We start from the raw sequence: 72,089 nt of genomic DNA, 5'->3' as shown, positions 1-72,089 counted from the left end.
TTAAGGTCCAAAATCAAATATTTAAGGCTCCAAATCATAGAGGTAACCTTCCTAGCTTGTTATTCAACCTCTTAGGCCTTCAAATTTGTGTTTAAACTGAAATTTAGGACCTGGAACATGTGTTTACGGCCAAGGAGGAAGCTTGGGCCGTAAACACACAAAAATGGGGTTTTTGAGCCATTAAACCCTTCCAAATTATTGTTGGGACTTAGATACAACCTTGAGGCTTACAAACTTGGACTTGGAACACCTTAAACTTGCATTTTGAGGGACAAAAGATAGTTTACGGCCAAGGCATGTGCTTGGGTCGTAAACTCCTCAAACATGGGGGATAAACTCATTTTTACATTTTAGAACGCCTTGAAACTTAACCAATAGCCTTATGGTAAATCCTAGAAACATCTAAAAATAGTTTGGGGGCCTTAAACATATCAAAACACCACAAACAATAGTTTACAGCCAGAGAACATGCTCCAAGGCTGTAAACTCTTATAAGTGTGTTAAATGATGCCCTAAATTCAAATCAAGGCTTGGAAAATTAACTAGAATCACATTTGATTGTTCTTTGTATCTCAAATTAATTTATTCTTGACCATGGGTGAGTTTACGGCCGTAAACTCCAATTTTACAGCTGTGAACTGCCTTCTAAGTGGTATATGTTCCATTAATCCATTCCAAGGCATTTTAGAAATTCATTCCAAAAATCCCTATGTCCAAACAAGCCATTAAACACTCAAAATCACACCAACATGAGTTTACGGCCGTAAACTCATGTATGTGTGTGTTTTGTGGCTGTAAAGTCCCTTAAATGTTTACTCTTGGGGAGTAAACTCAAATCCCAAGTCCCTAGTGCCATTACACGTCCGAAGATGTCACTTGGGTCACTCCAAACGCTCGTTTTGAGGTGTTTAACCTCGTTGGAGTGTAATGTTCCATATAATTAGTGATTGTAAATCTAATTAGATATATATGGACATTATTACATTTTACATAGGGACATCGTGAGTAATCAAGCCCCGAACCAACGTCTAGTGTCCGAAGCCGTTGCAATTCCGAGTTTGGTGAGTTCATACCCTTACCCTTTTTCACTGTTTTCACTGTTTTCAGGGGGGAACACAAGCAAAGTACAAGGGATTACTTGTACTCAAAACATGTTTTCATGTGTGTGTTTCACATTTTATATGCTTTTAATATTGATTGCTACAACTGATAACCGTTTGAACATGCAGATCACGTAAACATATATTTGTGAAATGGATTTTAAACTATTATGTTTTACATATATTTCCCAAATGGCTTTCCACATTTTATTAGTTAAAAGCATGACATTAGAACATTTGAACATAAAACCTGTGCATTGTTTTGTCCTCGGTAACACTCCACATAAATACGCGAGTGGAGGACTTTCATATTATTACTAGTAAATTTGTTGATCCTATATGATTGGAGACACATCATCGGTGAACACTCCACAGAGATACGCGAGTGGAGGACTACACCCGTAACCAGAATCTCTAGGATTTAGAGAGCGTGACTTGAGTGTGTAGATCTATACGGGGCTGACTACCCCATACCTGGCTGCTAGATACAGCCGAACCGAAATGGTTCAAGGGTGACGAAAGTCATAAGTATGTGGACTACTTATTACCACAGGTTTAGTCCATCGTATGGTTATGGAACTCGCAATTAGGATAACAGAGGTTTACTTATAGTAATAATGAACAACTTTATACAAATTCACAAGATAACCAGGTTTCGATATACATCTTTCACATTGGAAACCAACATTCAGGAAAGTATGGGACTTTCCTAGGGAAACATTGAACATAACCACCTATTCGGAAAAACATCTTTTACATACGGTAATCAACAGTCAGGAAAGTATGGGACTTTCCTGGGAAACCTTGTACATAACCAGGTCTAACAGGAATACATCTTTCACAATTGATATCATACAAATCAGGAAAGTATGGGACTTTCCTGGGAATACCTTGGTACATAACCAGAACAGTATGTCAAACCCGATAACCTAACTGTATATTTTCACGAAAGTAAACATGTTTTCAGTGTACAACTTTACTTTACATGTTGACAAACGATAACCAACCTTTTCAAGAAAATATAGGATTTTCTTGGTGTGCATAACCTTTCAGAAACAGAAAGGAAACTTGAACATTATCACAAACAAAAACCGCTTATGAACTCACCAGCGTTATGCTGATTCTCAAAACGCTTGTGTTCTCAGGTCAGCGTTAGAACAGGTACCCGAAGATCCTTTTTGTCCGAAGACGGAGTACTCAAAAGACCCGTTTCATTTTGTTCGTATATATATACTATGTATCACAACTGTACAACTTTACTTTTGAAACAATTGTAAAACTTTTCTTTATGTAATGTAATGGTTGTTTTACTTTACTTACTATGTGCATTGGATTTGATACTCAACGTGGAGTCAACCCTGAAAATGTTTATGCCTTTGGTTTTTGGGGTGTGACATAAGGACTTTAGGGACTCGGCGAGTCATATGAAGATAGGCCTGGACCCGGCGAGTTGGATGAACAACTCAGCGAGTCTGATGAAGATTTTTTCATGGACTCAACGAGTTGAAGGAACAACTCGTCGAGTCGGTTAAGGTTTTCCCTAGCTGATGATGCATGTGATCTTGTCGAGTTGCAAGAGGGGAAACTCGACTGGTGGCCTTGAATTTCGAGCAAACCTTAGGAACTCGACGATTCACCCCGGTGACTAGGCGAGAGAGCAATATCCCAAGAAACTCGGCGAGTCACTAGATGTACTCGGCGAGTTAGGGTCAACATGGACTGTTGACTTAACCTTGACTGAGGTTGACTAGGGTTGACTTTGGGGGTAATGACTAGTTATAGTATGATACTTTTAGGCAGTTGAGTTGGAGCAGCACGTGGGCTATATCTGGTCGCAAAGTGTCAGTTCAGCATTCGTGTCAAGTGAGTCTTCTCACCATACCTATGGGTCTAAGGCACCAAGGTCGGCCCATTATGTGATTATGTTATATGTGCTAGTCCTTCTGTGACTTGATATGATATGTGATTGTGTGTTTTCCATGAAAGACCTCGGGGGGGAGCCTGTGGCATTGGATATAAGACCATCTGGGGTAGCCCATGGCATTCCTAGGTGAAGACCATGTGGGGTAGCCCATAGCAATGGACATAAGACCATGTGGGGTAGCCCATGATAGTCGTAGGTAAAGACCATGTGGGCTAGCCCATGGCATTCTTGCTTAATTGTATTACATGATATTTGTGGTATGTTATAGCTTTATCTACTATCAGAATATGTGTATGTGATTGTGTGTGGTATGCTCTGGGAAAACTCACTAAGCATTTCGCTTATAGGTTTTTGATTTGTTTCGGGTACTTCTGATCCCAAGGGAAAGGGCAAGATGTGATGACGTTGCGTGCACTCTATTTTTTTTTAGTATGTCTGGGACCTTCTGATGTTTTCAAAAAGAAAAACAACGATGTAATAAATGCGATTTGGAAAACAAATGTTTTGGGAATCTGTGGTTTATGAGGATGATTTGGTTAATTGAAAATGAAATTTTTCTTTGTAAAAATCGGTTCGTTACATAGGGGCATAGAGGCATAGGGGCGACGTGGACAAACCGAAGCCTTGTATCGCGTACGCTGGGCGTACGAGTGTACGTTGGGCGTACACCTTCTTGGTTTGTGTGCCCCAAACTTTTAAAATGCATAACTTTTGCATACCAGCTCCATTTTTTTACGTTCTTTATATCGACGTGTAGGTGATAATGTACTCTACAAATTTCATTTAGACTCTGTCGGCTAGTTTTGACTTTATTTTTAATTTTATATTTTTAATAGGTCAAGACACGAAAAGTCCGTTAAAAATCCATAACTTCTTCATCCGGCGTTCGTTTACGTCAGAGTTTTTACCGTTTCACTACTATTGTCGAGATCTTCGATTCTAGTTTAGATTGCGTCTAGTACAAATCACTCGATTACCAATTCAGGTTTTTAGCTATCTACTATCATTCCGAAACTTAGAAAAATCATAACTTCCTCATACGAAGTCAGATTTGGGTGTTCTTTTTATGTGTGTTTATGTATTAACATAATCTACGACTTTCTTTTCGGTACCTAAGGATAAAAAGTGTTTTATTGAAACTTCACGTTTTTACGTTTAACAGTTTTTGTCGGTTTTGTTGCGGATCTTCGATTGGTCATAACTTCTTCGTTATAACTCGGATTTTATTGTTCTTTATATGTTTGAAAACCTTGTTGCAATATTTACTGATTTATTCAACCCAAATAAGTTTTTATAAAAGTTATATTTTTGACCTAATTTGGACTAGTGTTACATTATATTGTCTCAAAATATCGGGTTGTCACAATATTGCTTATATCTTTGTATTTGATGAATCTAAGTGAAGAGTTGTTTGATTGCAAAGTTCAATTAGGAGGAGATTGTTAATATGTGAAGTGAACCTATAGCAATCTGAAGCCAAGCCAAACCAAATTCAAGTGCATTGTGAGGTATGATGAGTTCTGAATTAAAGCTACTTCCGAAATGAAGACAAGTCCGAGAAACACCTAGTACTCAGTGCTATTTGGAGTCTGTATTAGCATTTAATGTTTCTTGTCCTTTACCATTTGTTTTATTTTAAAGTTCATAGGACAAGATCGAGAAAATCATGTGTGTCATCTTTTTGACTTTTCAGATTTACATTCTCCATGTAGTCTTGTTATTTGTCTTTTTATCACTCCGTGGCTATTTAAGGAGAAGTGAATTTCATGCAATGTAACACTTGAGTAATATTTTCTTTCACATCAATAGCAATTATCTTTCAAGTTAAATTATTCTCTCTATCATTCTCATTGTTCTTAAGTTACCTTTACATTATTCATACACATTTTCTCTTACTTGAATACTTTGTTGAGTTACTTAGTTCAAGACAAGAATGGTTTACTAGACTTGATTAGACTCATAATATTAGTAAAATATATTGATCTTAAGTTAATTCAAGGTTTGAGTTTTAAAACCTTGTCCACGCACAATTTCTTGCACTCTCAAAGCTACTCCAGACCACATGAGTGGTAGTTTCTAGCATTTCTGAGGTGGCAGAGTGATAAAAATGGGTGCTTGGTCACTCCCATCCTTCCATGCATGATTATTTGGGCATTAGAGTGTGTTTTGGACTTGAGATTTGATTGTGTTCTCTTTTAATCCATGCAAAGGCATAAAGTTAGGAACTTTATCACTTTATACGTTTATGAGGACCATATCTGAGTAATAGATGGTTGGTCTTTATGGACGAAGAGCTAAAAATGGAAAAGGGCTTAACAGTATAGTACGCAAGGTGTACTCATAGTACACATAGCATACCATTTGTAGGGAGTAGATTGAGTACGCAGGGCGTAAGTCAACTAGTGTTGACCGTTGACTTTTTGACTAATTTAACCCCTGGTCAATTATGAGGGGTTGAGTACTTGGAAGGGAAAAAGGGTCGTTTTCCAAATAAGTATTAGCATTGGCTTTTGGACCTGTTTAGTAGAGTGTTACCTTAATTGATAATTTGTGTTTGATTTCTGGATATGTTTAGTGGGAGAGACTTTAGCACCAGCAGCTCGTGTGTGAAATCCATCTGTTTACCGATTGACGTGAGTCTCCTCAGTGTACCCATTGGTCGAAGGCACCGATGTCGTCCTACTGAATTATTTTATATAGGAAGACTAGGTGGTGGCCTCTAGCAATTATATGAAAGACCTGGATATGGCTCCTGACAAATTGTATGCAACACTAGGGTTTAGGCCCTGGCAGTTATATGTAAGATGCTGGGTTTTTTTTTTGTGATATTTGCATGGAAGACCAGGAGGTGATTCTTGGCACTTGTTTGTAAGACCTAGGTGTTGGCCCCCAGCTTGGCAAGAAAAGACCATGATACAGCTCATGGCTTGATAGTGATTATAAGACTATGGTTGGCACATAGCATTCTCTATTCTATGTATATGGTTTCAAGTACTTCCAGTTCCAAAGGGAAGGGCCCAACATGACTGCACAACTTTCACCATAATTTTCCGCATTGGCTATTTGTGATTTTTACTCTGATGTTTAAATGATATATTCATTTTGATTGGTTTTGTAACAACTCGTTTGTACGATTTAGTGTTTTAAAAATGAAAATTTTACTATGAAATTTTGGGATGTTACACTATATGACTCGACCAAAAGGTTTTTGTGACAACCCGAAGTTTATTCCGTCACTATAACCCGCATCTGTCAATAAAACTCGTCCTTATCGATTTGTTCCTTTTGACATTTGGGGTTAGGATATTTAAATCAAGACTTTTATTATAACTTCATGAATGTCTAAAAGCATTAGAATCACGTGAAACACCTTCAATATTCTTTTTAAAAGTTTCTACTTCACGACCACGTCGAGTTACAACAACTTAATCGGGTACGATCATAAGCTCCGTTTAACATCGGTATCGGGTAAATTTCCATCGGGCCACAAACTCAAACCCTATATAAGGGTGAATGGACCTCCATTTGAAGCTTTCCCACCCTCTTAACACTCTCTCTCACTACTCTCTCTCTATAACTCAAATTTTGATCCAAAATCACCTCTTTCAAGCTCCAAATTGGTAAGTAATCTATCCTAGCTTATAGTTTAGCTTGTTTAGCATGCAAATTCGTGTTTAAATCATCCAAAACCCTCAAAATATTGTGTTTACGGCCCAAGAACAACCCCAAACTGAAAACACCCATAAATGGGGATTTGGAGCCCCAAAACAATTCCAAATCACTTCTAGTGCTTAGTTACAACTTAGGGGCTTGCATGAATGGACTTAGAACACCAAAATCTTATTATTTGGGGAGTAAACATGATTTTATGGCCCAAGAACATTCTTGGACCGTAAACCCCTCTTCATAGGCCGATAACACCTTTTAAGGTGTTAAATTTGCCACTTAAACACCTCCTATGGCTTGAAATAATGTCTAGAATCAACCACCATTGAATTAGGGACCCTAAACTTCAAGGAAACGATGACCCTAGGAGATTACGTCTGTACACCCCCCCAAGGAATGGTCCCTTGGCCGTAAACTCCCTTAAGGAGGTCAAATGGTGCCCTAACTTCCTTCCATGGCTTGTATATTGGACTAGAATCATGTGTGCCTAACCTAGAACCATCAAAACACAAAAGGAAGGATCAAGTAAGAGTTTATGGCCATAAAATCTATGTTAGTATCCGTAAACTCATGTAAATGGTCCATCTGGGGACTTAACCACTTCCTATACCCTAGATTTGAACCTAGCTTAATTCCCCAAGTGTTGTAAGACCTTTAAACATCCAAGAACACACCAACCATGAGTTTACGACCGTAAACTCATGGGGATATGGTCATTGGGCTGAAAACTCCCCTAAGAGTTTACTCTTGAAGAGCAAACTCCATATCTAGGCCCTACACCCCCTTAGATGCAACCCAGATCATTCCTAACACTTGAGATAAAGTGTTTTCGCATCTCAGAGTGTTTTATCTTACTTAATTAGTAGTTCAAAGTCTAATTAGATACAATTATGTATCTCCTCATGTTACGTAGGATCCTCGCGCTTATTCAAGTCCTAAACTGACACTAAGCATCCAACCGGCACATTTCTCGACTGGTGAGTTCATACCCCTACGCTTTTTCCTAGTTTTTCATGTTTTCAGGGGGGGAATACAAGCAAATTATAAAGGTTTTCCTAATTTAAAAACTGATGTAATACTACGATTTTCTGACAAACTTTTAGATATCTTGATCCCTTTTGTAATATGTGGAGCATAAGGGATGTTTTCTGAATATAATTACATAGTTTTCAAATACAGTGTGGGAAACTATCAAACCAATCAAATTATTATTGGAATAATTTGGGATCTTCATTACTTGTTTTACATATTCAGATTTCATGAAAAGTCAATGTATAAACTATGTCTGATTTAGTTTATCCATGTTTATCTAGAGTATCATGCTAAATATTTACTTTGTATTTGATTATTTATACTCTACCTTATTTCAAATGATTTCGAGACTGGATAACGACCAAGTATACCGTGAATTATTTAATACTAGCTTGAGAGATTCGTCTTCGTTATACCCCTCGGGTTATCTGTAAATCCTCACCGGAAGTACAGATAGAGTCTCCTGGAAGGAGATTGTGAAATTTGTGGATATATCTATTCGGGACTGCCAATCCCACACCTTAACTGCTAGCTACAGTTAGGCGGGCACGCCTGGGTGACAAATTTTGTAAACCGGCCGACGTCTGAAGAGCATCTAGGAGGTCACAGGTCAAATTAGTATGGTTATACGACTCACAATACGTATTAAAGATAACTTTGTTCACGGATTTTATTTCTTTCTCTAATCTATAGTTTTATGTATTAAGACTACCTACTTTCGTACTGAATGGTATTCCATGGATTTTAACTTATGTTTTTCTTATCGTACTTGTAATAATCAGGGCTTTTCTTATAGAAATCGACAAACGTGTTAGAAAATATGGGATTTTCTTGGAAACATGGATATGTATTTCATAACTCAAAATTTATGGTTTTCGATATTACTACATTCTTTATCAAAGGAAATGAAGTGTTTTCACAAGATTTAATAATCAGATTTTTCCTCACAAAACATGCTTATGAACTCACCAGCTTTATGCTGATATTTTTAAAACTGCTTGTATTCTCAGGTTCTCATTAGACAGGTATCCTGCGATCTTTTGGAGAAGACGGAGCATATAGAAGTCTCATATGTTATTTCTTTATATGATGTATATGTATAAAACTTGTATCACTTTGTTTTCAAACAAATGTAAATATTTCTATGTAATGTAATGGTTGTGTTTACTATGCTTCCTATGTACATTGGTTGTGATATTTTACTTGACGTTACCTCCGCCCCGGAACGTTTCTGCCTTCGGTTTCGAGGTGTGACAGATTGGTATCAGAGTCCTTGTTTATAGTGAACTAAGTATCCCAAACCTTACATGGTATATAACTATAAACACTAAGGGGTCAAAGTGCTCTAAACTAAAAGTATACTTTAAAATATAAGTATTTATCAAAAGTATACAAGAATACCTAACCGCAGGAATCCATAACTACGAGTAGAACGAAACATAAGTAATTAGGTGTTGTACACTGCGGTTAAACGTGGGCAGTTATGTAGTCGTGTCTTGGCTCAATATAGCCTGATCAACTATATTCATTCGAGACACGGCCAAGATGTGCTTGGTAGTGACTGTGATGTGCAGCAGGCCTAAAACTTACCTAATATCCAAGAAATGAGTCGCCGTCGCAGCGAAACATAAAATACTATGGGAGTATTTTCTAGAGCCAACTTCATTATAGAAATCCTCGTTCAAGTGTTGCTACTCATTCTTTCCTTTAGCGATAATTTCCCTTGCTTTGATAACTTTCCTATATATATATATATATATATATATATATATATATATATATATATATATATATATATATATATATATATATATATATATATATATATTATCGCATAGTAGAACACTTTATCTGTCATAATGAGATATCTCTTGTTTCATATGTCTTGATTCAATCCAGAGGACTTACCATCCTCTCTTTCCTGATCATTTTAGATCAAGATGCCTCCAAGAAAGAGACCCAGCTCAAATAACAACAACCCTCCGCCACCACCTCCTCCTCAATTTGATCCTGTTATGCTCCAGGCAGCTGTTACTGCCGTAGTGGTAGCCGCCATGTCTCAAATGAACCCCGGTGGCTCCGGTGGTCCAGGAGGTGGTACTCAATCTCAAAACCAGGAAGGTGGTTAGGGACACCGGAAGGAGTGTTATTACAAATACTTCATGAACGCGAAACCTACATCTTTCGATGGCAATGGAGGTGTTATCGCCCTGACTCGATGGTTCGAGAAAATCGAGTCTATTTTCAAAATTTGTTCTTGTTCGGAAGCTGATAAGGTTAAGTTTGCCGCTTGCACCTTCACCGATAAAGCCTTGACTTGGTGGAACGGCCAACTCAAATCCTTGACCTTACATGTAGCTAATGCTATGGGTTGGGAGAGCATAAGAAATCTCCTGCTTGCTGAATACTGCCCACGGGGTGAAAAACTAGAGCATGAACTATGGAATCTAAAGATGAAGGGTTCTGACATCGCCGCTTACACCTCCAGATTTGAAGACCTAGCGCTTCTCTGTCCGGGAATGGTAACCCCGGAAAGTAAAAAGATTGAAAGATTTATCTGGGGGCGGACCCAGCCAACCAAAGGAAATGTTTGGCTGCGAAGCCAGACACCTTCGACAGTTCTAAGTGTCTGGCGCAAACTGTGATTGATCATGGAGACAATCCCGATGAAGTGGTCACCGCTCCTGAACCGGCTAAAGGTAGTGATGAAAATAAAAAGAAATTCTGGAACAAATGGAAGGGCCAGGGTTCGCAAGGATCTTCCAAGAAACAAAAAACTGTAGCGGTTCACTCTGCTACAACTCCTGCCGCCGCTCCTACAGCTCAAGCTCCTACCAGTGGATACATTGGTACCCTCCCTTGGTGTAGCAAGTGCAGCTACCATCATCATACTCCCGGGCCATGTCGTGAAAAGCTCTGCAACAACTATGACAAGAAGGGCCACCTTGCATGAAACTGCAGAACACCAGCCCAACCTACCAATCAAGCTTCTGGAGCAGGTGTCGGTTAGGCCTGCTACGGTTGTGGTGAAGTTGGGCATTTCAAGCGAAACTGCCCCAAAGCAGCAACAACCAACAACACCGGGAGAGTTCTAACGATTGGTCAAGAAAAGGCAGTTGTTGATCCCACCATTGTCACGGGTACGTTCCTTCTCGACAACTCCTATGCATGCATCCTTTTCGATTCTGGTGCTGAAAGAAGTTTTGTTAGCCATTAATTCAAACATCTTCTTAAACCCAATCCTCAACCATTAACCGAAACATTTACCATCGAGATGGCTAACGGTGAAAAAGAGAACGCTAACGATATATTCATAGGTTGTACCCTTACCCTCAACGATCATTCTTTTCTCATCAATCTTATGCCAGTCTCCATAAAGAGCTTCGATGTTATCATTGGCATGGATTGGTTGAGCCCCAATCATGCTGATACCCTTTGTTACGAAAAAGATATCCGTCTCAATCTTCCTTCTGGCCAAACCCTCATGATCTACGGTGATAAACTTAGATCCAATCTTCACATCATTTCGTGCATCAAACCTCAAAAGCTTCTGCGAAAGGAGTGCCACGTATTCCTAGCTCATGTAATCAACAAGAAACAGGAAGTTAAAGACCTCGAGAGCATCCCCGAAGTCTGCAACTTTCCAGATGTCTTTCCCGAAGAGCTCCCGGGAATTCCTCTCGAACGTCAAGTTGAGTTTCGCATCAACCTAATTTGTGGAGCTACCCCCGTAGCCAAATCTCCGTATCGATTAGCGCCAACAGATTGCATGAGTTATCCAGCCGGCTCAATGAGCTAGTCAGCAAAGGGTTCATTAGACTAAGTTCACCCTGGGGAGCCCCAGTATTGTTTGTAAAGAAGAAAGATGGATCCTTTCGGATGTGTATAGACTACCGCGAGTTGAACAAGCTGACGATCAAAAACCGTTATCCTCTTCCTTGAATAGATGACCTCTTCGATCAGCTTCAGGGAGCCATCTACTTCTCAAAGATAGACCTTAGGTCAGGGTACCATCAACTACAAGTTCATGAGAATGATGTTTCCAAGACAGCATTCAGGACTCGATATGGTCACTACGAGTTCGTAGTGATGCCCTTCGGTCTAACCAACGCACTGGCAGTGTTCATGGACCTAATGAACCGGGTGTCTTGCCCCTTTCTGGACAAGTTCATCATCGTGTTCATTGATGACATACTTGTCTATTCCAAAAGCGAAGAAGATCATAAACAACACTTAAGGTTAGTGTTGGAAACCCTTAGATCGGAAAAGTTGTACGCGAAATTCTCCAAGTGCGAATTCTGGATTAGGAAGGTAACTTTCCTTGGTCACGTGGTAAGTGAGGAGGGTATACATGTGGACCCATACAAAATCAAGGCGATAGAGAATTGGTCGGCACCGAAGACACCCACAGAAATCCGTCAATTCTTGGGTCTCAGCGGCTATTACCACAGATTCATCTAGAATTTTTACAGAATCGCCAAACCCTTAACTACTCTGACACAAAAAGGTGTACCCTTCTGTTGGAGTGAAAAGAAATAAACTTCATTCCAAACGTTAAAGCAAGCCTTGTGCAGCGCACCTATCCTATCCCTGCACGAAGGGACAGAGGATTTCGTTGTCTATTGCGATGCGTCCAATCAGGGCTTAGGCTGTGTGCTTATGCAAAGGGGAAAAAGTTATTGCTTATGCCTTGAGACAATTGAAGGCACACAAGGTTAACTACATGACTCACGACTTGGAGTTAGGAGCAGTGGTCTTCACACTGAAGATTTGGAGACATTATCTCTACGGAACCAAGTGTACGATCTTCACTGACCATAAAAGCCTACAACACATCTTCGATCAGAAAGACTTAAACATGAGAAAACGGCGATGGGTAGAGTTGCTCAGTGACTATGAGTGCGAAATCCGCTACCATCCTAGCAAGGCCAATCTGGTGGCAGATGCACTTAGCTAAAAGGAAAGTCCAAGCCGCAAAGTGAAGACGCTAACAATGACCATCCATTCCCACTTATCTGCACAAATCCGAGAAGCCCAGTTGGAAGCCCTAAAACCAGAGAGCGTGTCGAGGAGAAGCCTTGAGGGGAATGGATAAGAATATTGAGATCATAGGTGGTGAAGTCTATTGTTTCATGGATCGAATCTGGACCCCAAAGTTCGGAGGATTCGGGGAGGTTGTCATGGATGAAGCTCACAAGACTAGATACTTTGTGCACCCGGGTTCAGATAAGATGTCTCTGGATCTCAAGAAGCTATACTGATGGCCAAATATGAAAGCCGAAATCACTACCTTCGTGGGAAAGTTCCTGACTTGCACCAAGGTGAAAGTTGAATACCAGAAACCCTCGGGTCTGCTCCAGCAGCCCGAGATCCCTGAGTGGAAATAGGAGATGATTACCATGGATTTCATCACCAAGTTACCCAAATCTCCGAGTGGGTACGATACCATTTGGGGTAATTGTCGATCGTTTGACAAAATCCGCTCACTTCCTTCCGATTAAAGAATCATTCAAGATGGAAAGACTCACGCGAATCTACATTCAAGAGATAGTCCGACTGCATGGGGTGCCTGTGTCCATTATCTCTGATCAAGATAGCAGGGTTACCTCGAGATTTTCGTAGTCCCTACAGAAGGCTCTCGGCACTAAACTAGACATGAGCACGGCTTACCATCCTTAGACTGACGGACAGATTGAAAGAACTATCCAAACCCTGGAAGACATGCTGAGGGCATGTGTCATCGATTTATGAAAGTCGTGGGACACCCATACCTTTGATCGAGTTCTCGTATAACAACAGTTACCACACCAGCATCAAGGCTGCCCCGTTTGAAGCCCTGAATGGTTGCAAGTGCAGATCCCCTCTATGCTGGGATGAGGTAGGGGACACGCAACTAGCCAAGAGTCGAGTCCCCGACAGTGCTCACACTGGTCCTGAGATCATCCGCGAAACTACTGAAAAGATCATTCAAATCCGAGAACGACTGAAAGATTCCAGAGACAGACAAAAGAGCTACGTCGATAAACGAAGAAAACCTTTGGAATTCCAGGTTGGAGATCGTGTCCTATTAAAGGTCTCGCCCTGGAAAGGCATGATACACTTTGGAAAGCGCGGAAAACATAACCCGAGGTACATAGGACCTTTCTAGATCCTTGCTAGGATCGGTCCCATAGCCTACCAACTCCAATTACCGCAAGAGCGTAGCAACATCCATCATGTATTCCACGTCTCGAATCTTAAGAAGTGCCTATCTGATGAAACCCTAGTAATCCCTCTTGATGAGATCGAGATCAATGAAAACCTGAACTTCATGGAAGAACCAATCGAAATCATGGATCGAGAGATGAAACGTACGAAACAAAGTCGCATCCCGATAGTGAAGGTTCGCTGAAATGCCAAGCGGGGACCCAAATTCACTTGGGAGCGCGAAGACTCGATGAAATATAAATATCCGCATCTCTTTCCAACTCCATAATTTGTATCTTAATTTTTGAATTTCGGGACAAAATTCCCTCTAAAGGGGGAATAATGTGACAACCTGAAGTTTATTCAGTCACTGTAACCCGTTTCTATCAATAAAACTCGTCCTTATCGATTTGTTCCGTTGACATTTGTGATGGGTTTTGGTCATAAGACATCCTATGTGCTCATACAAACCCTAATGCTTGGATCTAGGTTTCTCTATTGTACATGCTTTGAATCCAAGACTATAAACCCTAATTCTAGCATATGGAAATCGATATTAACATATAATTAGGTTTAAGATATTACCTTGATTGTTATGTAGCAATAACAATCCTAATTCCTCCTTGAATTGACTTCGGAAGGCTTAGAGTCACAAGTGTCACTCCTCTAATCGATTACAAACACCAAGAGCAAATGGAGAAGTTATAAAGAGAGAGGAGAGGTATAAGAATTCGTCTCTAGGACCTCTTGGGAAGGGATACACGAATTCATGAGCCTTAGGGGGTTTATATAGGTGTAAAGATTAGGGTTTTAGTCCTTATCCTTATGTAGTTGCTTTCCCACCAAGTAACCATAAGATAAGTCTTAGAAACCCTTATCCTAGTCGAATTCTAAGGCATTATCTCCTTAAATTCGTTCACCCTATATTTAAGATAATCCTTACCTTATTTTGTAACTATCGCATAATTACAAATCAGCCCCTCTAGTTTAATTAATTACACTTGATCACAAAATTAATTCCTAATTAATTATTGACCAATATTAATTAAACAAATATGATTTCTCCTTTAACATATTATTCTTATAACATATTAATAAATCATAATAACCTCTTTCTCTCTATTTATTTCTCCAATCAAGTTTCTTTGGTGAAGGCAACCCAAAAGGACCATGCACCATCGGGTCAAGTACATACCAAAATAGTTATGGACTTAGACACTAATCCAACAGTCTCCCACTTGGATAAGTCTAATAACTATTATGCGTATGACTTCAGATCCTGATCTGCAATCGTAGCTTTCCAAAGCCGCTGTCAACTCTGATCCTATCAGATACGCGTGTCCTTAGATAAGGGATCATATATCCCTCCATTCTAGATATCGTAAGACATGATTTCTAATCATTCTCTTTGTACTATTTCTCAATCTCCGATTTATGACGACTGACTAATTGAACAAATCAAATTAGCCCTAGCCCGGCCGAGCATTTACGTTTGTCATCACTAAATCATCGAGGGGCCTAAAAGATATCGCTTTTATCCTTCTTTGGATAAAAGGAACAGATAAAATTTGATACAATGCTTGCTTGCACTCACTAACCAAATCACACACAACAATATGTTTTATAACACCAAGTTACTAGTGCGTTTACATATTATCAATGTGCAACCGATTAGCAAGATACAACTCACACATCTCGGTTTTAAGAATATAAGATGTTATCGTCTCACCAATCACTCGTGATACAATTCATGGAGTGATCCAAGTGAACGTGGGTTTAATCCAATGCTCAAATTCATATTCATAAGCACTCATGAATGTTGCAGCAAACATTTGCTTATGTCTAATACTCTTTTAGACAATCCACACACCAATTCACGACAGTCTTCATTCATATCTACTTCCAACATATGAACCACTGTGGCCCGTTTGAATAATTTGATTATTCTTAATAAACTCAATTATTCTGGAAGTCAAAACATGCAAAGTGAAACACAAGAATAATACTAATCCCATATGGCCTCAACCCTTTGAGTATAAATAAAACTCCTTTTAATTATCACCATATCGATTACTCATTATTTGTCGTTTCGGATAATCAACTTCTTACTTGAATTTCTACACTTATCCCATGCTCATAGCATGCACACAATGTTTACCTATGGTTCTTACTTTGTGAAATAGATCAAATTGAGCACATTTCCAATCATTCTCATTTCACAACTCCAAATCCTTTTTCATAAGTGAAAGAATATCAAATTCTTGCTACTTATAGAATATGCTAGATTCTAACATTCTATGCAATGATTCTTTCGTAATGTCACTGCACCAAAGTCACAAAGACTATTGCCAATGATATTACAAAATCTTCTATTCGGAGATTATTACAAGACAATTCCTAAGATATGATGTCTCTCACTCAAAGTACCTTCTTTGAACATCCTTTTGCATAAAAGTTTCTAATCTAGACATAGATTTTCAACATTCAATTCCTAATATAGACACGCTTCCATATTTTCCATTTGACAACTCATTCTTAATAGAATCTTGTCTATTCATAATAATGTCGATATGGTCCATTCAATACCATGCTTCCAACTACTCACAAGCAACCAATCCTCGTCGAACTTTGGATTGTCCTTTGATAGTTGTTTAATTATTTTAGTCAAAACCAATTCTAGTCCCTTTTTCTCTCTAAATGTGCTAGACATTTGGAAAATTTTAGAATGGTCAAACATTAAAGCATTTGCAATCGATCCTATACCCGAAGCGTATGGGACACGATGCATAATGTTTTATTTGCTATGTTCTCAAAATTCGAATTGTGAAAAGGAATATCGTAATCATAATCGAAATTTTAAGAACACACTATGTATCTTTGACTAAATTTATTAACATTTCTCAACCTAAGCCTTTAGATTTGAAATGAAGCATAACATTCTCTCCCTTAATTATAGCAAAACAACTTTACAACCCTTATGACTTTGCAAGGTATAACTCTTGTTTTCTATAATTAATATTGCCAACTTGCAAAACGTGCCTTAATAATCATACTATCATAACATTTATGCTCCCACTATCATGATGATTATTATAAAACATAACACTTATGCTCCCACTAGCTTCGACATGTATTCATAAACATCTTAACTTTCAGAAAACAATACCTATTGAATTTCTTAAGTCTATGATTCTAATACTTAATGCTTTGATAATCTTTTATCAATGCCTCTTAAGCTTATACACCTTTGCCTTAGATAGTTCATATTTGTGTCTAAACTATTAAGACTAATTGCCAAACCTCACAATTCAAATCATGGAAAGGGATACCGTAACCATAATTGAATTCGAGAATGCAACTTTACAATCACTATCTTCTTAAAATCTTTCTTAGTGAAAGCATTTCCTCACAATCATTTTCATGAAGGAGGAAATCTTATGACACTTAGATTTTAATGGTGTATATGTTCCTATCCATGTGAATTTGTTAAAACCAGAGTTTTCGACAAATTCAAACTCATATGGACCGAACTTTCTTAATCTTGATTTCTTGCCTTATGGTAGCATAGCTGCCCACCACGTCTTCCAAGTAGTTAAGCAGCTCACCTTTTCCTATCAATGTACCTTCCATTGATTAAGGTGCTTTGCCTTTTATGCGTTCAAAATGAGAACTCATAGGACTCACATGCATAATTAACTCAATTGGAACAGCACAGAATCAAAATACTGTCGACATGATAGGTTGTAAACCTCAACTCGTGTGCTAGTGATGATCGATAAGGTTTATTTGATTTGTTCTTGAAACCTTTCAAGACCATTAATACTCCCACTAACTCCTTGACATATAAGATTCTCTTGTCAATAAACATTTTTTGACAACCAAATATTCAAGAGTTAGTGTAGCTTTTATCAAAACACTTCATAAATTGGTCCTAGTTGGCCTTTGTCATATCCAAGACATCACAACTTTCCACATTTGATGAATGTTATAAACCTTTAATACTTTTCACTCTTTGTCACAATCTTAACTTTAAGACTTGTTATTGGAACGAAGTATGATAGACTTCTTGATTTAACCATTTCTTCAATCCTTGATTCCGCTTCTTAAACATACAATTGTACTAAGACTCACTTAGAGGATCAACTGAGATATGGTTCTTAATCATTAAGACCCATTATAAAGCATAAAAGCTACTCTCCCTTCTTCTTAGAATGGAGAGACTTCTATCTTTCTGCCTACTTGATTCTTCTTATTCGTTCTACTATTGATCTAAACCCTTTAATCAATTCAGAATTACACTTAATCTTGTAAGTGTAACCATATTTACTAAGCCTTTAGTAAATCATGATGAATATCTTTGTTACTCTTATGGTGAACTTGATCAACACACAACTTTGTGTACTCGATCTCTTAGTCCTTCACTTGACACTTTGTCAACGAATTTGTCTAATTTCCAAATATGAAATTTCTCATTCATCATGCAACCAAGTAGCGTGATTCCAAATTTCAGTCCAATTGAAACTTTGGGCGATGAGAAACTCTCCCTATTTGGTAAATTCTCGACATTTCCATAAATAACATAACTAAGAATCATATCCATTCGTTGTAGAAATATGGAAACATCAATTTTCATAACGATTTCATTGTAAGGAAGTAAACAAACAAATAAGTCAAAATTTATTTTATTTATAAAAACAGAAGAAAAACATTTGTCCTTACAATGCAAAATCTATTGAAAACTATGTTAAAGGAAATTTTCTATCATAACTATCTAAGCTCAAAATCCAATCTTCAAGTTCATGCGATCGAGATCCATCTCTTGTGATTAGATTCATCTTGCTCTCTTATCAAGCTTCCTTTCTTTTCATCGATCCTGCAAAACATTCAAATGCAATCTTATCACATCGTGTATTAAGAATCAATGAATAGGAACTTAACGGAGTTAGATAGTGGATTTTACCTGAAGCGTAGTCATACTTTTGACTCTCCCATCTCTTAGATCTCTTAGGTAAATAGGGAAACTTCGTCTCCAATGCCCCTTCTCTTGGCAATAAAAGCAAATTGACTCTTTAGGAACAACACATGGAACTACTTCAAACATCGCCTTTCTCTTATGATCAAACTTTTTGATCATTGCATGTCTTTCATTGCCATTGTCTATATCCATAGAGGTCTTGAAGGCAGATTCACCAATCAACTTTGCTTTTCTATTGCGCCAAACCATTGTTGATTCAGCAGCAATAAGCATATAGGTGAGATCAATAAGGGTCACGTCGTTGTTCATCATATAGTACTCTCTTACGAACTCACTATACGAGTTAGGAAGTGACTGAAGAACCCAATCAACAGCCATCTCTTCACCGACAACGGATCCCATCATTCTTAACTTATCAATGTGTGACTTCATCCCTAAGACGTGTGCACACACCGACTTTCCTTCTTTATGTTTACTTGCCAAAAGGGCTTGAGTGATATTGAACCTTTCAATTTTACAATCTTATGGGTTAGGGAGAATAATTGGAGGAGGAGGAGGAAGTGAAGCATGATTTCTTGTTCCTCGATCGAATCGTGGAATATCATCTTCATGTGGAATGCTTGTTCCACGCGATTTGGGAAGACCATAGTTGTCGAACTTTGACATCTACAAAACGGGAGAAACAAATTCAAGTTAGTTGATTGATTAATTGAGTCCTTAGTAAATCACCCAAATGAGATACTATGGCTAGGACCTAACACAATATGCTACAACCTAGAAAAGGGATGTTGTAATCTAGTTGCAGAATATTTGAAGGTAAGTGAATGACGATTCACTAATTTCCACCATGAAAAACGGAAAAAAAATGAAGTTTTAAATCTATGAAAACTCCTAGAACCTTTGAGATTTATTGAACATTTCAATGGCATGTTTAAATCTTGATATGCCCCTCTTGTTTGTGACTGGGATGCCGAGGATCACAAAGCGGGTGTGAATAACCATGCAAAGTTACATGGTGCCCTCACATGTTACAGTCACCTATTCGATGTGCCGGTAAACCACACACGCTCCACCGAACTATGACAACATTGAGTCACCCTTTTCTACCTTTTCTTAGAACCATTTAGTGTGCCGGTAAACCACACACGCTCCACTAACGTCTTCGCAAGGGCACAAAGTGTAATTTCATGGAATTGCATCAATTCACTTTTGCCTAAGTAACTAAGATTGGGAATTTGCAAAACATTTAGTTACTTTGTATTTCATTATACTCATAATGGAAGGTTTCGTCCTATCCTACCCGTTCGGCTAACGTCCCTCCACTAGTCAAGAGTGTGGTGGGTAAGAGTGGATACCCATTCAATCGCCATATTATAGGCAATTTCCTTAAATACCCCTTATAGACCAGCTTCGTGAATGAGGCCTACTAATGGTAAGACTGACTTTTACTCATACATATATATAATGTTAGACTTTTAATGTTATATATAGTATAGGGTGCATTTTACACTTTTAAAATATTAGGTGGTCAAATTTAACAATTATACCTTTAATTCAATTAAATTGTAAACCTAAACTATTATGGATTTATTAAATCTCTTTTAATTATACACCTTAGTTAATTAATAAAACCATAAGGGAGTGATTTGAACTTTTCAAAACATTACTAGGGTTTTAGAATTTAACATTCCTAATTAACTTTTAATCAACTTTTTAAATTCCAAAACTTGAGGGCAAGTTTTGAAACATTTCAAAACATTAGGGTTTAGAATTTAAATATATATCACAATTAAACTATTAACCAAAATTTAAATTCCAAAACTTGAGGGCAAGTTTTTGAACCTTTTTTCAAAACATTAGGGTTTCAACTATTTAAATTTCAAAACAACAAAATTTTTGGGTTCAAATTTAAACTATAAAACCTAAGGGGAAAATATGAAACTTTACATAACAACAAGGATCAAATAACAAATAATTCAAATTAACATTTAATCACATAATTATCCATATTTGATTTATTTAATGATTTCTTGCTAAACAATTTATCAATTTACTCAAAATAATTAATCAATTATCACATAAGGAAACAATTATCTTATTTATTGATAAATATCTTCAATTAGATCAAAATTATAGTCAAATATATCATATAATCGGATTAATATTGATCTAACATGATAAGGTAACTTTCCATATGCAAAAACAACAAGAAAACCCGAGATACCCTCCATCCGACGAGTTGACTCGTTGAGTCAGTCTTGGACTCGTCGAGTCTGCATGGACTCGGCGAGTTCAGCTATGGACTCGGCGAGTCCAGCCTCCAAAACACCAAAAAATGAATTTTTTTGAACATGTAATGCATCAATACAATTGAAACCATCCTAGGCTCTGATACCACTGATGGGTTTTGGTCATAAGACATCCTATGTGTTCATACAAACCCTAATGCTTGGATCTAGGTTTCTCTATTGTACATGCTTTGAATCCAAGACTATAAACCCTAATTCTAGCATATGGAAATCGATATTAACATATAATTAGGTTTAAGATATTACCTTGATTGTTATGTAGCAATAACAATCCTAATTCCTCCTTGCAAAACTTGAGGGCAAGTTTTTGAACCTTTTTTCAAAACATTAGGGTTTCAACTATTTAAATTTCAAAACAACAAAATTTTTGGGTTCAAATTTAAACTATAAAACCTAAGGGGAAAATATGAAACTTTACATAACAACAAGGATCAAATAACAAATAATTCAAATTAACATTTAATCACATAATTATCCATATTTGATTTATTTAATGATTTCTTGCTAAACAATTTATCAATTTACTCAAAATAATTAATCAATTATCACATAAGGAAACAATTATCTTATTTATTGATAAATATCTTCAATTAGATCAAAATTATAGTTAAATATATCATATAATCGGATTAATATTGATCTAACATGATAAGGTAACTTTCCATATGCAAAAACAACAAGAAAACCCGAGATACCCTCCATCCGACGAGTTGACTCGTTGAGTCAGTCTTGGACTCGTCGAGTCTGCATGGACTCGGCGAGTTCAGCTATGGACTCGGCGAGTCCAGCCTCCAAAACACCAAAAAATGAATTTTTTTGAACATGTAATGCATCAATACAATTGAAACCATCCTAGGCTCTGATACCACTGATGGGTTTTGGTCATAAGACATCCTATGTGTTCATACAAACCCTAATGCTTGGATCTAGGTTTCTCTATTGTACATGCTTTGAATCCAAGACTATAAACCCTAATTCTAGCATATGGAAATCGATATTAACATATAATTAGGTTTAAGATATTACCTTGATTGTTATGTAGCAATAACAATCCTAATTCCTCCTTCCTTGAATTGACTTTGGAAGGCTTAGAGTCACAAGTGTCACTCCTTTAATGGCTTACAAACACCAAGAGCAAATGGAGAAGTTATAAAGAGAGAGGAGAGGTATAAGAATTTGTCTCTAGGACCTCTTGGGAAGGGATACACGAATTCATGAGCCTTAGGGGGTTTATATAGGTGTAAAGATTAGGGTTTTAGTCCTTATCCTTATCTAGTTGCTTGCCCACCAAGTAACCATAAGATAAGTCTTAGAAACCCTTATCCTAGTCGAATTCTAAGGCATTATCTCCTTAAATTCGTTCACCCTATATTTAAGATAATCCTTACCTTATTTTGTAACTATCGCATAATTACAAATCAGCCCCTCTAGTTTAATTAATTACACTTGATCACAAAATTAATTCCTAATTAATTATTGACCAATATTAATTAAACAAATATGATTTCTCCTTTAACATATTATTCTTATAACATATTAATAAATCATAATAACCTCTCTCTCTCTCTCTATTTATTTCTCCAATCAAGTTTCTTTGGTGAAGGCAACCCAAAAGGACCATTCACCATCGGGTCAAGTACATACCAAAATAGTTATGGACTTAGACACTAATCCAACAATTTGGGGTTAGGATATTTAAATCAAGACTTTTATTATTACTTCATGAGTGTCTAAACACATTAGAAACACGTGAAACACCCTCAATATTCTTTTTAAAAGTTTCTACTTCACGACCACGTCGAGTTACGACAACTTAATCGGGTACGATCATAAGCTCCGTTTAACGTCGATATCGGGTAGATTTCCACCGGCCCACAAACTCAAACCCTATATAAGGGTGAATGGACCTCCATTTGAAGCTTTTCCACCCTCTTAACACTCTCTCTCACTACTCTCTCTCTCTAAAACTCAAATTTTGATCCAAAATCACCTCTTTCAAGCTCCAAATTGGTAAGTAATCTATCCTAGCTTATATTTTAGCTTGTTTAGCATGAAAATTCATGTTTAAATCATCCAAAACCCTCAAAATTTTGTGTTTACAGCCCATGAACAACCCCAAAACCGAAAACACCCATAAATGGGGTTTTTGGAGCCCCAAAACCCTTCCAAATCACTTTTAGTGCTTAGTTACGACTTAGGGGCTTGCATGAATGGACTTAGAACACCAAAATCTTATCATTTGGGGAGTAAACATGAGTTTACGGCCCAAGAATATTATTGGACCATAAACCCCTCTTCATAGGCCGTAAACACCTTTTAAGGTCTTAAATTTGCCCCTTAAACACCTCCTATGGCTTGAAAAATGTCTAGAATCAACCACCATCGAATTAGGGACCTTAGACTTCAAGGAAACCATGACCCTAGGAGATTACGCCCGTACACCCCCCAAGGAATGGTCCCTTGGCCGTAAACTCCCTTAAGGAGGTCAAATGGTGCCCTAACTTCCTTCCATGGCTTGTATATTGGACTAGAATCGTGTGTGCTTAACCTAGAACCATCAAAACACAAAAGGAAGGATCAAGTAAGAGTTTACGGCCATAAAATCTATGTTTACAGCCGTAAAATCATGTAAATGGTCCATTTGGGGACTTAACCACTTCTTATGCCCTAGATTTAAACCTAGCTTAATTCCCCAAGTGTTGTAAGACCTTTAAACATCCAAGAACACACCACCCATGAGTTTACAGCCGTAAACTCATGGGGATATGGTCATTGGGCTGAAAACTCCCCTAAGAGTTTACTCTTGAAGAGCAAACTCCATATCTAGGCCCTACACCCCCTTAGATGAAACCCAGATCATTCCTAACACTTGAGATAAAGTGTTTTCGCATCTCGGAGTGTTTTATTTTACTTAATTAGTAGTTCAAAGTCTAATTAGATACAATTATGTCTCTCCTCATGTTACGTAGGATCCTCGCGCGTATTCAAGTCCTAAACTGACACTTAGCATCCAACTGACACATTTCTTTTCTGGTGAGTTCATACCCCTACGCTTTTTCCGAGTTTTTCATGTTTTCGGGAGGGGGGGGAATACAAGAAAATTATAAAGGTTTTCGTAATTTAAAAACTGATGTAATACTATGATTTTCTGACAAACTTTTACATATCTTTATGCCTTTTGTAATATGCGGAGCATAAGGGATGTTTTCTGAATATAATTACATAGTTTTCAAATAAGTGCGGGAAACTATCAAACCAATCAAATTATTATGGGAATAATTTGGGATCTTCATTACTTGTTTTACGGATTCAGATTTCATGCAAAGTCAATGTATAAACTATGTCTGATTTAGTTTATCCATGTTTAGTCTAGAGTATCATGCTAAATAATTACTTTGTATTTGATTATTTATACTCTACCTTATTTCAAATGATTTTGAAACTCGATAACGACCAAGTATACCGTGAATTATTTAATACTAGCTTGTGAGATTCGTCTTCGTTATACCCCTCGGGTTATCTGTGAATCCTCACCGGAAGTATAGCCAGAGTCTCCTGGAAGGAGAGCGTGAAATTTGTGGATAGATCTATTCGGGACTAACAATCCCACACCTTAACTGCTAGCTACAGTTAGGCGGGCACGCCTGGGGTGACAAATTTTGTAAATTGGTCGACATCAGAAGAGCGTCTAGGAGGTCACAGGTCAAATTAGTATGGTTATACGACTCACAATACGTATTAAAGATAACTTTGTTCATGGATTTTATTTCTTTCTCTAATCTATAGTTTATGTATTAAGACTACCTACTTTCGTACTGAATGGTATTCCAGGGATTTTAACTTATGTTTTTCTTATCGTACTTGTAATAATTAGGGCTTTTCTTATAGAAATCGACAAACGTGTTAGAAAATATGGGATTTTCTTGGAAACATGCATATGTATTTCATAACTCAAAATTTATGGTTTTCGATATTACTACATTCTTTATCAAAGGAAATGAAGTGTTTTCACAAGATTTAATAATCAGATTTTTCCTCACAAAACATGCTTATGAACTCACCAGCTTTATGCTAATACTTTTAAAATTGCTTGTATTCTTAGGTTCTCATTAGACAGGTATCCTGCGATCTTTTGGAGAAGACAGAGCGTATAGAAGTCTCGTCTTTTCTTTTGTTTATATGATGTATACGTATACAACTTGTATCACTTTGTTTTCAAAAAAATGTAAATATTTCTATGTAATGTAATGGTTGTGTTTACTATGCTTGCTATGTACATTAGTTGTGATACTTTACATGACGTCACCTCCGCCCCGGAACGTTTCCGCCTTCGATTTCAAGGTGTGATAGTTTTGAACATGCAAAATATCCTAATACGGTATGCAAGCTTGAGAAGTCCATTTATGGACTTGAAAAAGCATCGTGTAGCTGGAATCTTTGTTGTCATGAAAAGGTCAAAGAGTTTGGATTTTCTAAAATTAAGGATGAGTCATGTGTCTATGTCAAAGCTAGTGGGAGTGTTTTAACCTTTCTAGTTTTGTATGTTAATGACATACTCTTTATAGGAAATGATATTCCAACTTTGCAAAAGGTGAAATATTGGCTTGGGAAATGTTTCGCTATGAAGGATCTAAGAGCGGTGACATACATTCTTGGAATAAGGATTTACAGCGATAGAAAGAAACGTCAAATAGGACTAAGCCAGAGTACATACTAGGATAAAATATTAAACGTTTCAATATTAAAAATTCCAAGAAATGGGATTTACCTATGCATCATACTATTAAATTGAGTAAGACTTAATGTCCCAGTAGTGATAAAGAAATAGATTCTATGAGTTGAGTCCTATATGCTTCGGCTATTGGATCGATCATGTATGATATGACTTATACTTGTCCTGATGTGTCTTATGTCTTGAGCATGGTTAGTCGATATCAGGATAATCCTGACAAAACTCATTGGACATCAGTAAAGAATTTTCTAAAGTATTTGCGGAGAACCAAAGAAATGTTCTTAGTTTTCGGTGACAAAGATGAGTTAAGAGTGAGTGGTTATAGTGATTCCAGTTTTCAAACAGATATAGATAACCTTTTTTCATAATCTAGGTGGGTATTCCTACTGAATGGTGGAGTGGTGACTTGGAAAAGTTCCAAGTAGAAAATGGTGGTGATTATACTTGTGAGTCAAAATACATCATAGCAAGCGAGGCTGCAAAGGAAGCGACTTGGTTGAAGAATTTCATTGGTGATCTCAGAGTTTTTCCATCATTCCAAAAACCCATATTTATGAAAATAAAGGTGCGGATGCTTTAACAAAAGAACCAAAGGATAGTGGAAGGTCAAGGCACATTCTAACAAAATACCATTACGTCTGACATAGTTTTCAAGACGACGGCCTCATGGTGAATCAAGTATCATCAGAGGATAATTTTTCAGATCCTTTTACAAAGGGTTTAAGGAAGAACAAGCACATCGAGCATGCTATGAGCAGTTGGTTAACAATTGATATTAGTTTTAGTGATTAGTTGATAGTTTGAAACAATGTAACAAAATAAATTGTAATTGTTTTTGTGATTAAATAATAGATATTTATTTATGAGTTTGTGTACTACCATCTTCAATTATTTATTCTTGTATTACGTTTTGCATTTTTACTTCCTGAGTATTAAATTATTTAAAATTTCACAGTCGGTCATACTTTTGGGAAGTAAGTATAATTTAAGATTGTCATGGAGTATTAGTAGATTGTACATGGTGATTCGACATAACATGGAGATTGTTGTTATACTCATGAGTACTTAAAATATGGAGTTTAAATACTGGTTAAACATGTGCTTAGAGATTACTTCATGGATTAAATCTCAAGTAATTCTAAGACGATAATATATTCTATTCTTCAAACAAAGATATATAAGTTATAGCTTACAACTTTGTTTTGCATTGGTATTACATTAATACATCCGTAATGTAACCGGATGTTATAAAATATAGTTCCATGTATAAAATTATGAGTAAAGTTATAATTATATAGTCCAAGTTTATTTGTTCATTTTTCCTATTAAAGAAAAAGTGATATCTTTGGATCCCTTGGTGATTTTATGTTGACATTATAATGTTGGGCCTAACCTGGACTAAATTGATTTGTTCAATTCATAGTCTAATAAATTCATCATAAATCGGAAATCGGGAAACATAATCGTTGAATATGAGATTGGTTTGTGTCCATGTCTCGTGTTCATACGATATCTTGTAGAACAAAGGAATAGTTTATCACTTATCTTAAGGACATCTCTTATATAATTTAGAGTTCGGGAATAGCTTTGGAGAACACACTTTTATGGTTATTCAAAGTCTATATCTATAATTGTAGTTTATGATTAATTTAAGTGGGAGACTATTAGATTAAGGTGTCTAAGGTCATAACTAAATTGGTATAACTTTACGGAATAAAAGCAAAGCCTTTTTTGGGTTGCCCTCAAGAACTAGAAATAGCTAGGAACAACTTTAGGAGTGTGAGAAAATGATTTGTTAATTTACTATTTGATTAATAAATTATTTAGAAATGGTTAAGAATTAATTTAGAATTAATCAGAATTGATTGGGAATTAATTTTGGATTGATTAGAATTAATTAAAAGTGTGAGGGGTGAATTGTAATTGTTTAATTGTTAAGCAAGGAAGACATTCTAGAACTCTCCGCGGCTTAAACGGTTTTGAGGGGGGTCTAGAAAGGTTTTGGAAGTCTCCTATAGCTGATAAGGATAACTGCCTAAAATAGATTAAATTATATTATTTAATTATTCAAACTAGAGTTTATCCTGTAGATCCACTAGTTATAAATAGCGATCCATGTTAGCCATTTTCGAACCCTAAAAATACACAAGAAAGTATTTGAAATATGTTCCTCTCTTTTCTCTCCAAATCGTTCCTAGGGTTTCTAGGGTATTGGTTGTGAGCTATTAGAGGCATTCACACTATTGGTGCTAGCTTTTCAAGGAACACTCGAGGATCAAAGCTTGAGTATTTTATATTACTCTATGGTATGTATTCTAATCTTTGTGATTTTGGATTATACAAATGTTAGATTAGTTTTTCATAGTATGTTGTTATAATGAGAAAATGACATAGATCTCTAGGTTGCATGTGCCCATAAAATAGTTTTCTAATTCCGCTGTGTAAATCTTTTGTTTTGTAACCTAGAAAACCCATCACGTCGTACTCTATCCGAAGATTGTTGTACATGGATAGACAAAATCGGTTACCACACATGGGTAAGGTCGTGTTTCCGTGTGTTTTGGTATAATATAATTACATCAAATAGCGTCGAGTCCATCAGCGCGTTATCAAAAGACGCACGAAAACTAATAATAACAATGTTGATTGACTTTATTTGAGCAACAACACCGACTAGTAGAAAATGGTCGAAGTCATGAACAACCGGAGATTGATTATGATGAGACTTTCAGTCTCGTGGTCAAACGTACCACTATTTGGATAGTTCTCATTATTATAGTTTTATACCACTAGCCAGTTTACCAACTAGACATGAAAAATGTGTTTCTTCATGGTCATTTATAGGAGACCTTATACATGTATAAGCCACATGGGTTTCGTGATGTTGGTTTTTCCGATCATGTTTTTTGCTTCGGTGATCGCTTTATGGCCTCAAACAAACACTATGGGCATAATTCCATCAAATTGCTCAATTTATTACCATACTTGTATTTATCCACAATAATTTAGACTCGTTTCTTGTTGTTTTTCAACACAGTAGTCAAATTGTGTATCTATTGTTACATGTGGACGACATTATTCTCATTTCCTCCTCTACCAATTTGTACATCAGTTTATCTCTACTCTTAAAACAAACTTTTCAATGACTAACTTGGGCAATCTGAATTACTTTCTAGGTGTTATTGTAACTTGGGACGAACAAGGCATGTTTCTTGGTTCTATAAACGACAAGGCACCATTTCTCTTTCCGGCACCAAAGTAGGATATCATGGGGTTGCTAATGTCGTCATTGAGTCATGATTGCTATGTAACCTCCTTCGTGAGTTATATTGACCCCTCACATCTACCACACTTATCTATTGTGAGAATTTAATTGTCATTTATCTCTCAACCAATTCCATTTGACATCACCACACCAAAGATGGATATACATTTTGTTCACTACAAAGTTGCAATGGGTCATGTATAATTTCTTCATGTACCCTCAATGTCTCATTTAATTAAAGACCTTATGTCGTCATTGTTACTCAACTTGAATGTTCGAAGTCGATCCCTCATTCAAACTCGCGGGGAGGGGGGGGGGGTTAGTTTATATATGTTTTATATACTTTTCATTGGGCTTAGAGTTTCTTTTTGTTTGTAGGCTTTGTCGTAATCAGGCTATTTCTTCTTTGTTGTATTCTTTGTATACATACTTATTGAGAAAAGAGATTAAGGGGGATTAAGTCAATCACATTTTATGCATTAGCATGTGACCATAACATCACTTGTTTGAATCTTTTTCATGTATTCATCATACTTACAATTTAGCTATGTCATTAAATAATAACATTTTCATCTCAACAATTTGACTCTTTTTCAACGGATCACATCTTGTTATCATAATTCTTACTTATTGTTATAAAATAAGAAACAAACACCAAGAACAATTCCCTTATGTATTTATGAACTAGTTCCGAACAATTACAAAAAGAAACCTTACTCTAATCCTATACAAACAAAACTAAACCTACTCTCCCTCTCATAGATTCTAGCAATCTATATTATAGAAAACATATAGATGCTAACAAACTGAAGGAAGTAAATCCGAACATCCATATGTACAAAAATGAAGAGAGTGTTTCAGGGTTTGTGTGACAAAGACGACTTCTCTCTCAAATTTTTGATAATTATAATACGAAGCGCAAAATGAATCACACAGTATTGACATTTTTGATAGGTCACAAGTACATATCAGCCCCTCTAGCTCCGCAATAGTCACGGACAACCTTCTAACTTTAATGTTCAACTTTAACCCTCCAACTATCTACATTTTTATATTTCTATCAAATTTATAAATCTAAAACATAATCAGTCCAAGTTCGAACTATTAAATTCATCTTCGAAGTATAGATTATGGACAAGCAAACATGATAATCCATATATCATAACTTCAAATCTTTTTCGAATATATTCACTAATGTCCAATTTAGGAATCTCTTACTCCTCTTAAAATAATTAAAGATTCTTAAACACATTAAAGCATTTCTGACAATAAAAGCCACATATTTGTCAGCAACATGCACATTTATGTGTTGTAAAAACTATATATAATATCTGTTGTTCATTGCACATGGCCTTTTAAGCTTCTCTTCTTCACATGCTTTCTCTCTCTACATTCTCAATGCTCCATTGATTCAACTCTTTGTTTACTCATTGACTGCGCATTTCCACGAGCCACTTTCCAGATCTACACAGAAAAAAAGGGTTCTTCAATATGAATCGCAAGGTTAGATTTGCATCATTTATTTGTTTTTTTGTTCTCTTCATTTTTATCATAATTTCAGCAATTAATAAGATTATGGGCAGAAATAGTTGGTGGGTTTCAATCATTTGTGGATGGTTTTATGCCATTTTTGCAGAATACTGAAAGATTATCGATTCTGCATTTTCCTTGATTATCGTCCCCTCCCTTCATTCATCACTTAACCAACTTTTGTTGGTTTTCAATCATTTGTGAATAAAATTTGTTGGGTTTTGCTATTTTTTGCTGAAATTCGAACAGCAATTAACAAACTTTTAGCTGAAATAATTATTGGGTATCACTCGATTATTGTTAAATTTTATTGGTTTTGTTCATTTTTGCTGAATTTTGAGTTCTCCAGATTCTTCATTAGATGGTGTTCATCTTCTTCTTCAAGAGGATATGCACTTGATGTCTTTAGATCATCATATCATTCAGTAAGTCATTTTTTCAAATTCTTTTTACTTTCTTTTATCTTTTTGCTGACTTTTGCTTTGTATTTTGATCAATCCATGAAAGATTTCTTGATTATATCTTGTTTGGAATGTCAGAAACATTTTCTTGTAAAGTAACTTACTTTTAACGTTAGAATTGATGAAAATCTGTGTAGCGAATCTTGAATTTGATAATCACACGTTTGAACTTTAAAAGTCAAAGTTGATAGCTTTTTGTTTCTGCCAATTGGAAGCAATAACATCCTACTTTTATTTATGTGTGTGCTATAGCAATTTGCTTTCATTTTCTTTTATTAGTTCGAAAATTTTGACCCTTCACTATTCTTGCAAATACCTGTATTGCAGAATCAAACAATCGATATCCCTACAAATTCATTGAATAAAACATATTAATCTCAATTCCGATATGATTACCCAACTGTTATAAACCTGTATACAAAATGGAAGACGACAATGCGGAGGATATGGAGGTGGAAGTCTTGTCTTCAATGTGGCCGGAAGACATTGACGCCGCCGGAAAAAAGTTCAACCTTGAAAAACCAGGCGCCGATCAAGATTTATTAGAGGATGTCACTTTCATCGAAGAGCCAACTATCGTTGATTTCCAAAGACTGCTGGAGCTCACAAATTACAGCGAAAAAGGGTCATCTCAGTTATCGTATCTCGTAAAAAACTGGGAATGGAAACAAGAAAACGCAGTGCGACTTCTAAGAGAAGAACTAGAGAATTTAAGCAAACAACAACACGAAGTTGAATTGAAGAAATTGGAGATCTTGGAAGAACATCGATTTGAAGATGATAGTTACGGGGGTGATAAACGTCCGATTTCTATACTCGATGAAGTTTATGAGATTATTCCAGATGTTCCCAAACGACGAAATGATGTGATTTATCAAGATCAAAGATTGGAAATTGATGGGGATGATGATACAGATACTGTTAAGTATTGGAAACAACGAGCTTTGAATTTGGAGAAATTGTTGGAATTAAGCGTGAATAGGGAACAGATTTTATTGGAGAAATTGGAGGAGAGTATTGAAAAGCTCGAGAAACAATCATCCCCAGTTGAAGAACTTTCGCAAATCTTGAAAAGAGCAGATAATTTTTTACATTTTGTTCTTCAAAATGCGCCTGTTGTTATTGGTCATCAAGATAAAGATTTGAGATATCGCTTTATTTATAATCATTTTCCAAGTTTGGGAGAGGAGGTAATATGATTACAAATAGCAACATACTTTTATATATTTATTTAGGGTTAGATGCAAGAAATAGCAATGTAAATTTATATAATTTTTATTGTAGCATTCTACTTTCATTTGTAATTTTTAAATCTACTCAATTATAACATTATCATTGAAACCCTGAGCAATTTTTATAATTGGGTAGATTTTTTAAAAGTACAATATCCTAATAAGAAAAAATAAAATGAAACTACAATGTTATAATTCGAAAAAAAAATAAAAAAAAAATAAAAATAAAAAAACTCAAAGTACAATATTGTAATAGGAAAAAATCACGGAAAGTAAGTTTCTACTTAATGCATCTAATCTAACACTTTTCATGATTAAATATTTGAAAATTTTCAGGATATTATTGGGAAAACAGATGTGGAGATATTCAAAGGTGGTGGAGTTAAGGAATCCCAAGATTTCAAAAGGGAAGTTCTTGAAAAAGGAATACCAGGAAAAAGAGAAATTACATTTGAGACCGAATTATTTGGAGCCAAAACATTTTTGATATACGTTGAGCCTGTTTTTAGCAAAGAAGGAGAGACAATTGGTGTGAATTATATGGGAATGGAAATAACCGATCAAGTAAGACTCACTCACTACATGCAAGAAATAGCAATGTACTTTCATTTATTTGTGTTTTATAGCATCTTACTTTCAATTTTTTTTCTTGTTAGGACATTATACTTATAAAAACCTACCAATTATAGCAATGTTTATATTTTGATCACATTGCTATAATTTGGTAGATTTTTTTAAAGTGGAATGTTGTAATAGGAAGAAGGAATGTAGGAAAATGTAATAAACAAATCAATTAAAGTATGTTTCTATTTCTTGCATTTGATACGGATTAATGTCTATATATCAAAGTCTCAAAGCTTCTAAGATTCACATAAAAAGACTAAATATGTTTTTAGGTGAGAAGGAGAGAAAAAATGGCAAAGCTTAGAGAAGAAATAGCAGTGCAAAAGGCCCGGGAAACCGAACTCAACAAGACTATTCATATAACAGGTTTATTATAGCGTACTACTTTCCTTTTCACAAATCTACATTATACTTTGAAAAAAATACCCAATTATAGCAATATCATCCAAATACAAAGCAAGTTTCATAGCTATAATTTGGTAGATTTTCCAAAGTAGAATGTTGTAAACTTGTAATACAAAAATAAATAAAAGTACATTGTTACTTCTTATACGTTCTCTTATCTTTTTTGTGGTTATTAAAGTTATATGCAATCTATATTTCTTGTAGAGGAGACAATGAGAGCAAAACAAATGTTAGCAACCATGTCACATGAGATAAGATCTCCTTTATCAGGAGTTGTAAGCATGGCAGAGATTTTATCAACAACAAAACTCGATAAAGATCAAAAGCAACTCTTGAGTGTCATGTTATCTTCGGGTGATTTAGTTCTTCAACTTATAAATGACATTCTTGACCTCTCAAAAGTCGAATCAGGTCAAGTTTTTTGTCCTTTCTTGTATGAATAATGAAATAATTGTTTGTTCATGAATCATGAATCCATAACTGCTCACTAAGGATAAAGCCTATGTATTACTCCATGTATGTATCTTATAGAAGATTCAGAAATCTGAACATATATTATATGCTTGTTTTCAGGTGTTATGAAGCTTGAAGCTACAAAGTTTAGGCCTCGTGAGGTGATCAAACATGTACTACAAACCGCTGCAGCATCACTGAAAAAGATGCTAATTTTGGAAGGAAATGTAGCAGATGATGTCCCTATTGAGGCAAGTTCTTTTTGACATATTTACCCTTTACGCTGAAAACAGCCATAGGATTGAAGATTATGATTTCTATTTGGAAGTGTATGCACATGAAAAATCGTTAATTTATGATGTTATACAAAAAAATTTATAACATCTCTATTTATTTGAAATGATTATATATAAAGGGCAAATAAGTAATTGTACATTAACATCATAACTCATTTTCAGGTTATTGGTGATGTTCTACGAATTCGACAAATTCTCACCAACTTGATCAGGTATTATAACTACTACGTTTCTTAACACAAGATAAACGCATATCTCCCATATGAACTATTTATTTATACATGAAAGAAAAGATGTTTTATGTTGTTTATTCATGAAACCATAAATGCTCATAAAGCTTACGTATTCCATGTATGTATAAATGAACTACTACTGAACCTTTTTTTATAAAATTTTATCTCGTTTTCTGCAGCAATGCTGTGAAATTTACTCACGAAGGGAAGGTTAAGATAAATCTTTATATAATACCAGACCCATGTTCAGAAAGTCAACAAAAGTCAGAGATCGATATGGAAGAGTCTGAATCGCATGAAAGAGTGGTGTGGATACGTTGCGATGTTGAAGATAGTGGAATCGGAATCCCAGGTGCTTTTTAATTATGTTCTTTATCTTTTCAATGAATTGAATCATTTATTTTTATGTTTTTTCTCATAATTTTATCACTTTGATGTGATAGAAACCGCGTTACCATCGTTATTCAAGAAATACATGCAAGCTGGTGCTGATACTGCTCGGAAATATGGTGGGACCGGATTAGGTTTAGCCATCTGCAAACAACTGGTAATATTTCTTAGGGCTAAATGCAAAAATAGCAACATTTATCTTTACTTTCTAGAATCATGATACGATGTCGTTTCGTTTCTTGCTAATAGGTTGAGCTTATGGGAGGAAGTCTCACAGTTTCTAGCAAAGAACACTGCGGATCTACCTTCACGTTTGTTCTACCTCACAAAATTCCACATGCATGCGAAAGTTCAGATGAAACCGATGATTTTAAAGATATGGATGACAACGCATCCACAGAAGACGATGAAACTTGTGGATATTTTCAATTCAAACCCCGGACTCTAGGCTCGTTGTTCTCCTCTAACGGGTCGGGTCGGGCCCACGGGTTAACGGGAACCGAACTCAGTTTTGAAAAGAGTAATTCGGACAATAATAGCACAAAGTATGATTCATTTGATCATGATCGTCCGTTTCACGATCCTTGTGTCCAAAAAAACCGGCCGTTGAATCCGGATGCACCGAGATTGCATTCTAATGGAAACTCGGGGGGTATTTCGGGAAACTTGCATGAAAAAACCAAATCATTGAGGCCGAAGATTCTTCTTGTTGAAGATCATGTTGTGAATGTTATGGTAGCAAAGCGGATGATGAGACAATTGAATCAAGAAATGGATGTTGTGAATAACGGGGTTGAAGCAGTGCGAGCTTTTCAACGTTGTGATTATGGTCTTATTCTTATGGTATTCACTATTCGCTTCAAGTTTTATCGTATTGTGATATATTTATGAAATAGCAATGTACTTTTATCTGTTTGTTTGTTTATTATATAGCATCATAGTGATCCTACTTTCATTTCTTTCGTTATCTTGATATGTGGCTTAACACGTTAAGGAGATGACAATGTCTAAAAAGTGAAATGTTGTAATAGGAAGAAATGAAAGTAGGATGTTATAGTAATAAACAAATAAATAAAAGTATGTTGTTATTTTTTGCGTGTAACCCTAATTTTTTTATTTTGTTATGGTGATTTTGTAATGTAGGATGTATGTATGCCGGTAATGGATGGTCTTCAAGCTACACGGTTGATCCGGTCATATGAGAAAACCAGCAATTGGGATGAAGCACGGTTAGCTGGAGTTGAGTTATCTGGCGATCACATACCCAAGGAACAAAGAAGGAGAATTCCCATCATTGCGGTAAGTACCTTAAGCAAAATTACTTATTTGCCCTTGTTATGCAAATTTTGCCAACATTTGTTTTCCGTTTTGTTGATTTGTTTATTTGAAGCAAAATTACTTATTTGCCCTTGTTATACTCACTCCATCATGTACATAGTCAAATCACCATTTAGGAAAGACAAGCAAAGGCTTATGGATGGAATTGAGATTTGAGATTCCTTGTTTGGTTGCCAAAATTCAAATCCATAGAATTCCTTCCTTTGGATTAGAAGACCATAATACCCTCTAAAAGCATTTTATAAATCAAACAACCGTAGTTTCCCTTAAAACTAGCCAAAGATTCTCGTTTGTTCTTACTTTGGTATTTTTGTCATTTGATTATTTATCTATCTTTTCCTATTTTTGTGGGCCCAAAAAGTGACAATTACATAAAGATCAAGTTTTCAAGTCTTTTAGACCAAAAAATTACAATTCAACTATTGATAAAATTTGAGCTTTTTTTTACAAGTTCATGGTTTATGTGCAGATGACTGCAAATGCAATGTCAGAAAGTGCAGAAGAATGTTTTGCGAATGGTATGGATTCGTTTATAACAAAACCGGTGACTCTTCAAAACTTAAAACAATGTCTTGAACAATATTTGCCATAATATATGGCGATTTGTAAATATATATATTTTTTTGTGTATTTGTATAGCTAGAAAAGTTTTGTCGTCACCTTTTTATTTTGTGTATTTGAGTTATGTTTTTGTCCTCCAAATTCCATTTTTAGAGGGTTTGAATGGATAAATGTCGAGATACACCTCATAACAAAATAAGCTACCAAGTAGTGATTTTGAAATCAACTGTAATTTCTGAAAGAGTTTGTATGTAAGACTTTTTTGGGTTTGCAAAATACATTATTTTTGTAATTTTAGTCGTGAATAAATTCGGTTATTTATGTCTTAATAGCATTTATTTTGGGTGCCTTTTTTTCTATATGACGATTTTAGATATTTTGGAGTACATATTTGGTCGAACTATTTAAACTATTAATAACATTACAAATAAAAAACAGATTTGAGCATTAATTCTTTAATACACACACATAATAACATTACAAATAAAAAACAGATTTTAGCATTAATTCTTTTTCCACTCCAACTATACACACAAAAATATCTTTAATATTATATTAATAAAATAACATCATACTTTATCAAAACATGACAACTATAGCATTTAATGAAAGTTTTTTTTTTTTTTTTTTCAGTAACAAATTATGATATAAATATCCGCTAAAATAAAATAAATAAATAAATAAGACAAACTTTAAAACCGTATATGGAAATATTAATTTTAAATACCATATCCAACAATAATTTCATTTTAAAACTCCCATTAATAATTTTATCAATGATATATTTTATATATATAAATTTACAATTTCCATGCCAAATTATGTTAAAACCAATCTGTGTAATATGAAACTATGAATAATTATTCATCAACACAATAAAATTGGTGTTGAATTTTAACATGGAGAGGTAATTTTACAATTTAACCTTGTTCTGCAATCCTGCTAAACCCATTTACACAAGAAGGGTAAATCTGTAAAATCACATGGCCACTCCATATATAACAACATGATTAACTTATCTTATTCCAAAAATCAAAACGAACATACATACAATTATACAAAAGACAACTTATTATCAAGAAACTTTAAATCTATAATATAACCATCTAATTCAAGTTTCAAAGATACTTCACATCATAAGATGCACTTTATACCAAAATAATCATACACAACAAGAACATCCCCAAATTTAACAATTTCTAGACTAATAAACATTACAAATAATTATGGATTCTAACAAAAACAGATACCAAGAAACAAGAGTTCAACATTCGATTAACCTGAAAACACCATTGTCGGGTAGCTGGTTAGAAATAGAAATCAAGTCCAAGAAACTCTCATTTTTCATAAAGCAACTTGAAGAATTTGAATAATAAGTTTGCTCTTCTTTTACACATGTACAAAAGAAACCTTCCATGATTTCCATCATCAAGAATTCAAGCAGAAGCAACAGTAGGAGTAGGTGAACCAGAATACGGATGATCTTCCACACCATTGTTAAACTTATTACTATTTTGTCTAACCTTAAAACTCCCATGTCTCATAGGTTTCAACACAAAAAGAGAAGAAACCATTTTCTCCAAAGATTGAGCAGTAAACTTTGCATACTTTCCACCACTCGAATCTTGCTCAACTAAAGGCCCATAGTTCTGCATATAGCTTCTGTAAACAGGAACAATTGCTTGAATGATTAAATGACATGTCTTTTCTCTCAAATCTTTTTCCAAAATCACCCAACTCGAATGTTTTTTGTAAATGTTATCAAAAGCTTCATTGAAAGCTTTCAACCGTTTTTTCACAAGATCTCTAGCAGTAGCCCTCCCACCTGAAAATAAAATCAACCCTTCTCTGCTTAAATGTGAAGGAAGCTTTCCCCAACTTTCTCTTAAAAAGATTGTTGAATAGTATTCTGTGTAATCTTGGTGTTCTCTTAGCCATTGATCACCTAATAAAGCTCCAATCTTTGTGCCTTTTAGATGCTTGTAAAGATGATAATGATTGTTCATCAAGAAAACGTATGAAAGATCCGTGTCTTTATACGCTTTTGACCATGATTCTAGGTTTACTTCAATCGCACGTATCAGATTAAGAAGATAATCATGAAGAAGACTTTCTTGAAACTTTTCACGTTTCCAACTTCTTTCAATTGCTAGAACTTGATTCAAGATTGGTTTGTAATCATTCCCGATTAATCGGTTGCAATAATCGGTTATAAAACTTACTAATCTTGGAACACTGCCATCTGGAGGTGGTGGGGCCTGACGTTGTAGCTCCACTTGAAGTAAAAGCTCCCAGAAAATCTCAGAAGCCCCTTCGATTACCCTTTTGATTAAATCCCTTGTCAAATTTTGGATTTCAGCACATGCAGCCCCACCAAAAAGACGATTGAAATCCAATCTTAACTTATTTAATGATGCAAAAATGTCTAATAGCTTTAAGAGCTTAATGGGATCTTTCTTGCTTTCTGTTACTGTTTTTCCAAATTGAAGAAAAGCAAGCATACCTGCTTGAGCTGCTATATTTGCAAAACAACCCCTCCAAACATCTAACCCTAATCTTTCAAATACATCATTGCAGAGTTTATATTCAGCTTCGAATAAATGCTTCACTGCAAACTCCAAGTGTTTACTCCATTTTGCTATGTAGCCTTCAATGCTCTGTACATCGTTGAATTCAGAAACTGAAATCTCCAAGTAATCCAAGTTTAGAGCTTGTAAACTTGCTCTGACATTTGAGCTGCGAACATCTACATAAATAGATTTGCATTTTTCAAGTCTGTTGTTTGCTATTAGGGTTCCGAGGATTGCTTGAAGTTTTTGAATGATGGGGACTGGTAAAGGAGAAGGAGCAATGCAGGGTTGTTCATCTTTTAATGGAGAAGAAGACATGGGTAAAGGGACGCTGTTTTCAGTCAAGAGTCGCCGGAATTCGGTTTCTAATCTGTCTAACGCCGCCTCTAAAAGGCCACCATCTAGGCGGTTCTTTTCTTCTTTGGTTTGTAGCTCTCTGAGATACTTTAGAGCTTTTTTTAGACTAGAAGTGTACCTTTCATCAGCGACATTGTGATCTTCTAGATACTCAACGATGTCATCTAACCATTGAATTGCCATTCCACAGTTTTCAGAAAGAAACTTCAATGCTTCCTGTAAGTTCTTCAATACCGAAAGGTATCCTTGAAGATCAGATTGAGGATCAGATAATGATTTTTCTAAACCGTGAATTGCATCAAACACCTTTAGGACAGCAGCGGCTGGGACAACGGCTCTGTTTATATGACCACCTACAGCATCAAGAGCGTCTCTTTGAGCACGAATAGGACGAACAGCAGCTTCTAGACATGGTAGCCTTTGATTAATCTCTTCTAATCTAGGCCCGGATTTCCGTAGCGATAACCCTAGGGCTTTCGATTTCTCTAAATTAACCTTCAATGAATTCCTCGCCGACATCAAATTCCGAATCCCATCTTCACCCGCCGACCCCATATCCCAGAATTTGTCTAAACCCTAGACTCAATTTTCCCAGTCTAAACCCCAAACACCCGCATTAATTTACCGAAAAGAACAGATCTATTGATACCCAATCAATACTCCACGTTGGGGGGAAAAGATGACGAAATCGAATTCTTACGTAAACACCTCCACCTTCTCCAAACACACATACCCACTTCAAAATTGAAGATCATAAGACCAAACAGAACCGAAGATCACAAAACGTTTTGAAATTGAGAGCGGGAGAGCGAGACTTACGATTAATGGGACAACAGTAGTGGGGTTTTTCAAGATCCAGGCTAGATGCGATGAAGGTAAAGTCTTGAAGAGTAATGGAGAGTATATAGTGTATGTAAATTGGGTTTGGGTGCGAAGTATGGGTGAAATTTACGAGAAAATGGAAGAAAAAAACAAACCCTAAAAAGAGGTGGATACACAGTAAGTAGTACACGCTTTTTGTTATTCTCAACTCAACTTTCTGCTTTTTCACGCTCCTTTTAATCTCTCTCATCCTTTTTTTCCTGTTTATAGCATATATTCATGTATATGTTCCTAGTTTCTTTTTCATATTTTACTTTGTCACAAAGTACAATCGCATTTGGTTGAAACATTCAAATACTTCATTTACAAATTATTTGATTGGAAGTGTTTTATACCCATAACAACTACTTGTTGACTTTAAATAAAATAGGATTTTGAAAAATAAAATAACATATGCAAATGTAAGAAGAAGGATAAAGATATTTTATTTTATTTTTAAAAATGATTCCTAGATAGACCTTATGGTATGTGGTTTCGTCATTTAGACTATGATTTTGGGGTTATATCTGAAGTATAAATGAAAATTCGAATTTTGTCATTTGACATGATGAAATCGTTGATGTCAATCGCATATAGTATTTGATCATCTAATCATTTATGATTCTGACCCGATTTGTGTTTTTTCTTTCCTCAAATGAGATTATACAAGTATCTAATCATGTGTAGTTTTATCATGCCAAAAATATAAAAACATAAACCAAAAGTTATATAGTTTTGATGATATCATAGCTATGAAGGTCCATCTAATTTCGATGGTTCTATGAGTTATTTTTTAATTTTTTTGACTATATTTTAAAAAACAATTAGAGAATTTAGCTAGATGTATCTTTTTCTAAAAAATAAATTGTAGCATACATAAATTTTTTCCTAGAGTTCTATTTTTGTTGTTTAGTATAGAGTGAATCAAATTTTGTGCATGTTTCAATGTTTAGATATGTGAATTTTTTATAATATTTTATAGGCAATGAATACTTTTGTAAAACTTAAGAGTGAAGAAAGTTGTTAGATTATAATTCATATAAAAAAAAGTTCAAAATATTTTTAAATTTGGTTAGAGTCCGCGCAAGATTCTTGAGACTTTATGCAAGTTAACAAAATATAGACCCTAAATTTTGAAAAATCTTAAAATTTAAGCAAAAAAAATTATAAATTTTAATTTTCTATTGCAAATACATAAAAGTAAAATTCCATTCAAAATAATACAAAAAAAAGGTTTAAATTTGAAAACAATCATCGTTCTAATATTTGTTGAAATAAACTTTTCAATAACATATTCATATAAGTAACTTTATCCAACATGTTACTCTCGATCGTCATCAAAGTCAATCCATTAAGTCATTTTTGAATCATTGTAGACCGTAAGTAGGGCTTCAAAATCTTCAATTTCGGAAAACTATGATCTATAGATGCAACAATAATAATAATAGTCAAAATAGTTATATATGCAATAGATGTAATAAGAAAACAATCAACACATTTTAAAAAGTTTAGAATAACAATTGTTGTCATTTTTCCTTAATTAAGAGATGTATAAGTAAATTTAACTCAACATATAAGTTATTTCCATCAATATCCAATTGTTCATCTTTCTTGAGTGATGTTTCAAGAGACTTACAACAAGATTTTAAGGTTATATCATCTAAAGTAAGTAATTTTTTTTAATTAAACAAAAAAACCAAATATATTATCATATTGTTGATATTGTTCAAACCTTGTAGTTAAAGAAGTAATTGATTGATCAACAATATAAATAAAATATTTAACCCTAAGTTTCTCTTTTGCGTATTGTTAAACACTACAAGAAGTATCGTATGAAATCTCATCAAAATGTTTTTTTTTTTTTAATTTTAGGTTGACATTTTTTAGGATATACTAGATCAATTCTCATTTCCAAGGCAATATCTTTTGTAGTTTGTAAAGCATTAAAAAAACAATTTCTCTATATTCCTTAAAAAAACAAAACCAACCCCTTTATTTTTTCTATAGCAACATCAATAAGAATATCCTTTGATTGCATTCGTTTGCTAACTAAATTAACATTATTTAACATTTCATACCAGATAATGCCAATATAAACTCAAAGTTAACAAAATAATTTTTTCTAAGGATTTAGCTTCGCTTGTTATTTTTTTATCATTATCGTAAGGATTCTTCAATACAAACATCATTTGACAAGATTATCCACATACCTTCAAACAATGCCATTTGCTCTTGGTGACTTATATCGGGAGTACTGTAACACCTAATTCAAGGTACTTTTCATTTTTTGACCCTTAGTGTGTAAATAATTTGCAAATTTGGACCTTGGGGGGCATTTTGCCATTTTCGAAAAAATGGGGGTACATTGGGTGTACGCACCCAGTGGACAAACCCTACTATTTAGGGTTTGGACCTTATTTAAACAAAATGATGACCCATGATCCTTTTATTTCTCAGTCCATTACCCTTTGAGCCCCATTGTGAAACCCTAGCCCCTCTTGAGAAGATTTGACTCTCTTTTTGTGTGTTTTAGTGTGTGTTGGTGAGCTTTGAAGAAGGAGAGCATAGAAGAATGAGCTTTGATCAAGGGAGAGCTTGTAGATCCAGAATTCAGTCACCATTTCCAGCTTCATTGAGTTATAAATCTTGGAACTTGCTCATTGTATGCTTAGATCTAGTATTTATGATGTTTTTGTCATTTTGGTCCCATAAATGAGATCTAGTGGGAATTCTTCCACTCCAGAAGTTAGGATTTGCTTCTCTTGATGTTTCTGAGGTCCCTAGTCTATAAAGTTAGCATCTTGATGGTTATTGATCAACCATGCATGTGTTTGTGTCCATTTGGTGGAAGCAGAATGCTTAATCTAGGGTTTGGGATCATTTGAGCCATGCAAAGGCTCCAAGATAAGGACTTTATGGATTAAGATGTTCCACAATGCGTAGATTTGTAATTTCGGCGTTTTAAACGTGAGCATTAAGTAAGTAAGTAAAAAGTGCTTAATAGTCGTGTACTTGTCCGAGTCCTCGACCATGCATGCGACCTAGTACATCGGGCATACGCCTGGTATGCGTAGTGTAGCAGGCCTGATCTTGGGCTTTGTAGTTTTGGCCATTTCGGACTATTAGGGTTTTCGACCTTTTTGGCTCACTAGTATTTTTGACCTTGGGCCATTGTTAAGTGTAACAACTGCAAATTTTACATCAAATTTAAACTTTTTCAATCATAAATGAAAACCACATAACATTGTTTACAAAAAAAAATTCAAATCATTTTCCATCAGAGTGTCCCAAAAAACATAACATAAAGATGAGGAGCGATACGCTCACGCCTTCGCCTTTCCACGATCTCCTGAAGTACCTGAAACAGTAAACTCAAAAATGTAAGCCCGAGGGCTTAGTTAGCTACCCCTAAAATACCAATACCACACGACAATACCACAACATTAATAATCAATTCAATCAACGTGCATATTGGGCCTTCGGCCTAACTGGACCGCCCTACCGGGCCTACAGTCTGTCTGAATCCATTCCGAGCCTTCGGTATGACTGGTCCTCCACGTGGGCCTACAGTCCCCCCCCCCCCGGTCCGCTCATAGGGTATATTGGCCTTCAGCACAAAGCAGGACCGCCTCAACCCAGCCACAAGAAAATAACCATGTGCGCATACTATCATATACAAGCATATATAAACATCAAACATATCTGTCACACTGATCATCAATCATAGAATTCTCTTGTAACTAGAGTACCGACCTAGCAGGTCACTAACACACCAATCCCTACAGATCATAAAAGCATAACATATTGTCTACCTTAATTTCGAACCAATAAATCATACCCACATGCAACATATCATAACAATAACAACTAAAGGGTCAGCCTTGTTGTCGTAGACCCTATCAATATATTGAGGATAACTCACCTTGCAGATGTCGACTCGGAAGATACACTCCAACTCTCGGATCACTTGACACGGGCTCCACCACCTATCATCATAGTACAGTATACTCATGAGTCCTTAACCTTATAAGGTACCCCATAACCTATTAGTCAACCACTGGTCAAAGTCAACGTTCTTAGTCAAAGTCAACAGTCCATGTTGACCTTAACTCGCCGAGTCATCGGGGTGACTCGTCGAGTTCCTTTGATTCTCGTTCGAACTCTAAGGCCACCCGTCGAGTTCCCTCCTTGCAACTCGACAGATACACACTCATACATATCTAAGAGAAAACTCATCCGACTAGCCGAGTTGTTCTTCAACTTGTCGAGTCTTGTGGCGATCTTCAACGGACTCGCCGAGTTGTTCATCCAACTCGTCGAGTTCTGGCCATCTTCATATGACTCACCGAGTCAACCTTGCGACTCGCTGATTCCATTCAGTCCTCTTTCCATACATACTTGTTTTTGAGCCATGCAGTGGCTCCAAATCACAGATCTAAGCTTCTAGGGCCTGCTTATCACGTAAAGTTGCAAACTTTACGTGCATGCATGGCCTTAAAGGCTCCAAATGTCTATTCTAAGGTCTTAATGAAACTTCATGTTCATGAGGGACCTTAATCACAACCAAGACTGTGACTTTATGCTTCTCAAATCCAATGAGGGTCCAGATCTGAAGTTACAACTTCAGATCTAGCCCATAGCTCATCATATCAACTTAAAAAATCCATAAAAACCCTAGAGCTCAACAAAAGGGAAAAAGGGATGTAACAGCCCAAATCCAGGTAGCAAAGGAGAAGAGGATTCCATTTTGAAGGCTAGAAGTTGGTGTTCAAGTGTAGATCCGTGCTTAAGAAAGGTTGGAGCTTCATTCTAAGGTAAAAAGTTCGAATCTTGACTTGTAGTTCTTGCGGTATGCTTTATGGACCATATTCTAGGGTTTTGGTCCCAAAGGTGGAGACTTTATGAGCAAATGGTCTCCATTAGCTTAGATCCATCATATTTCTGGTCTATTTGAGTTGTAGATTCATAAAAATGTAATCTTGGACGTGAATGATTAACCATGCATGAGATCTAGATCCTTGAGTTGAAATAGAAAGATGTTAAGGAGTGTAGGAGCCTTTACAACCATGCCAAGGCTTAAAGGTTTCGACTTTATGAGTAAAGATGCTTAAATAAAGCCGGATCTAGAAGTTGAAGTAATGGCTTAACCGATTAAGACCAGAAATGAGAAATGTTTAGATCTGATGGATTACGCCGGGCGTAACTCCCAGTACGCGCAGCATATTGGGTGGAGACCCCGACTTGTGGGTTGACGATGTACGCCCCGCGTACTGGAAGGTGGGCTTTTGTTGACTTTTAGGGTTTTGGTCAACATGTGGACTTTGAGTCAAGGAAGGGTAAAATGGTCTTTTACCCTCTAAGGAATGATGATAAGGGGTAAAGTCTAGTTGTGGAAGTCTATATTAATTAAAATAATATTCGTTATGATTAGGCGAGGTTGAGTCTTCGTTGGGATTTGGAGATAGCGAGTACGCGAGATTCTAGACTTTCCACGAGGTGAGTTTTCTCACTATACTATACCCAGAAGGGTTTTTATTGTGTGACCGGAAGGTCGGCTATGTTATGAGTTGTATGCGCTGTATATGATAAGTTAATCGTTTGTATGTGCTATGTATGTTATGTTTGATATGGGCCGGAAGGCGTTGTGATGTGGACCGTAAGGTTGACGCAGGTAGGACCGGAAGGTTTGCCGAGTCGGGACGGAAGTCCCCTGAGACACATGGACCGGAAGGTCAGGCCTGGAAAGGCGTATGTGCGTAAGTAGTATTTTGGGGAACTCACTAAGCATTTATGCTTACAGTTGTTGTGTTATGTGTTTCAGGTACTAGCGAGGACCGTGGGAAGGCGTCGGCGTGATTGTACACACTGACGAAGGAACTGTTTTATGATCATGGGATGTATTTTGTTACAATGACATTTGTTACACATGTGATTTCAGAATATTAAATGTTGGTTTTTGATGTTTGCAAAAATGAAAAAAATTGTTTTGAAAATTTACGTTGTTACAAGTTGGTATCAAAGCCTTGGTTTGAGGGATTCTGATGCACCTTCGGGCGTAACTGAACTCAAACCGGGGATTTGAGGAAAATTTTCAATTAATAAAAGCATAAAAAAATTTATAAGAGATTTCGTAATAACCAAAGGAGAAGCAGTGTGTACGGTCAGCAAGCGCCCGAACGGTAAAATCCCCAAACTACCATTACAATATGTGTTATGAGATATGTTATGATATGATATGCATGCTAGTAGACTAGGTATTTATATTAGGACTAGAGTGGCCTGATTTGTGATGCCTTAGTCTAGGGGAACTTGCTGCTACAAGATACTTTGAGAGCGAGTAGGTAGCCAGTGCATAGCAAGAATAGAGTACTCATGATCTGGGGTCCAAGGAGGAGGACTTGGGGTGAATGTTGATGCGGTGTAGTCGGTAGTATTGGGCCCGTACTACTGAAGACACCAGGTCAGTGGGCAACTCAAGTAAGAATCCTTGGGGTATCGGAGACCGAGTAGGGTTGGGTTATCAAGTGCGATTATGCTCGATGGAGTCTCTGATATTTTTATGTTGTATTTTAGAGGCATTATGGTTGGGCCACGCCACAGACCTGGGACGAGCGGTGTGAGTGATGAGGAGCTTCATCTGATGATTCACGAGGAGGTGGTTGCGGCGATCCGGGCCTAGATTCCGGAGATGTTTGGGTCTATCAAGACCACACTGATGGAGACTTTCGATGAGCGGTACGCCGCGGTGACTGAGGCTGCAGCCGCTGCAGCTACCGCAGCTGGGGCTGTTGCCAGACCACAGGGGGGTGACTCGTTGCTATTCCGGGAGTTCAGCAACACGAAGCCACCCGAGTTTGACGGAACGCAGGATCCAATCGCTGCGATGAGATGGATTGCTGACATTGAGGGATACTTCTACACATCTTCATGTCCGGAGCATCTGAAGGTACGGTTCTCTTTGAACCAGCTCCGCCTGGGAGCAAAGGATTGGTGGAAGTTCGTGACGACGAACTTCACTCTTGCGGAGATTTCAGCCGTGACTTGGGAGAGATTTACTTCTATGTTCAGAGACGAGTATGTTCCCCGGTGGAGAGGGAACGGTTGGTTCAGGAGTTCTTGACCCTCAAGCAGGGTAATGATTCGGTTACTGTGATCACCTGAAAGTTTCATGAGAGGGCGATGTTCTGCCCTGAGCAAGTGTCCACTGAGCAGGCTCGGATGAGTCGATATTTGGGTGTACAGAGGAGGGACATTCGGGAGTTTGTATCGAACTCATCATACCAGACCTTTGATGAGCTCCAGGCAAATGCTAGGAAGAGAGAGATCGAGTTGGAGACTCAAGCCAGGGAGGAGGCCGAGTCTCAGCAGGTGGATCGGCGGCCGGCTCAGTCCCAGCCAGCAGCTAAGCGGACCAAGTCCGCCGATCCGAGGATGGGAGGTCAGAAGGGCCGCACTTGCGGAAAGTGAGGCAAGGGTCATGAGGGGGCATGTCGATCAGGTGCTTGCTACAAGTGTGACAAGGAGGGGCACATCGCTAGGGATTGACCCAAGGGATTTATGGTTTGCTTTCATTGCAACCAGACCGGCCATCGGAAGGCCGAGTGTCCTCAGCTTCATCAGGGATCTGCGTCTACTTCTAGGGTTACCGATACTCGGCCGGTGAAAGTCGAGGCTCCGAAGGCTCGTGGGAGAGCTTTTCAGTTGACTGCAGAGGAGGTCTGCGCGGCGCCCGATGTCATGGCTGGTACTTTTCTTGTGAATTTTGTACCTGCTTTGGTATTATTTGACTCGGGTGCGAATCGGTCTTTTGTATCTTTGGCTTTTAGCCAGCACATCGGTATTGGTCGGGAGGTGATGATTCGACCCCTGAGGGTTTCCATAGCTGATGAGAAAGCGGTATACGCCACTGACGTGATTCGAGGATGTGTGCTCGAGATTTTTGGTGTCAAGTTCCTTATAGATTTGGTTCCTATAGCGATGGGAGATGTCTGCGTCATCGTGGGCATGGACTGGTTGAGTAAGTTTGGGGCAGTCATTAACTGCGAGAGACAGTTGCTGACTATACGAGACCCTAGTGGGGGAGTGCTTACTGTGTATAGCGAGGGGACCCGGTGTGGGTCAGCATTTTGTTCAGCTGCCAGGGCAAGGTAAAGTTTGCAGCAGGGCTGCAGTGGATTTATAGCCTATGTGATGGACACACGAGTGGCCGCGGGGAGGCCAAACTCAGTTGACGAAGTTCCAATAGTGTGCGAGTTTTCGGATGTGTTTCCCGAAGAACTACCAGGTGTGCCTCCAGAAAGGCAAGTGGAGTTCCGTATCGATCTGGTTCTTGGAGCGGTACCCATCACCAAGGCGCCTTATCGCCTCGCTCCACCAGAAATGCAGGAGTTATCCTCGCAGCTTCAGGAGCTGTTGGGAAAGGGGTTTATTCGATCGAGTCGCTCACCTTAGGGAGCGTCGATTCTTTTTGTCAAGAAAAAGGATGGTTCACACCGGATGTGTATCGATTACCGGGAGTTGAACAAGTTGACGGTTAAAAAACGGTATCCACTACCTAGGATCGATGATCTGTTCGATCAATTGCAGGGGGCATCTTGGTTCTCGAAGATAGACTTGAGGTCGGGTTATCATCAGATGAGGGTTCGGGATGAAGATATTCAAAAGACTGCATTCAGAACTCGTTATGGACATTACGAGTTTGTGGTGATGCTTTTTGGGCTCACCAATGCCCCGGTTGCGTTCATGGATCTTATGAACAGGGTGTGCAGGCCGATGCTGGATCGGTCGGTGATCGTATTTATTGATGATATTTTGGTATATTCGAGGTCTAGGGAGCAGCATGAGGAACATTTGAGGGAGATTCTTGGAGTATTGAGATCGGAGAGGCTGTATGCCAAATTCTCCAAGTGTGATTTCTGGTTACGAGAGGTCCAGTTCCTAGTGCACCTTGTTAACCAGAATGGGATATTGGTCGATCCGGCCAAGATCGAGGCGGTGATGAGACTTCTTCTTCAGTGCATGATCAAACGGCATCATCATCCTTGCTCACCATTAAACCTAACCAAAATATGATCATCGCACTTAATCCGTTCTTGTATGATTCATATATGCTGCATTTAGTGGAATGTTTGAAGTATTCCTGCTTGGTTTTAGCCCTAACCGAGGTTAAAGCAGTACCAATGTCGCTATTATCACAGGTTTATTCTACAACGACTTATGACAAAAACAAAGAACGCATCTACTTTGTCATCCACGATAAGAAGGCATCGGTTTCAAAGGTGAAGTTTTGTTTGATTTTGAATCTTGCTATTGATTCCTCTATCATCTCACCGGACTTTATCACAATGAATCAGCTATTCTCGATGATGTACGAGATGGGATATACTGATGTGCTCACTACAATTACCAAAGTAAAGAAATCTTGTTTACCGTTTCAGTGGAATGGCCTGCTCACTCTACTGATTAAGGGTTTAGCAGAACGAAGTGGTGGTTCAGACGGTACCAGCAAGGCTTTCCTCACCATTCTTTACGGACTTTACAACGGAATCAATCTTGATTATGGTTCAATAATCTGGTCTCAGGTGGTGCAGAGCCTCCATACATCGATGAGGCATTCTGAAGTCTCTTGTGGATGATTTTGGACTCTGATTACAAGGAAAGCTATCAATTCTTTAGAGATTCTAGTTATGAAGGATGCTCTACTTGCTTCTATCGCCACTTTCCGCACAAAGAAGATCATTCTTTCGGATCCACTAAAGTTTTCTCATAATGGATCCATTCCTGAAATTATGTATCGATGTGTTGCACAACAGAGCAATGTTATGGCTGATTATAGGAAACTTCCTCCTAAAGGACCGAGAGTACTTTCTCCAGAGCAGAAGGCCGCAGTGGATATGTTGGATAAACCTAACAACAGAGGGAAGCAGATTTCCAAGAAAGAACCAAAAGAGGAGCGAAAATCTAAATCCTCCAAGTCAACTAAACGTAAATCTGATGAAGGGGATTCTTCTCAGCAAAAGAAAAAGAAGATAAAGAAGATGGATCGCAGGACTAAGAGTCCCACTCCTCCAAGCTCAGAACATGACGATGAGGAGAATACGGAAGAAGGGGTTCATCATGATTCACCTAGATAGAATACTCCTCCCTGTTCTCCTACTCCAACAGAATCTCCCAATCACAACCGAATTCCAACTCCACCCCCATCATCGAAACAGACCACTCCTCTTTCTGTTCCTATTGTTACTCCACCCGTCAAAACTCAAGAAACAACATTACCACCCCTACCTCCCATTACTTATGTTCCTTTTTCCACAATTCCTTTATTATCTCCAATCATTACAGAATCAACAACCACTACCATTCTTGAACCCACAGTGGAAGTCAACGTATCTGATACGTGGGCTACTACTGCAACGGAAATTCCTATCATCACCAAACCTCATTCACCAACCAATTCAACTGATTCTAGTGCTACTCTAGGGGGAGAAGATCAGGAATTTGACTCCATCTACTTCAGTCCTTACAGGCTTCCAACTGATGATGATGCTCATGCTCCTGTTACAAGTCAACATTTACAGGGCAATAATGACAAGTTAGATCGATTGCTCAAAGATAGCAAATCTTATGGTAGTGTGGTTCTTAAAGCCTTTTTGGAGACTACCATAGAGCAATATACAAAGGCCATTAATGAGTCTACTAAGGCAGTTGATGAGTCTACCTCTACTTGTAAAAAGGCCACAGCAGAGGTTACTGAGGTTGTTCACACAACTCATATTTTTCTTGATTCGTTGAAAGCTCATGCTGAAGCCAATGCAGCTAAGGTACAACCCTCGGTGGACTCCTTTTCTAAGTCCCTTCACAATGCAAGCACTAAGTTTAAAGTTGTATGCTCATCACTCCAAACCGAGACCACTTCTTTCTTACAATCAATGGATTCTCATTTTGATGCTCTTCATGCTAATATGGAAACCGAAAGTGCATTGAAGGAGGATCTGGCCAAACACAGAGCCACTATTGATGTTCAAAAGGTGTAGCTAGCCCAAGCTGAAAAAGAAATCTCTTTGTTGAAAACTCAATGGACCGTGTATAAAAGCTGTGCAGGTGAAGTGAAGGATTTGTTGACAAATTTGCTTGAAGCTCATGATCCTATTTTGACTCTTACCATTCGCAATCATCTCACATCCAAACTCCTTCCTACCCTTGCGATACTGAGTGAAATGAAGGGTGTTTCGGAGGGGGTTGTATCTCCAAAACAAGGGGGAGAGAGTAGTGCTCGTGTTGTTCAACCGAGAGTAACTGTGAAAGTAGAAGGTGTTCAACTGAAAGTCATAACAGAACTGAAGGCTAATGTGGCTTCAGGTTCTGGTTCTAAAGTGAAGCCAATGGAGACCATTGATGAAAGTGAAAGTGATACCGAAGAAACCATAGCTGAAGCTCTCAAACGAAAGAAAAGAGACAGAGAGTTGGATGAGATTATGAAAATTGCTAAGGAAGCTGAAGAGGGGGAAAGGAGAATCAAAGAAGAAGAAGATACCTTGAAATGCAAGAAGGCTTTGTTTCCCGAGTGGACAAGAGAGACACTTATCAATCAGGCGATTGAGTTTCCTTCTGTCTATTGGTTGGAACCAGTTGCTTTGTTTGACTGTGATAACTCTAAGGACTCGCAGTTCGATATGTCGATTACCAGAAAAGCTTTTACATTTCATTGCTTTGAGGCAACTGCTGAGGTTCCTTTTCCTCATCCGAAGTTTGACAGAGAATTGATAGACTTCTACTTGATGTATGGTCAACCGCATTATCTAACTTGGAGCGCACAGAATATCATTTCAGTCAAGGTACTTAAACCTTTGCCTGTTGGGAAATTTGTAAACGTCGAATTCAAGATCACTTGTGGTTCAGCAAACACGGTGTCAATCATCTCTCTAGCAGATCTTCCCAATCTCAATCCACAAGATTGGATTCTGCTGTTCAACATTCTGCTCTCTGGTCCTAATGAATATAAGCCTATATTAGAACATTTGAAAAGAATGTTGGCCTCCTACATCCATAAAGTTGCTACTATGGATCAGGAGATAGCTAAGGTGATGAATAAGAAGCCGACTGTAAAGACTACACTAAAACCTGGTGATGTGAACAAGATGAAAATGGGACAGATAGATTCAACACATCTTACTGTCATGTTCACGAAGGGTGAAGCTCACAGGTTTCTGTTTTCTCTAGTTGATAAACATCTCTTTTCAACAGACTGCTTGGAGCATATCATTAACATCATACATCGATGCAAGCAGAATTCAGAGGCTGATAAGAATAATTTCACTGACATGCTTCGGTAGTACATTACATTTCGCCATTATCTGTTAGCTAGCATACCAAAGGTCTTCAAGACTGTGAAGAAGGCTACTGTTGTTAAAAGAGAATGAAGTTTCGGATCCAAAGATGCAAAGGGGGAGATTGTTGAATCCATTTGTGTTGCGTCTTGGGCCATAAGTTTTGTACCCGGATTGGGCCTGTCCATCCGTGGTTATCTAGAATAATTTGATAGTTATCTAGATTAGCTAATAGGGTTTTGATATAAATATGCATGCATGTATGCATAATATGAAGTTGTCGTTCATTACGTTTATCATTGTAACCCTAAACTCCTCTACAGTTGAAGTTCTTCGTCGAGCTCATCTGAGGTGTTGAAGTTATAATCATTCGACATATTCGGTGCAATTCTCGTGTTCTTTATTACGTTATTATTTATTAACTTGATTAGAATCACTCAATCCTGAAAGAACTTATTTCTAACAAGGTTTGATACATAAAAGTGAGTTTAATAATAAGTCTAACATGTAAAATAGTTTTATAAGCAATTTGAAGTCATTTGTTTGGTAAAACAGTTGAAAGTATAGTAAATCCATATGTTTGATAGTTATTAATCACATGTGATTGATATAATAACTATGATATTCAACTTGTACCCCCCGCCCTCATAAAAGTATTTAAAATCATTTAAAAGGTTGAATAAGGGGTATGAACTCACCTGTAGTGAGTGGTTTGCATGGAAGTGTTGGACAAGGTGCTAAGTGTCAAGTGGAGACTTGAACACACACAATGATCCTATTAACATATAAAGACATATGTATGCATCTAATTAGTGATTATAACACTAATTAAGTAAGTATAACGACCCTAAAGCTTGGAAAACACTTTGTGTAACAACCCAATTTTCACATCCAAAAATTTTTGTTTAAAAACGTTACTTTAGAAAATATTAATAACTAAAACGTCATTTGATCAACCATAATATAAACTGAACCATGTCTGAAAACCAAAACATACAACTAAACAGAATATCAGAGTATTAATCCCAGAAAAGCTAGTAAATGCGGAAACCGGAGAGTGTGTGCGTGACATGCTGCTACCGCGCCGGCTCCTTTCCCCTAGCTGAGGAGGTACTCGAAACCAAAACCGAAACCGTAACCACAAAGCTTAGTGAGCTCCCCCATAATACCCCATACCATGCAAGCATATAACAAACAACATTCAATTAGGAGATACGGGCCACGCCCACACTCGTGAAGATACGGGCCCCGCCCACACTTCGCTTTCTGAGAGATACGGGCCACGCCCACACTTGTGAAGATACGGGCCCCACCCACACTTCGCTATCTGGGAGATACGGGCCTAGCCCACACTCCACTCTCGAAGATACGGGCCCCGCCCACACTCAACCGCCAACTCATATCATACAAGTATCGCACAGACAACAAGTGTAAATAATTCTATCATACTGGCACATATCATAATCAACTCAACTAAGAGATACGGGCTCGGCCCACACTCTAATACTAACTTCTCGTCTATATGGGCCGGCCTTGGTGCCTTAGACCCGTTACTACTGGAAGGGAACTCACCTCGAAATAGTTGCTGGTCTGTGGTGGGAATTGATCACCTACTACTGCTGTTGCTGCTCCGGAAACTCCTCGACTGTAATTCCCACAATATACTTAATCATACACTGCTAACTGTCCTTTGGGTAAAAAGACCATTTTACCCCTGGTCTAGCCCTAAGTCAATTCGAAGTCAACTTTTAGTTGACCCGATTTTCCGAGTGGATCTCCACTCGCCGAGTCCCTGTCCAGACAATTGTCATGGGTCCCTAATTCTACTCGTCGAGTTAGGCTATGACTCGACGAGTTCATCTTCTAAACTGACATTCAACTCCTTCATCCTACTCGCCGAGTTGTATGAACAACTCGTCGAGTTCATCTTCATCCGAAGAACACTTATGCTAAGACTCGCCGAGTTGTATGAACAACTCGCCGAGTCTGTTCTTGATCTATGAAGATTGCCTTGGACTTGCTGAGTCAGGGCATTGATTTGCCGAGTCCTAACATGGGTGAGTTTAGCTCCCAACTCACCGAGTCACCCCCTGTGACTCACGGCTCAACTCGTTACATCATAAAGGGACCAATTCAGTGACTTGCGACCAGACTCGCCGAGTCACATATACGACTCGCCGAGTCGCCGCCATGCATCCACCAAATACACCGATTTGCTCGATTTCAGTCCATGCCATTTATAGATCTGGACTTCTAGGACACAAATCACACGTAAAGTTTCCAACTTTACGTGTGGATATTCACCAATATGGATTTTAGGGCTCAAAATGCCTTAAAAGGGTAGATCTAAGGCTAACAAGCAACATGGGGCCATAAAGCTAACAGATCTGAGCTCCTAGAGTTCAATCTTGCCTAGATCCAGAGGCCAAACGTCTTAATATGACATATAATGCACATACAAGCTTGGAGACTTGACCAAGAAAGACCCAAATGAAGTTTTAAGCATAGAATCATGGGGAAAACGGGTTATACCTCAAAGGAACTGCTGGAAGAACACAATAGTTGCTTGGTTGGCTTTCCTTCTTCTGGATCTACTTCTTTCCTCCTTCAAAACCTTCAAAAACACCCACAAAAGTCTCAAACTCTCAAGGAATGGCTTAGGACGAGGTATACAGGGCTCTAAGGGTGAATGGGGGCTGGCTTGGGGCAGTTAAGTCGTTTAAATAGGGAGCAAACCCCTAAAACTTAGGGTTTCATCCAACAGCGGCGATTCGCCGAGTCTAGGATATGGACTCGCTGAGTCGCCAACTTAAAACTTGACCTGGGTCGCGTCTCTACTCGGCGAGTCGGACCCATGACTCGCCGAGTCCAAGGCTAAAAATGGGAAATGTTCGAATAAGATTGACATACCAGAAACCAGGTGCTACAAATGTCCCCCACTTATTTTAGACTTCGTCCTCGAAGTCTGCTGCTCGATCCTGAAACAGCTCGGGGTAATGCTCCATCATCTCGTCCATAGGCTCCCAAGCCCATTCCGAACCCTTGCGGTGCTGCCACTGTACCTTCACTAATTCCACTCTCTTGTTCCTTAAATCCCTCGACTTCCTGTCGAGGATTGCGACTGGGTGCTCAATGTAATTCAGGCTGTCATCAACCTGAATATCCTCCAAAGGCACTACTACTGAATCATCCACTAAGCACTTCCGCAACTGAGAAACATGGAAAGTGCTGTGGGTCTGGCTGAGCTCGGCTGGCAGATCCAACCTGTACGCCACCCTGCCCACCCGGGCTACGACCTTGAACAGTCCGATGAATCGCGGGCCCAACTTGCCCCGCTTCCTGAATCGAATGACGCCTTTCCAAGGCGACACCTTCAGGAGAACCATATCCCCGACTTGGAACTCCAAATCAGATCGACACTTGTTGGCATAACTTTTCTGCTGACTCTGAGCAGTCTGAAGCCTGCTCCGGACCTGCTGGATCCTCTCGGTCGTCTTGAGCACCACTTCGGTGCTCCCCATGACCCTCTGGCCAACTTCACCCCAGCATATCGGGGTCCTACACCTCCGTCCGTACAGCATCTCGAAGGGAGGGCAGTCGATACTCGCGTGGTAGCTGTTGTTGTAGGAGAACTCGGCCAGGGGAAGATAGGTATCCCAGCTACCACCAAAGTCTAGCACGCACGCCCGCAGCATATCCTCCAGAGTCTGGATGGTCCGCTCGCTCTGGCCATCCGTCTGTAGGTGAAAGGCGGTGCTAAAATGCAGACGAGTGCCCAACTCGTCATGGAATATCTTCCAAAATCTGGAAGTAAAACGCACATCCCTGTCCGAGATCACTGATACTGGCACCCCATGTTGTGCCACAATCTCCCTGATATAGATGTCGGCCAATTTTTCGGCCGATATGCTCTCCTGAATCGGAATAAAGTGAGCACTCTTGGTCAATCTATCCACGATGACCCAAATCGAATCCACTCCACGTGCGGTCCTGGGAAGCTTCGTGATAAAATCCATCGTGATATCTTCCCATTTCCACAGTGGAGTATCCAACGGCTGCATCTTTCCATGCGGTCTCTGATGTTCGGCCTTGACCTTCCTGCAGGTCAAACACCGCTCGATGTACCATGCCACATCCCGCTTCATGCAGGGCCACCAGTAATCCGAAAGAAGATCCCTATACATCTTCGTCGCCCCGGGATGAATAGAGAATCGGGACTTGTGCGCCTCCTCCATCAAAATATGGCGCACGCCTCCGTGATACGGCACCCACACCCTACGGTGTAGTATCAATAGTCCTCGGCTATCATAATCAAAGGAGGAAACCTGACCCACCACGCGTTCTCTCTTCCGATGCTCCTCCTTGATAGCCTCCTGTTGAGCCTCCCGAATCTGCTCCAACAGGGGAGTCACCACGGTCATCCTCAAGCAGACGTCCCTGATCGGCGCCGCCTTGCGGCTAAGCGCATCGGCCACCACATTGGCCTTCCCCGGGTGGTAAAGGATCTCGCAATCATAATCCTTCACCACACCAACCACCAACACTGCCTCATGTTCAGATTCGGCTGGTCCATGAGGTACCTCAAACTCTTGTGGTCCATGTAGATGGTACACCGAACCCCGTAGAGGTAATGTCGCTAAATCTTGAGAGCAAAGACCACCGCCCCCAACTCCAAATCGTGCGTCGGGTAGTTCGCCTCGTGAGGCTTGAGCTGCCTTGAAGCGTAGGCAATGACATGCCCCCTCTGCATCAGTACCGCGCCCAACCCAGAAACGGACGCATCACAATAGACCACAAAATCCTCTACGCCCTCTGGCAGGGCCAAGATCGGCGCCTCACACAATCTCTGTCTCAGCGTCTCAAATGCAGCCTGCTGCTCGGGTCCCCACCGAAAGACCACAGCTTTCTTCGTCAGCCGTGTCAGGGGTACGACTATCTTGGAAAAATCCTAGATAAATCTCCGATAGTAGCCCGCCAATCCCAGGAAACTCCGAATCTCAGATGTAGACTTCGGGACCTCCCATCTCATCACGGCCTCGACCTTGGCCAGATCAACCAGAATCCCGTTCTGGTTGACGAGGTGTCCAAGAAATTGCACTTCGCGCAACCAAAACTCACACTTGGAGAACTTGGCATACAAGCTCTCCCTCCTCAGGGTCTCCAATACCTCTCTCAGATGCTCCTCGTGTTCCTCCCGAGTCTTGGAATAAACCAAGATATCATCGATAAAGACTATCACAGACCGATCCAGCATCGGTCTGCATACGCGGTTCATGAGGTCCATGAACGCGGCAGGAGCATTGGTGAGCCCAAACGGCATCACCACGAACTCGTAATGACCATAGCGCGTTCGAAACGCGGTCTTCTGCATATCCTCCTCCCTGACCCTCATCTGATGATAACCCGAACGCAAATTGATCTTGGAGAACCAAGATGCCCCCTGAAGCTGGTCAAATAGGTCATCAATCCTCGGAAGTGGGTAACGGTTCTTCACCGTTACCTTGTTCAGCTCCCGATAATCTATACACATCCGATGCGACCCGTCCTTCTTCCTTACAAACAGAATCGGGGCTCCCCAGGGTGAACTGCTCGGACGAATAAATCCCTTGTCTAGCACCTCCTGCAGCTGCGTCGACAACTCCTGCATCTCGGGAGGGGCCAATCGATACGGCGCCTTGGCTATCGGAGCCGCGCCAAGGACAAGGTCAATCCTGAACTCCACCTTTCACTCTGGAGATATCCCAGGAAGCTCCTCCGGGAAAACATCTGCAAAGTCTCGAACCACCAGAACCTCGCTCACTGTCCCCTTACCCGCCTCCCGGATATTCATCACATATGCGATATATCCTGCGCATCCCTGCTGGAGGTAGCGCCTAGCCCTCCCAGCTGAACATACAGTGGGTCCACGCTGAGGCCTCTCTCCATGAATCACTAGCTCTCCCCCGCTTGGGGTCCTGACCCGTACTAGCTGCTGCGCGTAATCTATCACCGCCCCATTGGGGCTCAGCCAATCCATGCCTATAATCACCTTGTTCCCATGCAACAGAATGGGAACCAAATCTACCAAATAGCGCTCCTCGAACAAACGCAGCACACAATCTCGGAATATCATCGATGCTCGCACCGATCGATCGTCAGTGATCTCCACTTCTAAAGGGCAATCTAACTCGCCCGATGGCTCATGAAACTTCTTGCTAAGTGCAAGGGAAACGAATGATCGGGATGCTCCTGCATCAAATAACACTTGAACTGGGAGGCCGTTCACATGGAACGATCCTAATGCATACATATACATATAGAGCACATATCAATAACATAACATCATCATGTAAAAAAAAAAAGATAGAGGGGAAGAATCATACCCGTCACCACATCGGGTGCGGCGCGTGCCTCCTCGACAGTCAACTGAAATGCCCGACTCCTCACCACTGGAGCCTCTGCCTTGCCCTGCCGACCATCCGTGATCCGCAGGGTCGCTGGAGCTGGCGCCTTCACTGGCGCTGCAACTGTCAACTGGGGGCAATTGGCCTTCTTGTGGCCCCTCTGGTTGCAGTGAAAACACAGCAACTCGGATGTCTGAATAGTTGAAACTGGATCAGTACAATCCCTGCTAAAGTGCCTTGTCTTGCTGCACTTGTAGCAGCCTCCTGATCCCATCCTACATACCCCCACGTGCGTCCTGCCGCATTTCCCGCAGCGGCTCGATCCTGACTGACCTTTCGGCCTACCATCTGATCCCTTGGGCTTCTTCCCCGAAGCCCCTCATGCCTGACCATCCTCTAGTTTCCGTTTCCGGATGTGCTCCAAATCTATCTCCCTTTCCCTAGCCCTGGCAATCATGGAGTCCAGGGTAGGGCAAGCCGAAAAGCTAACATGCTCCCGGATGTCAGCTCGTAGCATATCATGGTAACGAGTCCTCCTCATGTCCTCGTCACCAGCATACTGGGGCACCAATAAAGCCCTCTCCCGGAACTTGGCGGTGATCTCCGCCACAGTCTCCGTCGTCTGCCTCATGTCTAGAAACTCCCTGGCCAGCTGCTGAAGCTCGACCGCCGGTGCAAACTCTGCCCTGAACCTGGTCACAAAGTCCGACCAGGTCATTGCCTCGATAGCTGAGGCTCCCAACGAGTCACCCACTGACTCCCACCAATCCCGGGCTCGGTCCCGTAAACACCCTGCTGCGTATCTCACCTTCGACCCCTCGGGGCAGAAGCTAGTCAACTGGGTAGACTCGATATCTGCAATCCATCACCTGGCGACAATGGGGTCCTTCACCCCATGGAAATCCGGCGCACCACTTCCCCTGAAGTCCTTGAAGGACAGTGTGCGAGATCCTGACTGGCTAGAGGCCATATCGCTCCTGAATGCCCGTAGGCAATCCTCCATCAACTCCATGATCCCTTCCTTGATCGACCCAAAGAGAATGGGGGTCGACTCAAGGATGCCCCTGGTGATCTCTGACGTGATGAACTCACGTAGCCTCTCATCAATCGACTTGGAGCCTGATCCCGAACCTGATCCCTCTCCTGAACCGCCATCTGCCAGTCTCGATCGAAGTACCACCATTCTGCAATACACCACAATAATCATTAGTGATACTGCTACTTTCTGAGGGATCACAACTACTTACAGGTTCCCTGGTCTTATCTTGGCCTTCCTTGGTTCGGGTACGGATCCTCTGCTTTTAGTAGTACGGGCCCATACTACCTTCCACATCTATCCGTACCTTCTCCAAGGAATGCCTCGACTCCACCAGATCCCCTTCACTACTGCTGATCACAGTTATACTCATCCTAGGCTTGCCCTAGGGAGATCTCTAATTCTACTCTAACTAGTCCTCAGCTGCTGCAGGCCTCATTGTAATGCCAATTGGCCATTACCCGAATACCATCACATGTGACGAGGCTCAGATAATCCTTCGAGTACCAGACTCGTCCTTACAACGGTTGGACTCAAACAAGAGCTGCACAGTAGGATCAAATTCAGCACTCTAAGATTATCCAATCCTGATTACATGTGACGTGACGCATTCGCCTAATGGCTAACTCCCATTATGCAGAGTCCCACGAAGCACGAAGCAAGCAACATTCAGACAAGGGTAACAATCTCAATTAACTCTATCCACTTTCAGGAACTGAGCTAGCATATAGTGCTAAACTCATACTACCAGGCATAACCTAATCAGGCTATGCTACTTACTGTCTACTTAATAACTAGCATGCAATTTCTCATACAAATGAAACACAAATAGTAGGCACATAAGGCATCACTCCTAGCTCCTTAGTCTTATTCTAGCATGCGGTTCTACGAAAGCTGATAAACATAACATAAACTTGTATGGGTACTATGGGGAATACTTACTTGAGCTCGGCCGGTCGCGCGCGTCACACACCTCGCTCTTTCTTAAGACTCTTTTCTAAATTTTAGAGAACATTTTCCTTTAGAAAATCTTTCAATCCCTCGATTTGAGTTCAGACACTCCCGAAGACGTGTCTGAATCCCTCAAACTAGGGCTCTGATACCAACTTGTAACAACCCAATTTTCACATCCAAAAATTTTTGTTTATAAACGTTACTTTAGAAAATATTAATAACTAAAACATCATTTGATCAACCATAATATAAACTGAACCATGTCTGAAAACCAAAACATACAACTAATCAGAATATCAGAGTATTAATCCCAGAAAAGCTAGTAAATGCGGAAACCGGAGAGTGTGTGTGACATGCTGCTACCGCGCCGGCTCCTTTCCCCTAGCTGAGGAGGTACCTGAAACCAAAACTGAAACCGTAAGCACAAAGCTTAGTGAGCTCCCCCATAATACCCCATACCATGCAAGCATATAACAAACAATAGTCAATTAGGAGATACGGGCCACGCCCACACTCGTGAAGATACGGGCCCCGCCCACACTTCGCTATCTGGGAGATACGGGCCTAGCCCACACTCCACTCTCGGAGAGATACGGGCCCCACCCACACTCAACCGCCAACTCATATCATACAAGTATCGCACAGACAAGTGTAAATAATTCTATCATACTGGCACATATCATAATCACCTCAACTAAGAGATACGGGCTCGGGCCACACTCTAATACTAACGTCTCGTCTATACGGGCCGGCCTTGGTGCCTTAGACCCGTTACTACTGGAAGGGAACTCACCTCGAAATAGTTGCTGGTCTGTGTGGGAATTGATCACCTACTACTGCTGTTGCTGCTCCGGAAACTCCTCGACTGTAATTCCCACAATATACTTAATCATACACTGCTAACTGTCCTTTGGGTAAAAAGACCATTTTACCCCTGGTCTAGCCCTAAGTCAATTCGAAGTCAACTTTTAGTTGACCCGACTCGCCGAGTGGATCTCCACTCGCCAAGTCCCTGTCCAGACAATTGTCATGGGTCCCTGATTCTACTCGTCCAGTTAGGCTATGACTCGACGAGTTCATCTTCTAAACTGACATTCAACTCCTTCATCCTACTCGCCGAGTTGTATGAACAACTCGTCGAGTTCATCTTCATCCGAAGAACACTTATGCTAAGACTCGCTGAGTTGTATGAACAACTCGCCGAGTCTGTTCTTGATCTATGAAGATTGCCTTGGACTCGCCGAGTCAGGGCATTGACTCGCCGAGTCCTAACATGGGTGAGTTCAGCTCCCAACTCACCGAGTCACCCCCTGTGACTCATGGCTCAACTCGATACATCATAAAGGGACCAATTCGGTGACTCGCGACCAGACTCGCCGAGTCACATATACGACTCGCCGAGTCGCCGCCATGCATCCACCAAATACACCGATTTGCTCGATTTCAGTCCATGCCATTCATAGATCTGGACTTCTAGGACACAAATCACACGTAAAGTTTCCAACTTTACGTGTGGATATTCACCAATATGGATTTTAGGGCTCAAAATGCCTTAAAAGGGTAGATCTAGGGCTAACAAGCAACATGGGGCCATAAAGCTAACAGATCTGAGCTCCTGGAGTTCAATCTTGCCTAGATCCAAAGGCCAAACGTCTTAATATGACATATAATGCACATACAAGCTTGGGGACTTGACCAAGAAAGACCCAAATGAAGTTTTAAGCATAGAATCATGGGGAAAACGGGTTATACCTCAAAGGAACTGCTGGAAGAACACAATAGTTGCTTGGCTGGCTTTCCTTCTTCTGGATCTACTTCTTTCCTCCTTCAAAACCTTCAAAAACACCCACAAAAGTCTCAAACTCTCAAGGAATGGCTTAGGACGAGGTATACAGGACTCTAAGGGTGAATGGGGGCTGGCTTGGGACAGTTAAGTCGTTTAAATAGGGTGCAAACCCCTGAAACTTAGGGTTTCATCCAACAGCGGCGACTCGCCGAGTCTAGGATATGGACTCGCCGAGTCGCCAACTTAAAACGTGACCTGGGTCGCATCTCTACTCGGCGAGTCGGACCCATGACTCGCCGAGTCCAAGGCTAAAAATGGGAAATGTTCGAATAAGATTGACATACCAGAAACCAGGTGCTACACTTTGGTTTAAGTGTTAGAAGGTCATTGGGTTGCATCAAAGGGGTGTAAGGTCTTGCATTGGAGTTTTCGGCCCAAGGACCAAACCTTATGGAGTTTACGACCTAGGGTTTGCGTCCCTAGTGGGTTTACGGCCATAAACCCATGGAAAACTCCCCAAATTCGTGTGCTAAGGTCCTTAGCTCAAATGTGAAGGGTTCTAGTTCAAGTCCCAAGCCTTAAGAAGGTGATTAGGGCAACAATGCACCCTTCTATAGAGTTTACGACATTGGGAGGTATCCTGGCCGTAAACTCCATTCCATTAAAGATTACTTGATGTTAAGTTTCTAAGATTTAAACAAGATCAATGTAGTATACCACAAGCTAGCACAAGAGTACTTACAATATGGAAGCTTGTTTGGGTGTTTAAGGTCCAAGAACACTAGTGTGTGTTCTTGGTGTTCTTGGTGTTTTGAAGAACACTTGAAGATCTATGTAAAAGTGAAGATTTCATGGATGAAATGGTGTATAACAACTAGATGAAAGGTTATAACAATAAATCAAGTGAATAAACACTTACATTTTTGGAAGATTGGAAGAAAGGGGTTATGATACTTGAGAGAGAATGGTGGGAGTTCTTGAGTTTGAAAGTTGGAAATGAGGAAAATGAAGAGTAAACTCATGCTATATGCATGATTTCACGACCATAAGGAGTTCACGGCCCAAACTCCAAATGTTTGGTCGTGAACACCAATTCAAGGTGTTGTTTGTTTTAATTGTTACCCGATACTCCTCGAAACACTTCCTTTTATTCGTTCGTTTGAAGAATTAATATTAAAAACACTCAACCGGACTTTAAACCGGCTAAAATTTAGCAGAAATGTGTTTGAATTAATTGAAGTGCTTGACTGTAGGGTTTGTACGAATGGAAATTTCGGGTTTTCACACTAACCACGATTTTGATTTCATCTGTGGTTTTTGAGTTTTAATTTTGTGTATCAGTTTATCATAGTTGGGTTTAATTTTTAGGTTTGAGCGCCCATGACATCATTGTGGGCACTTAGTTTAGATATAGGTAAGAAAGGGAGGTGGTGGTGGTGGACGATGTCAATATAGATGTGGTGGCAGTGGTGGTGGTGGTGGATTTCAGGGATGGTAGCAGTGATGTTTGATATTTGATGGTGATGGTGATGCATATCACAAGTGGTGGTGGTTTCTGGGTTACGAATGGATGATCTTGTTCATGGGAATTGATTCCTTGAGACCAAAGAGAGGTTGTTAAATAGAATTTTATTGATTCAATATATGGATTTGTTGAGTATGAATGGTATATCTTTGATTTTCTATGGTGATGAAGAACAAACCATTGAACCAAACACCCCCCCCCCCCCCTAATGCCATAGAAGGGTAAAATCGGAAAATATGGCAATTATGACAATTTTTGCCCAAATGTGTAGTTTTTGTGGACAGAAAATTGGACTTAGGATATAACCAAACATTTCTTGAAAACTTGATGGTTTTTATGACATTAGCCCTTTGAAATACAATCATAACTCAGTAGATAAAAGAGTCTTTTCTTTAAATCAGTAATAGTTCAAGTAAACATGCTAGTAAACTATAATAGGTATGGTTTAGGAGTTCAGTTCAGTTCATACTATAACTAGTACAGGGAGAAACATACTATAACTAGTACAAGGAGGAACATACTATAACTAGTACAGGGAGGAACATACTATAACTAGTACATGGAGGAAGATATTATAACTAGTACAGGGAGGAACATACTATAACTAGTACAGGGAGGAAAATACTATAACTAGTATAGGGAGGAACATACTATAACTAGTACAGGGAGGAACATACTATAACTAGTTTAGGGAGGAACATACTATAACAATAACAGAAGAACAAATCCAATTACACACTTATACGATATTCCTAGTATTCTAGGAAGACATCGTATCCTTAACTCATTGTTTGTAACAAATTAAGGTGTTAATATATCTTACCGGGTTTGCACTAACAAAGGTACAAATACAACGTACCAAGGTTAGCAAGCACGAGGTGATAAAACATAATAACATATCTTACCGGGTTTGCACTGACAAAGGTACGATTAGAACGTACCAAGGTTAGCAAGCACGAGGGTGATAAAACATAATAACATATCTTACCGGGTTTTCACTAACAAAGGTACAATTACAACGTACCGGGGTTAGCAATCACGAGGAAATATTACATAATAACATATCTTACCGGGTTTACACTAACAAAGGTACGATTACAACGTGCTAGGGTTAGCAAACACGAGGTGATAGCAATATATCGAACCGAAATTATTTATAAAGGGTACATCTGTAAAGTACCTGAAAATAATAAATAAAACACACAAATATATACAAAACTCAACAATATCGACCGAGGCGTTAAGAGTACAGGATTTCATTAATTCTAGTAGTCATTCAAACAGTATAACATTGAGTAAACTAAACTAGAAACTTATTAGAAAAAGGTTTAATCCATTTTATTAAACCAGTATAACTTAAAGGACCTTAAGTGGTTAGTTCTATATTACAATAGTTTATACATGAGGGGTATATATAATTAATATTTGATAGGTAGTTGGATGTGTGATTTCCGCCTTACTTCATGTTCCTTGTTTGGTTGTGGGCTTAGGGCAGATTCACACAATTAACTATACGTTCAATATTAGATTATATATAGCTAGTGTAAACTAAGTGATTATAGAAGGAACCATTGTGGTTACCATTTTTACTAAAGAAAATAATAGTTATTCTTAAAGAATGTTTTCTTCAAATATAAAGGAACTATTACAGTTAAATCCGTGAGTACCAAATGAATACGCCAGGATTATATACAACGAAGATCTAAAAAACTATGGGATGTGTGACTTCCGCCTCATTTTCTCTTCCTTGTTTGGCTGTGGGCTTAGGGCAGATTCACACAACCGATTATTATTTTATTCTGGGTTTTATATGACTTGTATTCATTTAGTACTCATAGAAAGGATTGTAGAGCCATTTTTACTTAACTTTCATCATATCAGAAGATATAGGATCTTCTGAAGGAATAGGCGAACTTTTATAAAAGAGCTTTCAACTTACTTTACATCACTAAAATACTTATGAACTCACCAGCGTAAATGTTGATCTAGTCTTTCAAAATAACTTGTATTCTCAGAAAACTAGCAGATAGGTACACACACAGGGATTCAGAAGATGAAGTATAGTAGCTTCATGTCTTGTTTTGTTATTTACTTTTGGATTCAATCTTTGTGAATCATTACTTGTGAGCACTTTAATATTAATATAATGGTTGTTGTTACTATGATTGCTATGATACATGTGTTGTGATACTAAACATGACGTCCTCCGCCCCTGAACGTTTCCATCGTTCCTGTTTGGGGGTGTGACACTATCTAGTAGACTTGGTTCCCATACCATTTCGTGGGAACAAGGTCATCATCAGTATGGACTGGTTGAGTCGTAATAGGGCAGTGATCAACTAAGCGCAATAGTTGGTTCGGGTCAGGACCCCAAGTAGGGGAGAGCTGGTGATTCAGGGAGAGAAGCCACGGTGCGAGCTAGCTTTTTGCTCAGTAATGAGGGCTAGGCGCTACCTTCAGCAAGGTTGCACCGGATATATCACCTATGGCATGGATACCCGAGAGGAGGGTGAGGCGACCGTGAGTAATGTGCCAGTGGTGCGGGAGTACCCGGATGTATTTCCAGAGGATTTGTTGGGGATACCTCCAGAGAGGCAGGTGGAGTTTAGATCGACATAGTCTCGGTTGCGGCTCCGATAGCCAAGGCCCCGTATCGGTTGGCTCCTCCCTAGATGCAGGAGTTGTCTACACAGCTGCAGGAGTTATTAGATAAAGGATTCATCAGACTAAGCGGTTCACCCCGGGGAGAATCGATCTGTTTGTCAAGAAGAAGGACAGGTCGCATCGGATGTGTATAGACTGCCGGGAGCTAAACAAGGTAACGGTGAAGAACCGTTACCCACTCCCGAGGATTAATGATCTTTTCGACCAGCTTCTGGGGGAATCTTGGTTTGCAAAGATAGATTTGAGGTCAAGCTACCATCTGATGAGGGTTAGAGACGAGGATGTACAGAAGACAGCTTTTTGGACTCGCTACGGCCACTACGAGTTAGTGGTGATTCCCTTCGGGCTCACCAATGTTCCTTCCGCGTTTATGGACCTCATGAACCACGTATGCAGACCGTGATAGTTTTCATTGATGACATCTTGGTTTACTCCAAGACGCAGGAGCATCATGAGGATCACTTGCGGGAGGTGATCTTGATTTCATAATTGAAACAGATCGGTGGACCTAACTGATATGGTGTATATGATACAATTAAATGGAATTGAAAATTGTAGTATTTATTTTTTGTTTTTGGTTTTCAGGTAAAGGAGATGGTTTAGAAGCTAAAAGATGAAATGCAAGTCTGTCATTTGCTTGTCTATATCCTACTAAAATGACTACAATGAAAGAGTTGATTCTTTTACTTTTTATAATTGTAAAAAAAACATATTTGTGTTTGGTAGAGTGGAATGCAATTTGACTACCAAATGAATAATTCCTGCTATCATCCTGTAATGGCCAACTTTGTTTTTGTTTAATAAGCCCAATCTGATGGAAATATGACCATATTCCCTTTTAAAGTTGGAACATGTTATCAAGCACAAATTTTCATGTCGTGATTTTCTTCAATCTTGCAAACAGGTAATATGTGTGTTATAATAGGAGTACCTTAAAAGTTTCAATTCTTTTGATTGGCTTTATTTGGTAACAAAGCCAAGAAGTTTCAACACAAACACAAATCCAAACCCTCCAACCCATGCAAAGCATGGGCAACTTTTCTAGTTGATATTAAGCAAACAATATGCATAAGCAAAGAAGAAATAGAAGCGTTTTTTTGTATTTCCTTTGTTTGGCCAATTTTTGCATCAAAATTTCATATCTTTTAGGAGTTGTTTTTCGTCACACGCCTTCGGCTTTACCTCGTGTGCTTTTTCTTTTTTGGCCAATATTTCTTTTTTAAGTGTCAAACGTTCGGTGAAATTAAAATTATATTGTTCAACGCTTATTATCAATTTTTTTGTATTTCCTCTGTTTCACTAAATCCGGATGCATTATTGTTATTTTATGTATTTTTCATTTTGTCGCTACCCATCGAGCGAATTATTTCTTCTAACTCGAGTTTGTCATTTTCATTTAAGTCTAACTCGACACAAGAATCAGAAGAAGTTGTGTAACTGTTCGATGACATTTTTGTTCTTTTTCTTGCAGCGACTTTAGCCTCTTTCTTTTGTATATCTTTCCATTTTAGACTAAATGCTAAAACTTTCCACTAGTCATTATATTTGAATGGTGTTCATTGTTTCCCTCGCAAAATAATTGATACGCCTCTTGGATAATTTCTTCATCACTTTCTTCATTTTTCCTTTGGCTTTTTAGGTTGTTATTCAACTCGTACATCTTTGTAACATTCTTGTTAATATCTCCAAAGTTTGTATTTAATTGGTGTTTATTACGGTTGTCACCATGCCCCATTTCTTCGAGAAATCATTTTGTAATACATAACAAAAAATGATCAATCGATTATGCATGTCCTTCATTTACATCCCCAGATATGTTGACCCACACTTTTGTCAACACCAATATTCCCTCGAAGTCCACCCTTAAGGGGCTTCCTTTATTATAGTAGTAATCGCTTCTTTTCCTTTTATTGCATGGAGGGTTTGGTTTTCGAATATGTCTTTAGATGAGGGGGTTGAGTTTGCCGTATGGAGTCGTTATCCGACTCGTTGGGGGATTGTGTTTGTGGCTCGTAGGGGGGGGGGGGTAGCTATGTGGTGCAAGATGAGGTTAGGTTGGCGAAACATGGTCGGAAAAATCACAAAGTTGTTGATCATGTTCGGTGTAATATTTGGCATTAACATGAGATAATATGATTGAACATTTTGATATTGAAATTGTAGGAAGGGGGTGAATAAGGGTGTCCAATTAGGGACAATAAATCGAAATCGACAAATCTAAAGGTGAAAAATTTTCTAGTCTGCATGTTTGAACAAGAAGCACAAGATTTTTTTCAACTAGTTTTTGGGGCGGGGTTATTAGAATCCATTTTGTTATAAAAATGATGGAAAAAGAGTAGACGGGTGAGATTGAAAGTTAAAAAAATTGATATATATATATATATATATATATATATATATATATATATATATATATATATATATATGAGAAAAGTGAATATACCATTAAGGGTATATAAGTTTAGGTACTCAAATTCACTATATTACGTCGTTTTGAATCATATATATACATTGTAGTTGTCCAATGTTCTTATAATTCAACTTTTAACTTGATTGACTGCCAAGATTTTTATAAATTTCACATTTATTTTCCCCTTACATAATTTTCATTTTCAACTATAATATATATAATCTATTAGGTGTTCGACAAAATGATGTAATATAAGAAGAAAATAATAATAAATTTTCAAAAGTCTTGAAAATAAATCAAGTTAGGGGTTGAAGTTTAAGAACATTATAATGAATTTATCAAACAAAATGACCTATTATAGAGGGTTTGGGTACCTAATCTTGTATACCCTTAAGGGTATATTCACTTTTCTATAATATATATATATATATATATATATATATATATATATATATATATATATATATATATATATGGGGATATGGAATATACATTATAGTCCCACCTAAGCTTAGGTACTAAATCTCTAAAATATGTCGTTTTAACATGCTAAATATACCCGGTTTGGTTTCACCTGATAAATATATCATTCTCCATAACATTTCTTTCGTTCATTATCGTTCTATCATCTCCGTTTTTTTCCTCAATTATCGTTTATTACTTCATCTAAGTTAACATTACTAAACCCTAAACCCAAAAGCTAAACCCTAAATTTAAACCCTAAACACTAAAGGTAAACCCTAAACCCTAAATTTAAACACTAAACCCTAAACCCTAAACCTTAACCCTAAAAATAAATATAAACCCTAAACCCTAAACCCTATTGTGTCGATCTTGAATTTACATCTTGAAGTATTAATCGTGAATCCATTAACCATAATCTTTATATAGTAAAACAATATATTTTCAATAGGTTTAGTACCTAAGCTTAGGTGGAGTTGTAATGTATATTCTCTTTTTCTTTATATATATATATATATATATATATATATATATATATATATATATATATATATATATATATATATAAGATTTTGAACGTTACTTAAAAAAACAAAAAAAAAAAAGTCATATTCTAATTGTTAAAGAGGAAAGAAAATGAAGAGATAGTAAAGCAAATGGTTATCGTGCGATTCTTCGCACTTGTGACATAGTGTTTGCTTCATTGCTTGTGTTGTGGAATTGCCAAATCACCCCACCCCACCGCACCGGTGGGGGTATACGTTGCAGCCTAACTAATTAGATATCAAAAATAATTATATTAATGTTCAAATCTATTTTTTATTTATGAAATTAAAAGTACATTGCTACATAAACTATTTGACTTTGTGGAAAATGCATGTACTATGAAAATTATGCACAACATGTGAAAAATGCATAATACATTATTATTTGAAAAATACATAATACATATGTATTAGTAAAGATTGATTTATTACAAATCACATCGAATAGTGGGTTGAAAGTTAAGATGATGTTTCATATAAGAAATGTTAAAATGATGTTTCTTTTTTACTTAAATAACCTCAACAAGAACATAACTTAATCCAGTAACCTATAAGTTAATATTTCTTTTTAATTCATAGAAAAAAAAATAAAAAAATTAATAGTAAAAGCCGAGAAATAAGGGTACAAGTATAAGAAAACATGTCAAAATCTGTGTTTCATTGCTTAAACAATCTTTGCAAACATTGATTATAAGTAAATGTAATGTAAAAAGCCCAGAAATATGGGATTGGGTGGGGTGGGGTGGGGTATAACAAAACTACACATATATGCACTTGCCTTCCCTAAACAAACAATATATTTAAAAGGGCCATTCACCTCCACATGAGAGTGAGAGAGATGAATTAGGGTTCTTGGTTGTGAGGCAAAACTGTAAAACTTCAAATAGATGCCCAAATTATTGGTAAACTCTTTTGTATATCACTGAACAAGATATAAAGATATATATATCTGTGATTTTCTGATCAAATATGGAGAAATCACAGCCACTTCACTTGTGCACATCTTCACCTAAATTATGAAAACAAACCAATCTAGGGTTCTTTTCTTTCATCCACAAATGAGAAACTGCATATCAGAAAGAAAATGATTAAACTGCATAATCCTCTTCTTAAGAAAAATAAAAATATGAGAGGAAGAATCTAACCACTCAAACTACAAAAGCTGCAAGAAGTGCATGCATCAAGGCCCAGTAAAGAATTAGACTCAATCGCAGAACAGGCTGTCTCTGTAATGCCCTATCACATGAAACCCTAAAAAAACAAAACACATCATTTTCATAAATCAGAAATCATAAATTTCATAGAAAAATCACACACAGAATGAAAGAATATACCATAAGCCATCAATGAAGTTTGTAACAGGCCTAGTGAACTTTGGGACAAGTTTTGATGTTGTAAGAGACTTGAAACCATGAGCTGAATGAATGAACAAAAAACAATTAAAAAAAAATAAGAATCTATATTAATTTCATAATAAAAGAAAAAGAAAAGGGGAAAA

General features: G+C 38.3%; 3 protein-coding genes across 7 annotated transcripts in view; 1 reads left to right on the top strand and 2 right to left on the bottom strand.

The window, feature by feature from the left end:
* Positions 1 to 30,554: 30,554 nt before the first annotated feature.
* Positions 30,555 to 37,041, top strand: HK5 (histidine kinase 5). Its single transcript, XM_078958609.1, has 13 exons — positions 30,555 to 30,692; positions 31,069 to 31,144; positions 31,508 to 32,370; positions 32,749 to 32,976; positions 33,309 to 33,402; positions 33,646 to 33,852; positions 34,015 to 34,145; positions 34,353 to 34,402; positions 34,603 to 34,775; positions 34,867 to 34,970; positions 35,063 to 35,656; positions 35,957 to 36,112; positions 36,621 to 37,041. The coding sequence occupies exons 3-13, from the start codon at positions 31,603 to 31,605 to the stop codon at positions 36,741 to 36,743; spliced, it is 2,628 nt and encodes an 875-aa protein (XP_078814735.1). The 5' UTR covers positions 30,555 to 30,692; positions 31,069 to 31,144; positions 31,508 to 31,602; the 3' UTR covers positions 36,744 to 37,041.
* Positions 37,042 to 37,719: 678 nt separating this feature from the next.
* Positions 37,720 to 40,665, bottom strand: EXO70G1 (exocyst subunit exo70 family protein G1). The gene has a single exon (XM_078997646.1). The coding sequence runs from the start codon at positions 40,192 to 40,194 to the stop codon at positions 38,149 to 38,151; it is 2,046 nt and encodes a 681-aa protein (XP_078853772.1). The 5' UTR covers positions 40,195 to 40,665; the 3' UTR covers positions 37,720 to 38,148.
* Positions 40,666 to 71,232: 30,567 nt separating this feature from the next.
* The window catches only part of LOC145048606 (nucleoporin), a 10,429-nt gene continuing 9,572 nt past the window's right edge, over positions 71,233 to 72,089 (bottom strand). For all 5 annotated transcript variants that reach the window (XM_078997139.1, XM_078997140.1, XM_078997141.1 and 2 more), the window contains 3 exons: positions 71,926 to 72,007; positions 71,737 to 71,842; positions 71,233 to 71,657 (listed from right to left, as the gene is read on the bottom strand). In XM_078997139.1, the coding sequence (XP_078853265.1) occupies positions 71,740 to 71,842; positions 71,926 to 72,007 (185 nt within the window). In that variant the 3' untranslated portion in view covers positions 71,233 to 71,657; positions 71,737 to 71,739. The remainder of the gene's footprint in view (positions 71,658 to 71,736; positions 71,843 to 71,925; positions 72,008 to 72,089) is intronic.

Source organism: Lactuca saligna, chromosome 5 (assembly GCF_052625555.1).
Source record: "Lactuca saligna cultivar CGN05327 chromosome 5, ASM5262555v1, whole genome shotgun sequence".
Classification (NCBI taxonomy): domain Eukaryota; kingdom Viridiplantae; phylum Streptophyta; class Magnoliopsida; order Asterales; family Asteraceae; genus Lactuca; species Lactuca saligna.
Note: the sequence above shows the minus strand (reverse complement) of the source record. Positions and strands in the feature narration are given on the sequence as shown.

Coding starts and splice junctions, on each gene's coding strand:
- HK5 (XM_078958609.1), top strand. CDS start 31,603: ATGGAAGACGACAATGCGGAGGATATGGAGGTGGAAGTCTTGTCTTCA. Junction 33,403..33,645: donor CAAGACTATTCATATAACAG/GTTTATTATAGC, acceptor TATTTCTTGTAG/AGGAGACAATGAGAGCAAAA. Junction 34,403..34,602: donor ATTCTCACCAACTTGATCAG/GTATTATAACTA, acceptor CGTTTTCTGCAG/CAATGCTGTGAAATTTACTC.
- EXO70G1 (XM_078997646.1), bottom strand. CDS start 40,194: ATGGGGTCGGCGGGTGAAGATGGGATTCGGAATTTGATGTCGGCGAGG.